Genomic DNA, 58,537 nt, shown 5'->3' with positions numbered 1-58,537 from the left:
CAGACAGGCTCTCACATGTAGACAGACTATTTCATGTGCTAGTGACATCTCATGTTAATAAAATAATGCGTGGCCACGACTTAGTAGCTAACGCTTGGGAACAAAATCCTTATATCTGGTACTGAGGAGTATCCACTGCGCTACAAGTCCGCATTTTGCACTGTGCGCCCTTTCAGCACCATGGAGGCCTGGAGAGCGACACACAGAAACGGGGGACCAAGAGGGAGGCCCTTTAAATTCAGTAATAATAATAATAAACTTTATTTCTGATAGAAAATATGTTCACAGACCATTTGACTAATCAAACGTCCTGTCTGGAATAACTTCACCTTCCTATTCCTGCTGCAAACGCTCCAAGTCCATCTTCCTTTTTTTTTCTATTCGATTTTTATTCTAGCCCGAGTAAACAGCTTCACATAATGTCACCAAATTGTACAGCAATGACGTTGTGTCATTTATTAAATTCTTGTAAGTGAAGACAGTGTGCGGGAGTCTACTGATTTGTACCTAATAGAAACAATACACCAAAATATTGGTATTAAAATGATCATGCTATATGGGTCACTATATACAGTATAGCGGTGTGTTGGCTGTGCGTTAATTTAATATTAATATGGCCTATTGACAATGTATTAGGCTACTAGTTTGTTTGATTGATATTACTTAAAAAAACAATTTATTGAAATACAAATGGAAATTATATATTTTGCAACTGAATGCATCATATGTAGCCTATATATATATATATGCTTGGCCAAACTAGACAGCACCTATCCAGCTGTAATGCACGACCCAGTAGTAACCAAATGTTAGGACAGCATGGTAGCTTTAAAACAAATTTTAACATACAGGTTATCTTACAAGAATATAATAATTACTGGAAAATAATTACTGGTAATTTACTTGCCATTGACAAATTGCTGGCCACATACATAAGTGTACTTATTCTCGGGGTCCCAAAGTTTCGCCCCTCTTCTACCATGTACCTCTCTCCTTATGGCCTGGATCCACATTTTTCTTCTCAACAGTTCGCTTGTTTTGCTCAGGAACACAAAAAACTTAATATTTAATTTAATTTAATTCAGGGTTTTTAAGTTTGTTGAAGGTGTAGCCCAGCAAACAACAGCTTTAAGGCATATTTTAGTTTGGTAATGATTACAATGATGTACATTCAGTCACGCAAAGTGAATGGAGAGCGTTGCAGTGATTTCCCCACAATGGGCGTGGCCTATTTTACACATTTTGGAGCTATATTAGCTGAGGTTCAGGAGCAGGACCACACCTCAATCACTCCCCTTCCTGTTGTTTCCCTTTAAATGCCTACCTGCCCAGCATACCTGTTCGTTCTCATTTACGTGCCCCACCCTCCCTCCCCTTTCTCTCGATCTCTCTCGCTCTCCCTCTCTCTCTCTCCACTCCTCCTCTCTACTACAGGGCCCCCTGGGGGTCTGCTGCCATGCCCGGGAGCAAGGGCGGATCCGTCGCCGAAACCTTCCCCAGACCACAGATGATTCCCCTACATCTCTCCATCCTCCATTCATCGCAGTCTCCTCTTCATCATTCATATCTGTTAAATAAACATCCTCATTTGCCTTCAATTTGATGGTGTGGTCCTTGGCTCGTGAAGTCTTTATAGTTTGGATAAGGAGAAAAAACGAAAGCCTATGATTGACAGTGCTAATCATTTAACCACTGTAGGTATTTGGTAAAAAATATTGTGATATTTGATTTTGTCTATATCGCCCAGCCCTACTTACAACTGAACATTTAGCCCACTTCGTAGAAAATACCGAGATATATATTATGTATCGCCATTCAGCCTAAAAATACAGAGATATTTTTGGTCCATATCGCCCAGCCCTAGTATGTATCCCCATTCTCACCCAATGGTGACTGTCCCTTTTGATTAATCAGAACAGTCTGGTACTCCAAATAAAGAAAGGAGGATGATTCCCTATATTCAGGTGTGTGAAAGGTATGGGTGTGTAAGTGTATAGTTCATTAGTGTGCAATTCAGTGTGCGTATGCTGAATAACTGGGTGTATCCAACTGGCTATGCACACCAGTTAGAGAGAGAATCTGCAACCTCTGGGTTTGTTCCACTGGTTTATTAACAACTGGCATGTGAATGAGCATGTGGTTTCTGTAGGAAAGAGGCTTGTTGCAATTGTTGACTGTAATGCTTCATTGTGTTATTCTGTAGTTATTGTGTGGTATTCAGTTGAATTATCTTGATTCATATTTTGATTCAATTTGTATTTACAAATTGAATCAAAATATGAATATATCAATAACTATATATATATATATCAATAACTACAGAATAACACAATGAGGCATTACAGTCAACAATTGCAACAAGCCTCTTTCCATCAATAAAATGACTATGTAGTTGCGGCTTACGCCCACATGGTGGCAGTCTTTACCACAATTGCCTCTGTGGGTCTTAATGGCATATGAGCCATGTTCAACAGTAAAGGAAAGAAAATGGATGTGGCTATTATCCTGCCTTAGTTAATTTATATCTACGCCATGAAAATGCTAATATAATTAAATAGGCATATAAAATTATACACACAATCCAATAACAGCATGCACTCAGTATTAAAATGCTCCACTATTATACCGTGTATTATGGAATAAAGGACAATTTGACGGTTACAGGGAACAGAGGGAGCTGCTGTAACATTGAGAACAGTAGGATTAATGTACGATAGCATTCCCATACTGTAACTATTTACGTTCTGAACTTACATTCTTAGCGACGCACACACTGTTACACAAAGAGTTAGCCAGCTCAACTAAGCTAGCGGACCAGGAGGTAAAGGCAGCTACCACTCGGGGTAGTAGCATCCACAGACTAAATATATTATGTGCGCAAAGAGTCTAGTAACGAGTGGGGCGTGACTTAACATCCAGTCAGTCCAGCAGTGAATTTCTCACAATTAGTGTTCCTGAGTCCTTGAGTCCTTCTCCTCCTGATGGCTGGAAGATAAAGGTCATTAACTGTGAAATGTGTGATAAAGTTCAAACCTCTTCACGGTATCCTGTTGTTAATCCCCAAGAGCTTTTGGGGAGACATCTCCTGCTATCAGATACCACTTTTGAAGCTGTGGGTTGTGTCAAATAGACACCTTTATGGCCACTTGTTGTGATAGGCCATTTGGTGTTGATTCAAGAAAGCCACAGAAAGGTTGGGGCTTTCTCCAAAGGTCTCACTGGTATCGCTACATACTGATACCTAATCCTTTCATGGTGGTGGAACGTCATCTTCATATTATCCGTGTTCACAACATGTAATCTGCGTTTCAGACTGTTGCTAGTGAGGGAAGAGCCCACAGACTTTTAGTTGACGCAGTTGTCTTGTCAGTCACAGAGCCAGAACCCTACTATATATGCTCTGTTAAACAAGGGTAGGGTAACAAACAGACACTTGATCCCAAGAATAATTTTAGTTGAATTTTAGTAACGCTAAAATTATTTTGCACACTTTTAAAGGTGATAGGTGCGTTGGAAAAATCAACTAGGGTAACTGTGAATAGATAATACTTTACTTCAATGCGACGCATCATCTGGCATACATGTAGGACCTGAAGGACTGATATGTTGGATTGAAATAAAGTATTGCAAGTTTAATTTTAGTGTCTTTCTGGTGTGTCTTGCAAAATATCTGCAAACAGTCCTGTTGTTTGCAGCTCTATGTTTGTACAAATGAGTCATGAAACACCAGCAAGCCAAAGTTGATATGCTGATGTCATCCAGATCCAAACATATCAATCATTTACACTAAGGATTCTACAATGTTTAGTTTGCTCACTGTATCATTCAGTTTGTATCACATTGTGCACATTCACAACTAGATCTCATTCTGAGAACTGAGTAGGCTGTGAAAGATGATCTTATTTCAAGTCTAAATCTGTGATGTGATGTCTGGTTTACCACTCCACCGAAAATGAATAGGAAACTATAGAAATGGAATTGTGACAATGACACTCAGGATGGGAAATGACCACCAGCCATCATCAGCCAAATGTTGGTAAATTTGGGATGAGGCTGGTAGGTTATTTCTCTAGGATAGTCTAGTTTGTAGCCCCGTGACAGCAGGGGCTCTATGGATGGCATTGTCGGCCGGTCGGTCTGTTCACCACTTTATGGGTCATATGGGCCACAGGGAGTTAGGTTGCAGACTATCATGTGGGAGACCCGAGTTTGATTCCTGTCGCGGAGCTGTTAGACTCCTAGTCTTGTTTATATATGTCTGTATAAGTTCATTTTCAAAACATCCAGGTGATACAAAGTTTAAAAAGGATTTATTTTAAAACACTGGACTAAAAAGTACAAACAAGACATCTTGGTGTTCATCCAAACACCATCATCAGTTGTAATGAGTGCAACAGGAAGTAACTCTGGCAAATAAATACACACAAAAAAGTCATATGACAAGCACATGGCATGAGGTCTTGAAGTCACATGACTTGTTGAGATGTATGCGTTTTTAAAATAAATCCTATTTAAACTAAATAAAGTCTTGTTTAGAGTAATTTCTAGGATCCAGATGCTGCTGCTTTGCTGCAATCTACTTTGCTTCAGACCCACTGTAGTTCTGGAGATAAGAGCACATTTTCCTGTTGAAAGCAGATAGCACTAGCACAAAAAACAAACTCTTTGGCCTCTTTGTTTCATAATTTGGTTGATACTGCACAAACTGAGAATATACTGACCAAGACTACAGGTCTCATATTTTATTTATTTGATTTTTTTAATATATATTATTATTCTCATCATTTTTGGCATTCAACTCTTGTGGCATTCAACTCTTAAGTTCATCAATAAATACTGCACTTTTCTATCATAGCAGTAAGATTGACTGGCAGGTCAAAAGACCTTTATTAAGAACATTAGGGTTCCCTTGATCAAATGGTTTTATCAATGTTACAGTGAGGTGGGTTCTGTGATTACAAAGAGCTCTTACCGTACCTCCCAGTACAAAAGCAAACCAAAGCAAATTTGTCCAGCACATTAGGAGTTTCAACTAGTGTTTTAAATGGTGTATAAATATTTTTATATTGGTAAAAGAAATAATGAAATATTGAGTACTGTGTGCATCCACTTGTTTTGAATGTTAACCATCTATGCAAATAATTTACCTTTAATCAATAACTTATGCACAGAGCCCCCGAGGGGTCACCTGGCAGAAAACAGAATTGATGAGGAAACCTGTATCCATTAAGCACGGTTTACTTATGTGTGGGCAGAGTTTACTCATCTGTGAGCACAGTTTACTAATCCGTGGGCACAGTTTACTTATCCATGGGTGCAGATTTCCACATTATTTATTATCTATCAGGTGACCCCTTGAGGGCTCCGTACTTATGTGTTTCAAGGACAAATTTTGAAATAAATGCAGTGATAATGTCAAGCATGATTAAGCAACGCTTATAAAATTCAAGCAACTGGAGCTGCACAAGATAGCATAAAGTTGACATTAACTCTAGGGACAGAAATCCATGGAGAGACATTAGACAGCACAGCAGAGCGTGCTTTTAGCTGTACTTTCTACAGAAAGAAATTAATTTGAATTTGTCCTGCTTATATTGAACCACTGAATTAAAAAAATTAAATTATTAAATAAAAGAATTTGCACAGCATAGTTTGCACAATCTGGGTGCTGTGAGTTACAGAAAACATGGAAAATTGTCTGGCAACATTGGGACTGGCTCCTCTCCGTTGCCCTCAAACAAGCCACCCAAGCATCTCATCGTAATACTGTTTTCTTCTAAGCCTTTTGCTGTTTGCATAAAGAAGGCTACTAATATCAAATACGGCTCTGGTCATTTTAAGAGCAGTTTACTTCAGCAATAAGGATGGCAGCAACTTGTGATTGTGATATGTTTTTTGTTTTCAGTTGTCATGAGCAAACAAGTTGGTAGAATATGAAATAGAAAAGAAGAGAGATGGGAGTGAATGTGTGAGTGAAGAGCTGTTCCAAAGACAAATTTAACAGAAGATTGGCAGTATTTTTTTTAAACTTGGAAGATATTTTTTTCACATTCTCCAGGTGAAATCATGCAACTTTTCCTAGTGATGTTGGTAACTCATTCTACTGCTAAATATTTTAACTGGTCAGTGTTATTACATGCAAATCAAGTTATAAACAGTTATAAAACACAATCCTTTGGCTTTTGAAAATGAGCTGATAAAATGGAGGGAAACCTGACCACTTCTTCTAATGGATGGCCTTTCCTTTCTCAGTGTCTTTCCTTTTGTCCACTAGAGGACTGTCTTGCTTCTGAAATGGGTGTTGGTTGATGTTTAAAGGTCATGTAGTAGATTTGTGTTTGAATAACAAAGGCATCTAAGTTTTTGCCAGTCGCAAAATTACTGATAATGTCTTCATGTCAGTTAAAATGAGCAATTTACCCAGTTGAAAGTAGAATGACTCCAATCCTCATGTGAATGTCAAAAGCGCTTATCTTCTACATGTAACACTAAGGTCCAGTGTAGTATAGTAATGGACATGGACAATTACTACAATATAATATATCAATAAAGGCTTAACTCAGTGTATGGGCTGTATCTATTGACAATGGTAATGTTAGGTACGCTCAAGGAGGATAGAATGGACAAGGACGAGGTTTAAGAAAAACAGCGTAACTATGACTGACATTTATTCATAATCAATGCCTTCAGTATAAGAGCTCATATATCATCAATGGATCCGATAAAATAACCATTCAATCTATATTGAATTCTATTCAACAGGAACAATACTGGTAAGTATATATTTTTTTAGTATCACATGCACTAATAAACAAAATACACTGGCCAATAAAAGAAAAGAGAGAGAGATGGAGAGAGAGAGAGAGAGTGTCTGTGTTCAGTCAGTCTTCATCTACCCGGGTAGTGTGATTTTGTTTTGCAAACATCTTAGTTGAGTTATCATGAACAGACGAGTGTGCTCCATTCCATGGACACAGGATGGAGCAAAAGATGGGACGTCACACCCTCCACGCGTGCTGGCCCGCACTCCGCTCCACGAGGCTCACTGGGTTGGGCTCTGGCTCGACATCTTGTACATTCAGAATCCACTCTTGCAAAAGGGTATCATAAAAACCAACCTGCATACAGCAGTAGTTGTTTCTTGATTAAAATCTATATCTCTACACTATACAGTATAATACTTTCGATGTCTGATGAAAATATGAATTCAATGACACAATAACACAATACATAAAGCTGTGTAAATGAATTCACTCAACAACCTTAGCCTTAACATAACCTTAACATAGCAACATTAGCTACTATATTTCCAAGAATAAATCGTGAAACCAAACAGATCACATACATTCAGTCTGTCTCTGACTGGTTTTTAGAATCTCTAGCATACATAATAAGGATGCATAACGTTGCACATAGCCACAGAATGTAAACGTACAACGGAAACAAGGTAAACCTTTGGTTTTCAAGAGTGGGAGTCTTCTTAGTGTAAAATCTAAAAGATAGTACTTGTTGATGAACTTTAGAGAAAGTTAGAAGCATAGTAAAAATTCACAAAGGGATATCTCTGCTCTAGTGTCTCGTGCATCAATCAAAAGAGAACGCTCTGCAGCGTGTATGCGCACTCTACTGGTGAGAACGGGGAACTTCATGGAGTTAACACTATGCTGATAGTCACTGTTTAGTGCAACTAATGTGGGTTACATACAGAATGTACAGAATCTTACAAATACCAAAAAAGGAAAGCATAATAAAGATGAAAACAAAGCATTTTATGACCAAATATGTCCTTGAATGTTCCTTATTACCATATAATGGCATTTACCGTTTTTGAGGGAATATATCATTATAACTGACAAGATCAGAAAAAAGTTGCACCACAAGATAGGGGTTACCGTATTACCGTATTACCGCAATACCACGGTCATTTGACACCTAACATGGGGTTGAAAAAAGTACTTCAGTAGCACAACGGCAAAAAGGGACTTTGCAATTAAATGCTAAACAGTAACAAACTATAAGGTATTTAAAAGAACATGACAGAATTGTTCATCTGAATTTACTGCATGGACACTCCCACAGGATTTCTCTGAAGCGGTTCCTTGGCATGGTTTGTCTGAAAAGAGTCTGTTTATGACGACTAGCTGTCGATATTTGTGTTTGGATATTCCATTGAAATATGGAAGCGCAATATTGTGCAATGAATGCTTTCAGTTTTTCCATGTAAAGAAGCTCTGTGTGCTCATCACACAGTTGCTCTAAAGGTATATGAGTAATCATATGTGTGAAATTACTTAACATGGAGTTTTGATGGTGCGACTTGGTAGATGGAAAACAAGTACAGATCCTGTACAGGCCCACGGCGAGTGTGTCGAATTCCACTAGCTGCGGCCACCATAGAGATAACAGTAGAGGAGACATGTCATAGAGAATTCCTATTCTGGAAAGGGACCATATGGTGACTGACTGTACCTGACTGTATCTGGAATCAAGGATGATAGTACCATATGCTGCCATTATAATGCTAAGATTTTTTTATTGAAACAGCACTACTACTTTTTATTTAGCTCACTGTGTGCAAGACAACTGTAACTGTCTAAAATGGTACCATACATGAGCCATTTTAGTAGTTTGTAGATCAAAATAGCTAAACTATGTGAAGTAATTATGTTTTCAATCATAATAAATAATATAAAAGATTATCTTCTGGAAGTATTTTAATGGTGCATTTACTTTACAGAAACTATGAATCCTTTTTTCAAGACGACTTATAATTCTCAGATTTCTTTGGTAATCTGAGTGGTTGTATTAAGAGTATATATGAAAATCTGCTTATTATTAATGTAAAACCCCCAAATGATCTGTTGTAGCAATAGACAGATGTTTGCAGCAATTACATATCAGCAACACTGAAACACACCTAACAATACACCCAGATAAAATATACAACAAAAGGCAAATGTAATACCATTAAGTGGTTCGTGTGACATCTAAAGAAAAACGTTTTACACTAAAGATGATTGGTGCTGCATGGAAAAATCAACTAGGGTAACTGTGAATAATAGCCTACTTTACTTCAATGTGACGCATCATCTGGCATACATGTAGGATCTGAAGGACTGATACGTTGGATTGAAATAAAGTATTGTATTTGTTGAAGTTGAATTTTAGTGCCTTTTCTAGTGTGTCTTGCAAAATATCTGCAAACAATCCTGTTGTTTGCAGCTCTGCGTTTGTAGAAATGAGTGAAGAAACACCAACAAGCTGATATGCTGATATGTCATCCAGATCCAAATCTATCAATCATTTACGGAATGAATTCTACAATGTTTAGTTTGCTCACTGTATCATTCAGTTTTCATCTGTGCTCAGACTCTCTATATAGTAATATTGTTGGTTTTGACTGTTGCTGTTGACAGGAGCTTTCTTCCTGCGGTGTCCAAGCACATCCAACGGCCTTCCAGCACAGTATGCTGCGCTGTGGCGGAGTGAGTGTGCATATGAGGTCTGAAACTGCTTTAATAGATTTTGCTTAAAGAATAAGGCATTCTAAGTGGAAACCACTTCATGCGTAATGCCCCCACGCATGTTTCTAAACATGCGTACCAAAGAACAAATTCAGTCAAGAAAAAATAATTATGAATGCCGAAATGTTCATGGAAATGTTCGTAAGTGCACTTTAAGGTCAAATCTGATCGTTAGAACATTTTGTGAATGAGGCCCAATGTCTCTGTAAGAACTGTTCCTAACACAAATAATTTTCATTACTGCTTTAACAGAAGATTGGCAGTATTTTTTAGGAGTCTTAATCTATATATACATATATAAATATATATAATATATATAATATATATATGTATAATTTTTCACACTGTGTAACTACTCACCTGAATAACTGACCACCTGTCTAACAATTCACCTGTCTAACTGACCACCTGACTAACCTGTCTAACTAGCCAACTGTCTAACAAATCACCTGTCAAACTGACCACCTGTCTAACTGACTGAGTTGTCTAACTGATTCAGTTGTCTAACTACTTACCTGTATAACTACCCACCTGTCTGACTGAGCTGTCTGCTACTCACCCACATAACTGTTCACCTGTCTAACTGACCACCTCTCTAACTGACTAGCCTGTCTAACTATTCAACTGCCTAACTAATCACTTGTCTACCTGACCACCTGTCTGACTGACATGTCTAACAACCTGTCTAACTTAAGTATTCTTATACTCCCAATTGCTTGCAGCATGCCCACACAGTTTCTCCAGGAGCTGTTTTTCTAGTTCATAACTACTAGTGCTAGGCTATACGAGGCATCCTTCCCCTTGGTCTTCTAAGCGTCATGCAAGTACTTGCTCTTCTCTGTACCTCAAACTACTTATACTACTACTACTACTACTACTACTACTACTACTACTACTACTTATTACTTATACTAATTCTTGTTCTCAGACTTTATCATTTGACGGGAAAATGACAAAATATATATATATTGACAAATATATAATTAGCTTACATATTATACAAAACATTATATTGATAAACAATATAAAATGTTGCAGTATCTGGGGTTTGCGGTAAACTGCCAAACTTTAGGGGGGTGTTAGTTTGTCAGTTTGTCATCATGGTAAGAAAATGTCAATACCGTCAACCCTACATGAAACCAACTGGCCAAAACCACAGGTGAATTTTGAAGCCAATAAGGAAGTGTATGAAAGCTGCAGTTCCTCTAACGTCCGCTAGAGTCGGCTCCAAAAAGACTTGAAATCCCGCCCAACTCCATTCATGTCTATGGACCATGGCACAACTTTTCACTCAAAATAAAGTCAATACATTTTTTAGACAAGAGGTTATGGTCTCAGTAGCCAATTTCACTTCTTCTAATATATGTCCATGTGGCGATTTTCAAAATAACTGTGTCATTAACGGGATATAATAGTTATAAAAGGGGGTAGTTTTCCTAGTGATCGCGCAGCCCGCTGATCACGGACAAATAGCAGGAGGCGCTGTGGCTCTGTGGGAAACCCTCGGTCTCGTGCTAGTTGCTTCGGCTCCAAAAACTGTCAACATGGTGGCGCTCGTACACCCCAACTTTTGGCTTCAAAACAGCCCCTCAGAAACCTATGGGTGATGTCACACTCACTACATCAATCTTTTTTTACATTGTATGCATGAAACCCACATTTTTGCTGTTATCTAGGCCTATATTTTTAAATTACACAACACAATGGCTCTAAAACAAACAAAAAAAATGTAAACCACTAGTTACCAGTGACTACAACAACAATGCAATGTGGCTTCAGCTTAGCAAAGCTAGCTTAATGAGCTAACTGCATATGAACTGTAGCGTCTACCGTAGTTTGTAGAACTAGACGGTTAATTTATTAGCCAAATTATGACAACTTAATTCACCACTGTGGCTTCCACCATAAACACCTTAAATAAAAGAATCATATCTTGACTGGTTTTATTTTTCTGAATCGGTTCAAACACTTGAAATTCCACTATGAGAGGAATCGCTGCTAGGCAGCTCACGTTAACTCACCAGGAAGATCAGGAAGGTAAAGAGGAAAGCAGTCCAATGGAATACCTCTGATCATGTATTTTTGGATTGGCAACTACTTACAATTTTTTCTATCTTACTAACTTTTCATGAGTTTCGCGATTCAAAGCAATTATTTTTGTGGGCTTTCTACATTTTCTGGAACTCTTCACTCTTCTGTGCCCGCAATGAAAAAAAAAAAAACAGTACGTGCTGCTGCATGATCATCCCAGGAAGTGTCTACTAATTACCAACAAGTTAATTAAAAAAACAAATTTTTTTCTCATTTAGGGAGCAAACGCAATTTATGCCTGTGAATTTAACCAGGGTTACACTGGTACATCATTATATTGAGCTTTTAAGATTAAAAGGTTTCAATGAAGTCTGGATGGCAATCCTGTGTAGACAATTTCACTCTCAAAAATGTTTCCAAAAGAAAAGCTTGAAACTCTTGATTATGTTTTATTTTTATTATATATTGAAATAATTTTGTTTTACATAAAGCATACGTCTAGTTTTGCTTTTGATAATCAGACCACATGGTGTCAATACATGCTGCTGTACATGCATAAATTACACCACTGCACTAAGAATCAAACACAGGTAAACTACTATGCATACTGCACATGTGAACATACATGTACACAAACAGGCATGGAGGTACACGAGGTACACATATCTTTAATAAAATGCAGGTCTATTTTGAATTTTATTGGAATCAGTGAAAACTTGCGGTCTGAGTGGTGACCACACATTTCTCTTCAAGCTCCTGCAAATGAAAGAAAAAACTATATTGTAAATATTTAACTCTCAAGTCTTACAGTTTATATCTATTACTAGCCTTATTTTGTTTCTTTGACTTACAACATTGTTGCACGCATTTCAATAGCTGATTAATTAATTATGCCTTGCATTCAGTTAAAAAAAGATACGTTTCACAGTCTATGTTTATCAGTCATCAAGACTCTTCTATTAGCAAGAGTGTTAATTTATTCAATTTTTTTGTGTCAAATGAATTTTGTAATACATTTCTTTAATGTCAGTACTACCGTATGTTATTATAGATTGTTACCTGCAGCACAAGGGTAGATGTACTCTGTCTCAGCCTGGTCACCTGAGAGGAAGGAGGAGAATTGTTAAACTGGAGAGAGAGAGAGAGAGAGAGAGAGAGAGAGAGAGAGAGTGACAGCGATAGGCTGAACTGGCAAAACCTTTCACTTTGTGAAAAGTGACAATACATCTAGAAAAATGATTCTTTTTTAATTTTATTATGAATCATGACACTGATATAAAATAAAATAAAAATATTTTCTCTGATTTGCAGCTTGATTTGTAGAATACTTTGTTTAGGATGCTGTCTGAAACACTTCCCTGTAAAAAAAACAAAAAACACATTGCAGCCTCTTAAGTGTTTGAAAATTAATTCATTCATTCATTCTAGAGTCTAGTCCAGCATACATTAGGTCAATGTTTGAAAATTGTAGGAATTGACATTACTATTTTGATGATTTTTCATTTTACTACGCAGCCTTACAAGGGAGCATAGTCTGCCAGTGTGTAATGTAGTAAATGGGTTTATGGCTTTGTGTAGGAGCATTGTGTATCTATTTACTTGTCTGGTAGTAGTCATAGATCTTGACCACTGCTGCCTTCAGGTTCTGCACTGGGAGCTCCTGCACAAGCTCTAAGCTGTAGTTGATGGGTATTCCAGACAGTACCTGTTGGAAGAAACATAGATGAATGACCAGCGACAGATTTGGAGGACATCATCTGATATTCATCGCTGTGAATTCCTCTCACCTCCCGTATGTAAAGGAGGACATGATCTTCTTTCTGGTCGACACGATCCACCAACAGGGCGCCCTTGAGCTGTAAAGAAGTAATATTCAGCTGGGTTATCTGTGTATCCTGTCACCATAATATCTGAGAATGATCCAGTGACAAAACTTTACCATTCAGGTGAAAGACACTCCAATAACTCACCTTTTTATAAGACTCTAGGCCTGGGACAAAACCAGAGAGCATTTTGATATCCAGGATCACCATGTTTGTCATGGCCTCTTTTCCAGTATATCTGTAGTAGAACCATAAAAGTCTGATATTGTACACAGCACTATTTTACTTTACCCTGATGATTTAAAAAAGCCTACAACATAGCATAAAATGTCACCATGTATCACCAATCACTTAGTACTAGCTAAAAGAGCAGATGCAGAAGATGCTGGATGCACAAGAATTGCAGTATTCATCTATCATTGCTGTAGTCTAGATCTTATGGTTGATCCTTACTGGAATGTTATATTCAGACTGAGTTTAGGTCTCAGAGAGTTGCTGGTGCAGTCCGCCTCTACTTTGACCAGGATGCTGAAAGTGGTGTCATCAGTAGGAGTCGGGACGTTGTAGTGAAGAGCCATCTGGGAAATTGATACACAAGGATGTTTTCAGTAGTCATGCAAAGTAAGCAATATTTTATAAGTTATAAGTTATGTAAAGTTGACACTGGCTACATTTAGATACACAGAGAACTCCCATCTTAACCCAGTTATTCCAGTAACCTTGTTTTGGGTTGATGCACAACATCATAATTGGGTTAGAATAACCTGGTAAATTTATAATCTGATGATGAGAAACCTGGTTAAGATTCCTGGCTCACTCCAATATTAAACATGGAAGCAGCTTACTACTTTCCCTTTTGGTTTTCACTGTCTGCATAAACTCAGACTCAAGGCTATGACATGTCGGCTAGCAGGACTGAATAATACTGTTACTATTGGGATGATCATTTCTTTCCCTTGTTTTAGAAGTAATCTCAGTCAAAAAGGGAGGACTTGCTGCCAGCCAAACCTTTTCACGCTGTTCTAACTGTGGACAGGACAGCTCAGGTAGACAGGAATGTTCTGTAAAAGGTCCCATATTATTCAGTTTCATGATTTAGTTTTCAAATATACTATGGCTCAGGATATGAATATTGTTCATCACAGGGTATCAAAGCGTAGGCTGAGTAAAGCCTCAACCAGAGTATGGTCAATGTACATCTCTTTGCTTGTAAACAGTCACTGATATCATCAGAAGGAACAATGAACCAATTTTAGGAGTTACAAGCTCGTCCACTGACCTGCATTGAGGCACATGCAGTACCCTTCACCTCCAGGCTGTACTTTCCTGTCACATCCTGCAGCGCCCTCTCCTGGTAGAGCAGCTTGTTGCTCTGGTTCACATCAAATGTCAGCTGGCCGCTGGGAGACTGGACTGTCACTGTGCTTGAACCATCTGGACTGAACACCAGAGTAGAGTAGAGAGCCAGGGCCTCAAGAGCCACCACTGTGTCCTACAACACACAAACCCAGTTCCACCTCAACACCAGCAAACAAATGTATATATACTTGAAAAACATATGAATTTACATATGTTTATAAAGCACATTTCATATTTAATAATCCATATTTAAATATTAAGTGGGGTATTTTTGCCAGTTAGATAACTTGCGCTCTGATAAATTGTTTCTTTGGCTCCGCCCATTAAGAATTACTCAACCAATGAGATTATTTCTGCCTCCAGAACAGCTCTACCTCAGAGAAATGTTTGTAGAACTAAAATCCCAGTCTGCCGCTGTTTGATTTGTACCTGTGTAGAGGAGAAGCCTCCGTAGGGGTTCTGCTGGCTGGCCAGCCACCTGACGATGCGGGAGGCGTAGTCCAGGTCTTCAGTAGTAGGGGAGGCACTGAGTTTGGCCAGCAGCACATAGGAGCTGATCTCCACAGACAGAGAGGCTGATGTTTCTGTGGCTTTCTGAGACCAGTGGAGGAAACCCCCTGAAAACATCCACCCACAAACACAAAAAAGGCACAGTGTAAGTTACCTTGACAGTAATGAAGCAATAACAATTTGCTTTAGGAAGATGTCTCACCTTGTTGGGATGCAACCTTGTCAAGCACCGCCAGAAGCTGAGCCCGGGTCTCCATGTCTCCTGCCAGGGTGAAGACGTATGCCAGCAGAGCTGTAGTGTAGGTGTTGCTCAGATCATTGATGGACTCCCTCAGGCAAGACAAGCTGCTGTTCACAACAGTATGCTTTAACAGATAAATCATGTTTTGATCAGTACATGGACCCTTATAATAACTTTACTTTCAAGAGGTGAAATTATTCCATATACCTTAACAGAGCAAGGGACAGATGTCTACTCTCTGAGGAAAACTCCTATAATATAACTTCACTTCAAAAATCATTGGTAAAAAGAAACCAACAAGAACCTACACACTGATAAAACTTGATTAAATCCAAAAGAGGCCAAGTGATGCAAAAATGCACCACCATTTATTTTATGAGGTGAAAATGTAACAAAAAGTATCAAAAGTGCACTTATTTCATTTTTTGTGCCTTTTTCACCTCTGGTAAATAAATCTCAGTCCTTTTGCATTAGTTGGTCTCTTTTGGATTTCTTTCCTTTTCATCAGTGTGCGAGTTCTTAACGGGAAATTCCTTTCAATCGTGCAGCTGGGTGTGAAAACTGCATGAGACAGTTGTACTGGAAAGACTCTATACTCACAGATGCTGACATGTTCATCTCCAACAAGGCAGCAGTGATGTAAGCACTGAGAGTCACTTCATCTGACACTCCACCCTGTAGAGAGGAAACATAACGTGTGCATTGTAATGACGATTTTACCTCCAACGTCCAGGATGGAATTATAGATAGCAATCTTCAGTATCTAATTACAGCAGTAAACAATGAACTACATATGTTTTCAGAATGGTTCAAAACTGATAAACTTTGAAGGTTGAAAAATTATTTTTATATTGTTTACATTTACATATGAAACTTTTTAATATTCAATTGCTGAAAAGCCAAAATAAGTGCCAAAAATGTTGAGGTGATGATTGAAGATAATACAATTTCTTTAACTTCATTATCTAGATTTTTAGGCATTTTAATTGATGGTAAACTGTGCTGGAAACAAAATAGCTGGACAAAAAAAGCAACTCACATGTTGTACTATTCTATGAGTTTTCCTTACATTGATTACTGTAACGTCCTACCAAGCTGAAACATATCTATCTCCGCTGCGTTCACACACAACTTACTCAGTTCGCTCGCAACACTCGATAAGCCCCTCTGGGTGTCTTTGGTCTTCCTTGCACATGCTCATCATGATTATGATCACTTGTTGAGTGTTTGTTCTACATATTTAATGGATGGTAGATACTATGGATATTTTGTATGAACTACACTTGTGTGCTAAATAAAAAAATAAATTGAAAAAAACATAAATGTAATTCAATAAAAATGTATATTTCTACCCCAAGTCTGATCAGTGTGTGCATTTGGTCGCTTTCAATCATGTTCATACAAACTCAGTGGAGACGTTTCCCCCCTACCTTCATCCTGTTGTTAAAGAGTTTTCCAGACTGTTGGAAACAGCCATTGCTTTGTTGTTTACTCTCCAGCCAAGTCTTTGACTGTCCAATTACTGCTGGGTCAATGTAGATGAAAGACTTTGCTTTCACAAAGGATCTCAGCACAAAAGCAGTCAACCTGAGGACAGGAAAAATACAGATTAGACATTCACTGACAAAATAAACAAGCACAGATCACAGATTCACTTTTGTTTTCACAGTGGGAGGCTGTGTTGGACTCAGTACAATGCTGCTGGTCTGCTGGTCTGGCATCGGCAAATGACAGAAATGATGTGATGTGCACATCAGCCACATAAGAGATCAATTTAGATAATTTTGACCAACTTTTTATTTTGTGGCCGTGCGCCATAGATGAGCCTACGTATGGGAAACACTGCATCTTGCAGCCAAAGACGCCCTCTAGAGGGCATCTCATCAAGTGTTGATGACTGACTGACCTGAATATGTCTAATGAATTAATTAAGATAACTAATGCACTTATTTGCAAATATTTGTATATCCGTCTTCACATAACACATGGGTGAAATTAATATGAACTCTGTATCTTAAACCTAAAATAAGCGATTTCAGATCCTATAACCAATCTTGACACTAACATGTGCCATGTGGAGATTTCCGTGAGACGTAATGATATAAACAAATAGCCACACATGTGGGCCAGCTGTGTTGTTGTTTTCACCTCTTTTCTAAAGCTTGTTGTCAAAACTCGAATAGTAGTTTTTCTTTTTTTTTTTTTAACTAACTCGTCTCCTCCCTCGCTGTTTAACAGCTCTCCCCCTCCTATTCCTGGGGAAAAGTCTCATACTGGCAGAATCGACGAAGGGAGCGAGGAAACTTGTTCAACTAGTCAACTTGCTACCTACCTCTTCACTTGTCATTGTGGGACATGTAACCTTCAGCAGGAGAAAAATCTGGCAAAGCGAGTCTGGTAACCAGTGACACTTCTCCGTTAGTACGTTTACATTTATGCACAGACCGTCGCTAGGTTTGTCCTTTGGAGCCTCTGTAGTCCAGCAGCTTTGCTGTGGTTTATTTACAAATGTGTTGCGGTTTCTGTCATTCTCTAGTGGTTGGAAAATCGCTCAGTGCAGCTTTAAAGCACAGTAGTTTCAAGATTATCAGATTTTCCTCATTAATATGCAAATGTATGCAGCAAAGTCTACTCAGATCATCTACTGTATAGGGGGAGGTGTGAAAGTATGAAGTTTCTATCATGTATTGAATGAATCTGTCTACACAGACAGACAGACGTCACCATGACGACATAATGTCCCACATACCATGTGCCACAGTGGAGGGACATAAAAATGCTTTCTGTTCAGTGATAGTGTTTGTGAAGACAGATGAAGTGTGGATGTGATTCAGTAACTTTCTCACCAAGTGTTCCCTGTTCCTGACCCAAATGTGCTATAAGCACCGTCGCTGTGCTTGTAGTTCAGCTGCCTTTGGTAGCCTGTACAAGGTTGAAAACATGATTATCATAAAGTTACGACCAACAAATGCATTCAGTGAAATACTGAGATTCTATCCTTACATTCTGTAAAAGACTTTCTCAAATATTTTGTTCAAATTATATTTCTTTTGGCTCTGTGATAACTAAAAATAACCCTAAAAGCAAACCTAAAACTATTAATAAAACTAAAATATCCAATGTCATTCCAATGTCAACAATCAACATAGTTCAAATCCCTGAAATTTGTCAGGTATGACAGACCCATGCTGCACCCTGCCAAAAAGGTTTGGCATAGGTTGCAATGTCCAGGGGCTTGAAGTGATTTTTCACTTTTGTATAAAATAGTATATTTGGTTGTATATCAGTTATTGTTTCATGTCAAATGTCCCATTTATTCCAAATGTATCGTGTGACGATGTAGATAACTTATCTATACTTTTCTATCTTCTCATTTTGACTACTGCAACTCAACTCATGTTCTTGCATTTTCAGTGTTGTACATTTAAGTATTTTCAGATTCAATTACTTTGATTTTACTTTTACTCATGTATTTCTATCATGCCATGTTTTTATGGTTTTCTGTAAACTCTGCCACTCTGCTTTTAGAAAAGTGCTATATAAATAAAGCTTACTGTTTCTTGACTTGTGACATACAACCTCAGACTTAAGTACAATAGTAATTTTTCATCATTTTTAACTTGTCAGCACGTATTTGGTTTTTAATCATACATGTTTATTACTTAGTTATTGTATATTTTTTCTAGCTGCATTTACGGTTTGCTGCTAAATGGAATTTTGTTGGACTTGTTACAATGACAATAACGAATCTCATCTAAAAATCTAATCTAATGTAACCCAGGTTTCAAAAAGAGCAATAAATAGTCACAAATAGTGAGTTAAATAACAACGAATAAATAAATAATTCATGGTAATAAATAATCTTTCATAAAATACGTTAAAATCTTACGCTGTTGGTTTCATGCAAATTTAAATGAGGTTAGAAAAAGGTTTGACAATCCCTTTTAACTGAACTTGACCTTTCCTTTAATGTGCTCCTCCCCTTGGCCTCCCAGTGCAGCTAGCGCAGCTCAAAGAGTAGAGCGAGGCCAGCAATTAACGAGAGAAGCTGCAGAGAAAAACGGCGTGTAGAGTCAGAATATTTTCACATCTAACGTTAACTCAGCGAATTAAGGGTTTATTCCAACAAAACCGGAGTTGGTGATTGTTGAAACGGTGGAAAGACTAACCAAAGCGGTTTTGGTGAGTTTAACTTTATTTTTGTCGAGTTTGAATGAAGTGTGTTTTACTATGAGCTAGCAAGGTATTTAAGATCGTCTTAGTTCGGGGAAAAGAGAGAAACTTGATTTTATAAGGTGTATGGTTGTATTTTCCTGTTTAATAAGGAAAATAAGTGTAAGAATATTTTCTTTCTTGACATGTTATGAGTTTATTTTGTGTTTACTGATTAACTGTGGAGATAAAAGAGCCAACGGCGGGAGAAAAATACGCCGCCGCCATTTTAAGTTAAGTTTTGTGGAGTAAAACAGTATAATTCTTTTGATGATCGTGAAGTACAAGGACTACAGATAAAGAGACTTTATTTTTTGTATGGCAACCTTGGAATCATCCTCGACCCCACCCTCTCATTCCTCCCTCATGTAAACCAGATCACAAAAACAGCTTTTTTCCACGTAAAGAACATTGCCCGTCTCCGACCCTCCCTATCCTTCTCCGCTGCTGAAACACTGATACATGCATTTATAACATCCAGGCTTGATTACTGCAACAGCATCTTTTATGGTTCATCAAACAACATCCTCAATAAACTCCAATACATCCAAAACTCTGCTGGCTGCTTGCTCACCTCCACCCGCCGCACCGACCACATCACCCCTATCCTCCATGACCTCCACTGGCTCCCGATCAAATACAGGATACACTTCAAAATATTACTCACCACCATCAAAGCCATCAACAGCCTGCCCCCCCTCCTTACCTCTCTGACCTCCTCCACCACCACACCCCCACCCGTCGCCTCAGGTCTACAGACGCTAACCTACTCCAAACCATCAGGACAAAGCACCGGACCTGGGGCGACAGGGCCTTCGCTGCAGCCGCCCCCTCCCTCTGGAACACCCTCCCCAGCCACATCCGAAAGGCCAACACTCTGTCATCTTTCAAAAAAGCCCTCAAAACCCACCTATTCACTAGAGATGCACCGATCGATCGGCCGGTGACCGGAATCGAACGGTTTTCAGCTGATCGGCCATGACCGGTGACCGGCCGATCAGTCTCATATATCCGATTCTGTGCCGGTCAAATTTAAGACAACGGTAAAAACTAATTAACGCACACCCTCGAGTGTAATATTGCGATTATACAACAGTTACCAACAAAATAAAAGATACAAACAAAATGTATTCATATTGTGGGGCAATTCGCTCTCAAAATAAAAAACGTTTTGCTAGTGTTATCTCCGTTTCCCTGGAAATAAACATCGAACAAAAAGTTCGGAACTTTGTGTTTGGTAGATTATTTCTCTGTTGTAACAATGCTTCTTGGCAATACATTTTATACCGTTGGAAAGCCTGTTTATTTCCCTTTTAAATGGTGCCTCATTTGTAAGGAACATGCATTTGTGGGATGAGCAGCACAGCTGAGTATGTGGGTTGCGCTCATGAAAAATTTGCCAAATCTTCTCTGCCAATGCCAAACAGCTTATTCTGCTGTTGCTATTGACTCTTGTTTTGAGCTTCCGGTACCCCCAGGTGCTGACAATCAGGTACCTGGTTGGCACCTGCACTGGAACCTGAACATGTGGAGGAACGTTATGTTCAGCGATGAGTCCAGATTCTGCCTACGGAAGTTGGATCGTAGGGTCAAAGTGTGGAGAAGACGGGGAGAAGGCTATGCTGATTGCTGCACCGATAGAGTAACACCTTTTGGTGGAGGCAGTGTGATGGTGTGGGGCGGTGTCTCCATCACTGGAAAAACGAGGCTTGTCATCATTGGAGGCGATCTCAATGCAGAGAGATATCAAGATGAGATTCCGCAACCAGTGGCAATCCCATATCTCCACAGTCTGGGACCGAACTCCATCCTCCAAGATGACAACGCTCGCCCCCACAGAGCGGGGTTTATCAGAGACTACCTCCAGAATTTGGGAGTAGAGAGAATGGAATGGCCTGCCAACAGTCCTGACCTCAACCCAATTGAACACTTATGGGATCAGCTTGGGCGTGCTGTTCGTGCTAGAGTGACCAACACAACCACGTTGGCTGACTTGCGACAAATCCTGGTTGAGGAGTGGAATGCCATCCCACAGCAGTGTGTGACCAGGCTGGTGACCAGCATGAGGAGGAGGTGCCAGGCTGTTGTGGCTGTGTATGGTTCTTCCACACGCTACTGAGGCTCCTGACTGTTTGTTAAATGAATAAATTGTAAAATTGCCAATATGTCTTGTTTCTTCCTTGTTACTGATAGACTTCAATCATCCAATCCACCAAACAACACCAAACAAGAGTCAATAGCAACAGCAGAATAAGCTGTTTGGCATTGGCAGAGAAGATTTGGCAAATTTTTCATGAACGCAACCCACATACTCAGCTGTGCTGCTCATCCCACAAATGCATGTTCCTTACAAATGAGGCACCATTTAAAAGGGAAATAAACAGGCTTTCCAACGGTATAAAATGTATTGCCAAGAAGCATTGTTACAACAGAGAAATAATCTACCAAACACAAAGTTCCGAACTTTTTGTTCGATGTTTACATGGGGTCTGACTAATAACTGGAAAACAATCAGTTACGTCAGTAGACTCCTATGTAATGGAACCTAGTTTACTACTCCAGCAAGTAGGCGGAGCCTTAGTAACGACCTAGAAACAGAGACGATTTCTAGTCCCTGTTGAGTCAGCCAGCCAACTTGAGCTAATGCTTTCTAGAGATCGTGGGATTTCCCAAACTGAATAAATACCACACATATAAACACAAAACTGCCTTGCTAGCTCAATCTTGTTGTAACTAAGATATCTGCTGAAAAAAATATTTTTTCCATGGACAGATTTAGCTACTATGTCCGCGAACTTCACATGTATTTTTAAGCTAGTAGCGCCGTGTCACCGACTCACCGGCACAGCTGATGGAGGATGCCAGAGCGTCTGGTAACATCAAGGCTGAACAGAGTTAGCGTAGCGTTATATTTAAATATATTGTATGATAATATGGCGGAGTAATATTTAGTGATGAGCACGGCTAGGTGTGCTGTCATGCTGATTTGATCACGTTCTAAATGTCTAGTTGACCAATCAGATTGCTTGGTCGGAACTACCTGTTGTATAATAGTCCATAATAGTAATAGTCTGTGTGTTGTTATATAGATCTGTTGCACCTATTTTCTTTCGGGAAAGTATAAAGTGGGATATACTGCAATTCATTTTCATTTGGATTTTATTTGTTCAAAAAAGCTCTGTCCAGTAACTTTTTTATTTTGAGATTTGTTTGAGTGAGAGTGAGAGAAGGTCCTGTAACCTGGTGCAGTTTTGGAGAAAATGTAAGTTATTAATAGTCAATGTTTTATTATGAACATACAATTGAATTTTAATTTTCCATTAAAGAAAAGTTACAAAAATGTTTGTGTGTGCTGTCAATTATAGTTCTTAGGAAGAAAATCGGAATCGGCCAAGAAAATTGTAATCGGTGCATCTCTACTATTCACTCTTGCTTTTGACCTCTAATCTTCTACTCCTTCCCTCTTCCCCTTTCCTCCCTTTCGTCTCACACTTTTTTTTATATTTCCTTTCATTTCATTTCAAACCTTTATTTAAACTCGAATAACCATTGAGGTTGCCCTCATTTACGATGATGTTGAGATATATTTCCTTTTCTCATCTATTTTTATCTTTTATATATATCTCTATTAAAATTGTTTTATCCTGTGTTTCTAAAACGTCTTTGAGCACTGAGAAAAGCGCTATATAAATGTAATGTATTATTATTATTTTTATTAATCTATTTGCAAGTACAATTGAGAAAATCCCCAAAAACCGGTGGTAACAGGCGAACCTCACCACCAAAAATTAAATTATTTTACCAAAGTGAAATATAATTTTAATACTTTTTACACACGACTTTGTATAACAGCTTGATAATAACCCAGGGGTTTGAAAAATTATAGCTTTTTGGCTGCAATCTCAGAGTAATCGAGGCTCACCACTGGTCAGGAAGTTGGTAGATTTCTCCTTGATGGCTGGGGTCAGCTGCTGTGTGTTGCTCAGGTATTGGAGGATGTAGATATTGGGGGCCAGGAGCACCATGTTCTGCTCCCCACAGCCATACGGCATCCTCAGCAGCCCATCCAGGTTCTGGAGGGCCCGGCCCAGGATGTCACCTGCAGAAACAAAATGACTCTTCAGTAACTAACCTAACCTTTAACAATAACCATTATTAGGGTTATTATTATTTGCAAAATATTAAGTACATGGCAAAAACGTCAGACTTTTTTTTGGTATTATAGTCAATATTCCATGAAAATGAAATAACACAAGATATTAAAAAAGTAAAGTAAAAAAAGTAAATTAAATTTGCTATTTTAGTTAAGAACTAGCATGCCAAATTTAGTTGCCATATCAACAAGTTGAGTTGAAAAAAACTAGTAGAAACTACAGTAGTAGTTTTTTTTTGTATTTTATTTTGATATCTTGAAATGGACTAATCCATTCAAAATCACCGTTATCACCTGTGGTGCCTCGTCTTATATAGGGAGTGAGCCTGTTAACCTGCCAGTATTTGCCTCGTCATAGCAACACTAAATTTAAATCAATTCATCAGTTTACCCAGGACTGATAGTGAAGCACGGGCAGATCCATCAATCACGTTCTTAGGGAGTTGAAGCTCTATTTCCTCTGTCAAAGCCTCTCCTAGGTACAGAAAAAAACAACATGAGCATGACCACAGGGACATAAAATAATAACCTTATAGAGAGGAACTCAAGTGGAGGTCAGTACTGCGTCAAAGATGTCATTTAGATTCATGTGTGCATTGAAGCTCTGATTCATTGACATCCAAAATAGTGCCCATGACCCAAATTTGGCCTGACATGAAATTGTTTTTGAACTCAAAAAGGTTCTGGAGAGTAATACATTATTCTATTTGTTCAATTAAAGGTAGTGATTTTGAGATAACTTACTTTAACTTGGCATAATACCCATGAAACCTGGAAGCTAATTCTTACCTTTCTTTTCAAACTAGTAAATGTCTAAATTACATTTTTGGCCTGCAATCTACCACCCATCTAGTGTTTTAGCCCATGCCCCTCCAAGTCAAAAATGTTTGGCCGTCCCTGGTCTAAACCATACTGACCTTTTGGACAGAGAAACCAGTTGTAGGTCTTCGTCATCTCAGTTCCTTCAGCCTGAACAGGAAGGTAAGGTAAGGACAAAAAATATAAAACAGTTCATTTCATTTTATCCAATGCAAACAAGACTAATATTATCATATAACTGTTGAATATTTTTCTTCGTCATCTTGTTTTCAAGACACGTACCTTTACAATGAGAGAGCGTGTGACCTTGTCGATGCGACCTCTGTCTGGTATAGTCGCATTCTCACATAAAGTGACGGATGTCGTAGCCTCAGCACTAACTGACACATTCACAACCCCTATGAAAGATCAACAAACACAGTAAATATGAGGTTTAATGATCTACTTCTGATCATTAATTCACAAATGCTGGATATTCTAACAGTGTCATAAACTGAGATGATCCCTTTCATTAGTGTAAAAACTCTTTGTAGGAAAGATATTATCAATGAAATGATTTCCTCGTTCGTTAGCACTCGTTCTTACATGATCATTCTATTTTCACAGGAATATTATAATGGCACTAAGGTCCTGACCTTTGTACTCTGTAATTTTGGTTGCTTGTCATTTTTGGTGATGTAGGAATTGAAGCTTATTGTAATGTTAACCCTACATGCAGACAGATCCTGAAAGGCCACACAAGTACATGCAAAGTCAATGGAGGGAGGTGGATGGAGAGAGATGGGCGTAACTTCGCTTTAAGGGGCGCAGACTAAATAAAGAGGTGTTTGCTCCAGTTGCTCCAGTCCATTTTTTCAACTTGAGAGAAATTCGCCTATTGCAGTAAAGCAAACGCCAATCAGTTCAAGCAGGACTACCCAGGCCCCTGTAAATTTCTTTCCAAAATGGAAGACAAGCTCATTGTAGTGGTGTGTGTGGTTTCCCTGAGCACTACCTATATGTCTCTTATATAAAACAAGCACAGATCCTGTACAGACCCACAGTGTGTGTGTTCAATTCTATGCACTGAAGCACTGCAACATGGTTCAGTTACCAAATTGCATAACGTAACTTAAATACCACAAGATAATAACGTTACCTACCGTTAAAGTTTGTAGGGCAGCAGGAGACGTGTTACACAGGCGAGTGTGGAGCAAACTGTGGAATGTTAAGTTTCACTTTGTTTTCACACAGGCAGACTCTGTGGATTGAATACAATGCTGCTGGTCTGCTGTCTGTTTATCTCCACATGACAAACATGACGTGATGCGGACATCAGAGATCGATTTAGATCAATTTCTATGCACTGACCAACTTGATATTGCGCCTCTGTATGGGAAGCACTGCATCTCGCAATCAAAGACGCCCTCTAGAGGGCATCTGAGGAAGTGCATCATCTCACTGAGCGTCCTTGTCTGATTGACTTAAGGAAAGAAAGATATCAACCAAAACCACTAATCATAACTTCTACTTCTGCAGCGGGCATCGAAACACATCAGGTCACATAAAAACAACAGAAATGCCCGGAATAAACCAACAGATCAATTAAAAAAACCAAGACACTCCTACCACACTGAACTAGAAGCTGAAAAACCAAAAATGGGAAACAATACCAGATCCAACACTGATGCACTGCAAGTGAAGTGCAAAATAAAGTACAAAATCAAATGAAGTAAAGTGCTGTGTAATAAATAATATAAGGCTGAAGATAAAAGTTAGGCTAACAGATTAAGCCTGTCAATGACAACAGGGATAAAGGAAGCTCTGGCAGGCCGTGTCCTTGTTATTGACATTCTGAAACAGCGGCCAATAATACTGGGCTGTGACCTTCGACAATCAATAATCATGTCTTTAGTTTTTGACATATTTAACGACAGGAAGAAATCATTGCACCAAGTTAAAATCATCGACCACAGGTCCGTGCACAACATCATCATTGTTTAAAAGACTCACAATGACTGAATCATTTGCAAACTTCAAGACATGCCTATTGTCATAATTACTTCTGCAGTTATTTGTGTACAGAATAAAAAGCAATGGTGAGAGAACACATCCCTGGGGGGAACCTGTGGAAGAGAATGATTTGGAGGATAAAACACCATTAACCCTGACACACTGTGACCTATCTGTTCCCCCTCCAGTTCGCCTACCAGCCCCGTCTTGGAGTTGAGGACTCCATCATCTATCTGCTAAACCGCGTCTACGCCCACCTGGACAAACCGGCGAGCATGGTGAGGGTCATGTTTTTTGACTTCTCCAGTGCTTTCAACACTATCCGGCCGGCTCTACTGGGTGAGAAGCTGACAGCGATGCAGGTGGATGCCCCCCTCGTGTCCTGGATTGTCAACTACCTGACTGGCAGACCGCAGTATGTGCACTTGCAACACTGTGTGTCAGACAGAGTGGTCAGCAACACTGGAGCCCCGCAGGGGACAGTCCTGTCTCCCTTCCTCTTCACCCTCTACACCACGGACTTCAACTACAACACAGAGTCCTGCCATCTTCAGAAGTTCTCTGATGACTCTGCTATAGTTGGTTGTATCAGCAAGGGTGAGGAGGCTGAGTATAGGGCTGTGGTGGGAAACTTTGTCACATGGTGTGAGCGGAACCATCTGCAGCTCAACGTGGCAAAGACTAAGGAGCTGGTTGTGGATCTGAGGAGGGCCAAGACACTGGTGACCCCTGTTTCCATCGAGGGGGTCAGTGTGGACACTGGAGGACTACAAGTACCTGGGAGTGTATATTGACAATAAACTGAACTGGGCTAAGAACACTGAAGCTCTCTACAAGAAGGGCCAGAGCCGTCTCTACTTTCTGAGGAGGCTGAGGTCCTTCAACATCTGCCGGACAATGCTGAGGATGTTTTATGATTCTGTGGTGGCCAGTGCTCTCCTGTTTGCTGTTGTGTGCTGGGGCAGCAGGTTGAGGGCAGCGGACGCCAACAGACTCAACAAACTGATCCGCAAGGCCAGTGACGTTGTCGGGGTGGAGCTGGACTCTCTGGTGGAGGTGTCACAGAGGAGGATGCTGTCCAAGTTACATGGTATCTTGGACAATGTCTCCCACCCGCTCCATGACTTGCTGGTCAAGCACAGGAGCACATTCAGTGCAAGACTCATTCCACCAAGATGCACCACAGAGCGTCACAAGAACTCATTCCTGCCTGTGGCCATCAAACTTTTCAACTCCTCCCTCAGAGTGTCAGACACTCTGAGTCAGTAGACTGGCTCTTGGACTTATTTCACCCCTGTCAGCAGTTTTAACCCATAACTTATATCTACTGTGCAATACCAACTTTTTTGTGCAACAATTCAACTGCAATAATTCAACTGTGCAATACTTATTAATTATTTACACTGGTGTATGTATATATTGGAGTATGAAGCATATTGTACAGAATTCTTATTTCTCGTATTTCTATATTATTATTTTTATTTTTATTGTCATTGTTATATATTGTAGTATAATGCACATATTTTACATGTTTCTTACTTTGTATTTCTATTTTTCTTATAATTTCTTATATATTCACTTCTACAATGTGAGCAGCTGCAATGTAACCCAATTTCCCCTCGGGGATCAATAAAGTATTTCTGATTCTGATTCTGAAGAAATCCACTATCCAGCCAACGAGATTTAAGTTTCTTTGCAAGTAGGTAAGGCTGGATAGTATTGAACACAGATGAAAAGTCAACGAATAAAAGCCTAGCATGCCAGGCCTCCAGATGTTGGACTAGAAAATGTAAGAGGGTTAGTGTCGCGTCCTCAACACCTCTGCCTACCCTATAGGCAAACTGAAGTGGGTCTAACTGACCTTTCACCTGCTTCAGTAACTCCTGCTTAACCAGCTTCTCAAAGTTTTTCATCACCAAGGAGGTGAGAGCTACTGGTCTAAAATCATTCAAGACTTTGGGGTTTTTACTATTTGCCACAGGGACAATGGTGGCATGTTTCCATACTTTAGAAACTGTTTGCAGCTGAAGAGACTGGGTGAAAATGACTTGGAAAATTTCACTCAGTTGCAAAGCACAGGGCTTAAGCACCCGGCCACTAATATTGTCTGTTCCAGGGCTCTTAGTGACTTTAGTTTTTTTTAAAAAGCTTTGCAACAGTAGGTGCATCAATTTTAAAAACAGAAGTGTCCCTGACAAGTTTACTCATATTAGTTTTTTCATAAAAATCGTCTGAATTAAATCTCAAATAAAAACTGTTTGCCAGGTGCACATTTGAAGTAAAACCATTCATTTGTGTAGACCTGTCATCGATTCCATGCCATTCCAGACAGATTTGAGGTCAGAGTCATTGCATTTGGATTCAGTTTTTTTTCTTGAATTCAAGTTTTGCCCTTACAATTTCAGCCCAAACTACTTTTCTGATTTAAGCATAAGCAATTTTATCCCCACTTCTGAAAACAGCCTTTTTTTCCCAGAAGCAGACTTTTCAGTTCCTTGGTGATCCAAGGCTTGTTGTTTGGATAGAAGACAACAGCTTTGGTTGGGATCACACTATCTACACAAAAAGAGATATAGCTGCACACTACATCTGTCAGTTCATCAATGCTATTAGATGATTCTTGAAAGACGGACCAGTCTGTACGGTCAAAGCATCCCTGTAGGGCCAGAGTGCTATCCTCACTGCACACCTGGACTTCACGTGTCTGCACTTTATCCCTATGCAGCACAGTCCTGTATGTGGGGAGCAGATGCACCACATTGTGGTCAGAGAAACCAAGTAGAGGGCCGGCGACAGACCTGTAGGCCCTCTTAATAGAGCCGTAGCAGAGGTCCAATGTCCTGTTACCACGAGTCGGACAAGTAATGTACTTATTAAAACTGCTAAACGTCTTTTTGCAATTAACATGGTTAAAATCTCTGAGGAAAAAACAAGGGGCATCAGGTGAGATAGATTGAAGTCGCTGCGACACTGAAAAGATGACATCGGCAGCAGCTTTGGCGTCCGCTCTGGGATGAATGTACACCAGTGTAAGGAGTATTAGGGGGAATTATCTCGGCAGGGAAAAGGGTCTGACTGATACAGACAATAGCTCAATGTCCGGAAGACAGATCCGTTCGCGTACAGTGACACTATTACATCAACTGGGGTTAATATACAGACACCCCCAGCATGGAGTCCGAGTCGGTGTCTGTTAACCACGTCTCAGTGAAAGCCAACACACACACACACACACACATCTCTGAACTCTTGCATAAAAGACACACAAGCTTGCAGTTCATCAGTCTTATTTTTTAGAGACTGGACATTTGCTAGGACCATGGAAGGTAAAGGAAGGCGTTTACTCTGGGTTAACTTTCTTAACCCTTGTCAGACACCACCCTTCTTCCCCCTTTTTTTCCTGAGTTTCGCAAGTTGATCCACTGGGAAATTATGCGATTGAAGTCCAAGGAGAAAGTCCTGAGTGTAGTGAATCGTGTTTGTATGAGCTTTGACAAACAATCCCAAGGCGAGGTTCAGCGTGGTTGTCAGGAAAAGTAGGAATAATACCTCCATCTTCAACTTGATCACGGTAAACTCACCCGAAAAAACGTTCATGAAACGGTAGAAACAGGAGAACACTGGTTTAAGACTAGTAAAACACTGGTTAGCTCAACAATAAGTTAAAGGACACAAACAAACAGACTCGCAAACACCTGCTGCCGGTTGCCACGACAGCAGCGCCCCGGCTGGATTATAGAAATATATCAACCATAACCACTAATCATAATGGGACTATAGAAAGATGTCAACCAAAACCACTAATCATAATGGCTGGGACCACAGCACTGACTGTTGTGTCAAGTTGTGTCATCAAACCTGAAACAAGGCAAGATTTTGCCTCACTTGCTGTCTGTTCACACAGTAAGTGTTAGCTAAAAGCATAAATTGACTGAAATTGAATAGATGAAGGTTTGGCTCTCACCTAAAATGGAGGGGGCCATCTTCCAGCTGAGGGTCTTGCGTCCACTGGCACACAGACAGGATGTGTACTCGTCACCAGAGAGGGGGGTGAGGGTGTAATCTGAGGAGGCGGCTGGCTTCACAATGATCTGTCCAGGAGAGACGCTAGTTAACTTTAAACTGGAAAACTATAGGAAAAACAAATTATGGAAATGCAGCCCTCTGTGTGGACATCCAAACCTGAAACAAGAACAATTATTGACAATTGCATTGGTATGAATACATTTCCCTCTGATCAAGTGAGCATAATACCTAGGGTTTGACCAATATGGGATTTTGAGGACTGATATCAATGGCTATGTTTTGGATCTAAGTTGTTGATAGTTTATATGTCGCGCCAATATTCAAGATCTTTAAATGTGAACTTGTGCCAAAATTAAAAGTATTCAGTATTCTTCCCCAGAAGACTGAAATGTAATTTAGACCATGTGACACTAAAGCTCTCCATTAAACCCAAAAAAGTCCCATTACAATAAAATCAGGTTACAAGCTTCCCAATGTGACCAGTGTAGTACTGATCAATTATATTTCATCAATAAATATGTAATAAAACACACTGCATCACCATCAGTTTGGATATCCCAGTATTTCTGATAAGAGACCAATATTGACAAAATATCTAACCCCAATAACATTGTGCTGTAATTGTGGTCAACCTGTCACGGAAGACTGATTTAACCATTCTTTACCAGGATGCAACTAGGCAGATAGTTGAAGACGGTTGCCTTCAGCTCAAACTCCTCCCCCCGGATGATGGAGTAGGGCAGGCTGAGCTCCAGGAAGAAGGGCTGGAAGACAGTGAGCTCTTTACGAGGAGCCAGACCAAAACCCTGAGGGGACAAGCAGAAAGCCTCCGTCTCCCAGGTGGTGATGGTGTCTGGGACAGTGAGGGCCACATCCTTCGATCCAGAATTTCTGGATTAACAGGTACAGAAGGACACCAATACTGTAGGTTAACTGGACTATAGAGGAGACAAATATGCATAACTCAGATTCGTCAAAGAAAAACAATGCAGGTCGATGAAAGAAAAGCACTTCATAATCTGATTAATTGCAGTAATTACATAATAGTGCAGTAATCAGTGACACAGAAATATCCTGTGTGAATGCAAAATTGTCACAGATGCTGCAGTCCAGAGATGTTGGAAAGTCAGAAATTTCTACTTCCTATTCGGAAAAATGAAATAGAAAGTGGGAAACAAGTTCTACGCAAACTAGCTAGCTTATATCACTGACATAATATTAGCTGTTGCATGGGGAACGGTATTTTATGTTGGGCAAATCAAATTTTGTGGACGTCCATGTTTCTGCCCTGGTTTTTCCCAGCTGGACCACCGGAATGCAGCGAGGTTGTCACTTTGACCAACAAGTTGGGGCCGCAGCATTAGTGCACGCAGAAAAAGAGTGTTCATCGTGGGAACAATTTGGGTAATGGTTGTATATAACACTGTAACGGTTAAAACAAACATCTGACTTGTTAAAATAAAATAACTGGCAAATTAGAATAAGGAATGTAGTGTGATTTTTACAAAGTTCTTTTCAAATTGTGATTCTTAAAAGAATAGTTCACCCAAAAATGAAAATTCTGTCACCATCTACTCACCCTCATGCCAAATGAAACACAGGTGAAATTTGTTAGTCCATATAATGCCGGGTTCAGACTGCAAGCGTAAGTGCCGCGAAGCGTCAATTCTCGCGCGAGCAGGAGTCTGGCTGTTCACACCAGACGCGCATTTCTCCGCGCCGGTCACCAAGCGATTCTGCTCTACAGGAGGAGAAAACCCCGTGGAAACAGGCTGTAGCTGCTGACACTTTGTACCAACAGCCACCAAAGCTTCATCTGTTCACTGCTGTCCTTGTAGAAACACTGCTGACAGCTCACTGTAGCTTTTCCACATCAGGGATGAACTTCATATTTTCCATCTTCTTAATTTCCCCCTTTCTTCACAAACTCCCTCATATCAAAGCTGTCACGTTTGTTTGTTTTCTCAGCAAGAGTCGTGACTTGTGATCAGGCAATAATTAGGAAAGCCTAGGGGACCTAGATATCTCTCTCTCCCCCTCTCTCTATCTCTTTAAATAATTACATATATAAATTAAGTAGCCTGTAAATAAACAAACTTAAACATGTGTCCTGGTTTACTTTTGTGGTAACTCAATAACAGACGCAATTTTCAAAAGACAAGTGATAATTCAAAACCAGATAGATCATCATCCTACAATGTGTTGCATTTAAAACTTGCATCAGTGCAGATGGATTCAACAACAACAGTGAAGACCCTGGTAAGTTGATCATTTAATATATTTGTGATTCTGTGGTGATATAATGGAGATATGACCATCTATAGTGTTTTCTATGGTGTTTTCCTGTGAAATGCGCGCCGCGGCTTGCGGAGAAAATAGACCAGACGCTGAAACTGGCGCTCCAAATCGCGAGCCGGTTGCGGAGCTCCGCACCAAGGCGCGGCCCGGTCTGAATGGTCAAGTCGGTTAACATGGGCGCCGAAAGGAAACTGGCTCCGCTTCGGGGCGCTTACGCTTGTGGTCTGAACCCGGCGTAACACACAGGGAGGTTGCCAGCACAACTTTGTAGCAGCCTTCTCCAAAACAACTGAAGTCAATGGGGACCTGTTCTTTAGAGTTCCAAAACAAAAACAGCCAAACAATCACACTGTGAATAGAAAGACCTATACACCATTATTTGTTGCAAATCAATCGGCTATAGTTAAGATTTGCACAAAATTATGGTGTAAATATAGATATATATATCTTTTTGGAACTGGTCCCCACTGACTTCAGCTGTTTTGGAGAAGGCTGCTATGGAGTTGTGCTGCAACCTCCCTGTGTGTTATATGGACAAACTTCACCTGTGTTTCAACTGGCATGAGGGGGAGTAGATGATGACAGAATTTTTAATTTTGTGTGAACTATTCCTTTAAATGGTTCTTTACAGACCATAAAGGGTCTATGTAGAATCAATTGAGCATGTTACTATACAGAACATTTTTCTAGTGCTGTGCAGAACCCTTTTGGTTAAGGTGATGGGCCTACAAATCACATCATGTCGCAAGGCTTGTGACAGAAGCTCACCCGACTTCCACAAGGTCCCATATCCAAGTCTCGGGGAAGAAACTGCGGACTGTCTCTATTGGTGGAGGTAACTCAGCTATGCTGTCTACGGATTTAGGTAATACGCCTTCCATAAATTCTGGGTAGATGTCTGAAAAGAACAGTTTTCAATGAGAAGGCGGCAACAATAATACAGTGAACTGATTTATGCTGGTTAATATTCACCATGCTTCACTGGATAGTATTCTCTTCCCTTAAACTTGAGACACGAAGGTATTCTGATAATCAAATTTGTCACCATCTTCAGTCCCAAATTCTAGATAAACCAACAACATTTATAGATGTCACTGCAAAGTTGTGTCCATACTGTAGTGTCCATATTGTTAGCCATTTGATAGTTGCAATTTTTTGTATGAATTATACTTTAAACAGTTAATATGGAAAATGTGGCATAAACGGTACCATGAAAACTGTATAAGCATCATCTCTCTCTTCATGTCCAGGGTTTGTGTAAAGGCATCTTTTTGGTCTCACATGCAAACATGATACAGCATCTTCAACCTCGTATGGAAAAAAGGATGTTTCTTTCACAGGCAACAACTCAAATATCTGAAAAGAAATATAAGGGTCAAATATATAAATTGTTTTAAGTATTCGTTGCTTTATAGCACTGACTGATAACAAGCTCCTGAGAGCTATGGGCTACTCTTGTATAATGAGATGTGGATGATACTGCTTCAGAAGTATAGCTATCAAAACCTCTGATCTCCAAAAACAGCCCCTATCTTTGAGGTGCATCCCTACAGTGGGATTCATCCTACTTACATGCTTTAAATTCTGAAATACTTCCTCAGAAGAATATAAACTGAAATTCCTGACTTTGACTCGTGGTAAATGGTAAAGTTCTAGATTAACATGACAAAATATATATACAAATATGTTGTGGAATTGATTAATAAACAATTGTGTCTTATCTTTTTTTTATCCAGGGAAAGTCAGCTGGGCACCATGGTCTTTTCCAGTGAGTCCCTGCTTCACATTCATAGTTCCACACATTCACAATGGGAGCTGCCCACTACAACCACAGCCTCTTCTTGCAATATTCTCTAGATCTGTACAGAGCAGGTGCTCTAAGGATCGCAATATCGGTCGGTTGCTCTGTTCACTACTTTTGGTCACGTGGGTGAAAGTGTGCAGCAGGGAGTTAGATTGCAGACTCTTAATCAGGAGACCGGAGTTTGATTTCTGGCAGGGACGCTTCCACAAAATGTAATGGGGCTGTTAGACTCTATTATTGACTTCCTAGATTCCTATCAGTGCAATCAGTCAGTCTCTAACAGAGACTATGTGCATACTCTATAGAAAACTCTATTTAAATTTTTCGATATCCTTTTATTGTTGTTTTATAATGTGTTATGCTTAATGTGATCTACCTGAGCAACCGATCAAGTTGAATGTACATACTACACTGTACTGTAGATACTTGGCCAATACAACTGATTCTGATATTGGGCAGCTCCACTGGAGCAGTTGGGGGTTCAATGCCTTGCTTAAGGGCATAACAGCAGTAATCATTGAGGGAGGGGAGAGCGTTACTCATTCACTTTCCATAAACACATTCGAGGGACTTGAACCAGCAACCTTCAGGCTACAAACCCGTTTCTGTAACCTCTAGACCAGGGATACTCAAATACAAATCTTAAAGGTCCACAAAGAAAATTTTCAATTACACAAAGGTCCGTTCATTAAGGTCAGTCAAGCTTTTAACCAATTATAATTAAATTATGAATTTAATAATATAAAATTAAATCTAAAATATATATAATATAATATAAAATTAAATTATATAAAATATATACAATACAATTAAATAAAACATAAAATTACATATAAAATTAAATTAAATAGAATCTACAAATCACCATTTCCCCATTATCCCCATCCCCCAAAACCGGTTCACACACCCATCCACCAGAGGTGAATCAAACCATCCCAAGAATCAAAGTCCAAATAAGTCCAGAACTATTGTACATTGTGTCAAACACTGTTGCTTAATGAGAGAAGTGGCACCTTTGGTCTGTTGCCAAGACTTTGAACTTTGGCATTGGTGAGTCGGCTGCGGTACTTCACCATGTTCACTGTTGAGAATGCAGACTCACTGCTGTAGGCTGGCCACCTTTGAACACGCCATTTTAGATCGATTCACGTTCGAAATCTAGGCTGGTAGCTAACTGCTGACGAAACTGCGCTGTCAACTTGATTCCACCGGTCTCTTGTGAAAAATACAGTTTAAAAAAAAAAGTGCGGCTCTACAGTATGACGTCGCGTTCGCGACCCACCGCTGTCATGGAGATGACGGGACGCTGAATGTGATTGGACCAAACCAAAGCAGAGCAGACGTCCTCACACAGACAGTGGAGCAGTCGGACATTCAGAGCGCTGCTTGCAGTGGAGAAAGCGGATAATTTTGACGGTGCGGCTATGTCACGCAGATAATAAAAATAATAAATACAGTATGAAAAGTATAATTTGCTCAGAGTCCGGAGACAGTTGTGGTTCGGTCCGGATCCGGACTGGAGTCTGGACTTTGAGGATGACGGCTCTAGACGATTGATGATGATGATGAGGATGCAGAGAATCATGACGATGAGACTAAAACAAAGTAAATGATCTATACAAACTATTGTGGTTGATTCCAGCTGTTACCTTGTCTGCATCCAGCTTCCTGTCTGGCTCCTTGATGAGGACGCTCTGGTCAACAGCGCTGAGCCCACACAGGGAGCCTGGCTGGGCCGACAGCTGCAGGGTGTTTTCTTCTCCTGGGACGGCTGAGGATGGAGAAAACTCCAGCGAAACCTGACACACGCACACAAACACACACACACACACACACAGACACACCACCTTCACCTTAGAGCTATGACCTGTAAACCATTGATACTCTGTTTAGTCACCTGACCTCACCTGAGCTATAAACCATTTCACCATAATAACCTGACAAATACAAATGACAATATTTGATAATCTGACTAGATACAGATTTTGAAGGATTATACTAATATTTTTGGAGCTAGCTAATATATTACATGTATTATATATATATATATATATATATATATATATATATATGTAGGGCTTCACAATTATGAACAAACGGGATAATCCTGACTATTTTTACTAAATATTGGGATTAATCATGATTATTCATCTCACTGATTCCAGAAATCAAACTACTTCAATGCACTCTTACAGTCAATTCAGGTTCCCATAAACAACCAGTGTAGTATTGATCAATTCTACAAGAATATAAAATCAAACTGCATCATATCTATCAGATCAGAGGTGGACAACACTGACTGGTCAGTGTCTAATACATTTTTATAAAAGGCCAAATATCGGCCTGATTAGCGAATCAATTTATCCGTCTGACCTTGTGACTGAAGCATTTCTCGGTGGAGAAGTCAGCGCTGTGGGCGATCACAGTCTCACTGGGGAGGACTGTGTATGCCAGAACCTGGACCAGTGGAGCCATCTCTGGAGACACTTCCAACATGAAGGACACCTCGCCCTCAGTCACTGAAACAGCAAACCGACCTGTGTCATCAAACCTGATCTGATACTAATCATCATTCACATACATCTGTAGATCAGTAACTTTTACGCTCCAATCCAAAATTCATTTGGTAAGCTGTATTTTTTGAGGAGTTTGACCTGTCATACACAAACCTTTTACAGACTCAAAGTACATGTAAAATCCATGTCTAGCTGTCACAAACTGTCAGTCGCTGAATCAAAAGCTCAGGCCATCATTTTAAAATGAAAAATATCTGGGGCCTCTGTCCCATCATTCCTGTCTCTCTCTTCTGTGACTATCAAATAAAGCGAAATGCCGAAGAATAGTCTTAAAAGGAATTAATGTAATTAGTCAAAACACAATCAAAGATAACAGTGGGGCGAAAGTGTTTCTACAGAGCAGATTGGTCCTTTATGGAAAGTTCATCCCTGACCTCATCATCCACTGTCTTTAGTTACCTGGACCATCTTGCACTTCAGCCATTAAGAGTCCTTGCTTGACAATGGCTCCTCTGGATAAGATCTGGAGAGACAAATTGGTGAGAAAATCATAGAGAGTCAAAACTTTACCATTGTTCCTCATGGTGTCTAGTCACTTTTGAGAAATAAAGTCACCATGGGGTCTGGAAATATGTTAAATCTAGGGACAAAGTTAGGAAGTTGGCAACAGCTACAGCAAGCAATGGGAGATCGTACAGCTAAAAATCACTGTGCGGTGGATGAATACATGGTTGTTCACCTGAAGTAGTTCCAAAAATAAACCTGGCATCAACTGTATTGCATTAATGATATTTAATTTTAAAAATATATGAACCTACAAGCCATTTTAAGACAACTTTATTATTATCATGATTATGATCATTATTATTATTATTATTACTAAAAGCTCAATGTTATTATTCTGTTATTATCATGCTATCACTCAATATAGTTCATGCTAAGCATGGAGCACTGGAGCCAACGATCTACCAGGGACACAATGATTTTGGTGTCTATGCTCTCATCACTTAACAGGTATAATTGCCCAGCGGGTCAATGTACCAAAAACCTGATGTATTCCTTTATGTCAGTAACCAGTAATGTGTTATTAAGCCTATTTTGAAAGTAACCTTCCCAGCCCAGAGGAGCATAGAGGCAGAGGAGGATGCTCCTCCTCTAGTTTTTGATAGGCGAGAGGGAGATCAAAATATGAAAAAAGTAATTGATTGAAATAACCCATTACAAAATCTATGAAATATTTCTCTATCTCTTTGGAAAATCTCAACTACTGACATTCTGATTAAAATGCTTCAACAGCGACACCCGCAGACAAGAGGGGTAAGGGCAGTCTGAAGTGGTGGTGTGGGGGACAGAGGAGGACGGACTCTTGCTGTCCTCCATTATGGCGGGTTTTCTTATGTCAATTCAATGTACTTATTTTTTTCCCTTATTGGCCAAAACACATAAAATGGTGATTCAAGGGAGGACGTCCTCCCTTACCAATCAACAACCAGAATACAATATTGACATCGCGTTGCTCCAGTGAATGATTTCCAAGTTTCATCTTCAATTCTCTACCACTGTGTTGTAGTGTGGCGAACTGTAAAGCAATTGGTAGCAGATTACAAAAAGAAATTATAACATGGAAATTGCTAAATACTTTTAAATACTTTTTTCTTTTTAAAAAATTCTATTTAGGCATTTCCAGTGGAGTCCAAATTTCTGTTTTTTTCTTAATTACTTTCATTCTTTTTATATGAGTAGTAGCTACCTACTTGTGTTTGCCAACTACTAATGCAAGCTAACAGTTAGCTTGCTAGCTAGTTGTAGCAGCCCAATAGCAAGTGCTACAACAAACTTTTGTTTGGAAGCACTGCTCAGCTAACAGCAGAAATGGATTTGCAGGTGAGTAGTGCTGCTAATGAGACAATTAACTGTAGCGTGAGGGGTCACTGAGAGATGGAGAGGAGAATCTTGTGGATCGTTTATTGTCACAAGCATTCCATGGTTTGGATTACGCAGCAAAGATGAGGATCACGACTGCTGGAAGACCAACTCCACATGTAACCATGATGAAAAATGCTAAATCGGGTCACCAGAAAGATTCCAAGCTGAATTTGGTCTGGTATCAGAGATATCCTTGGCTAATGGGCAGTCCCACGACTAACATATTGTATTGTTGGCCATAACTTCTGATGGGGAACCCTAAAGCTAAATTCAACACTTGATGTTTAAGGATTCTGTGAATTTAAGAATTTAGATAGGGCTACGAAAAGGCATGTCAAGTATGTTGATCATATCAGCGCTAATAGTAGGCAGAAGCTATTTGGTTGGGTGCCCACCAACGAGTTAATTGATGAGGGTGCTTGTTTGCAGAGAACAAATTACAGTTTTAAAAATGAGACTAAACAGAGATGCGTTAATCCCATGCATTGCACAAATTTATGACACTCCGCTCCTCTGTTATGGCATCAGATCTTAACGGCTTACAAGCTAAGGTGTGATCAGTTGTTGTGTTGAACAGTCTTCTAGAGCTGGCCTGCTTCTTCTTACATTTCACATCCTTGATAAATACTCTAAATACTTGATAAATACTCTCTTCTGCATTAGGCCTGTATGGTTAAAGCTACACCAAGTGATGTTTTCTGACCACTAGAGGGTGACAGAAACCGCAACACATTTTGTAAACACACACAGCGACGGAAGCTCTTAAGGACAAACCGTGCATAAAAGCTAATGACTAAAATAAATATACCTACAGAGTAATATCGCCGGTTACCAGTCTTGCTTTGCCAGATTTTTCTCCCGCTGAAGGTTACATGTCCCACAATGACAAGTGAAGAGGTAGGTAGCAAGTTTACAAGTTGAAAACGTTTACTCGCTTGCTTTATCGATTCACCATTACTCGGGCCGCCTTTGACAACAAGCTTTAGGAAATAGGTGAAAACAACAACACAGCTGGCCTGCTTATGTGGCTATTTGTTTATATCATTACATCTCATGGAAATCTCCACGTAGCACACATTAGTTTCAGGATTGGTTATAGAGTCTGAAATCACTTATAGCAGGTTTAATCTGGAAACTACAGGATAGAAGACTTGTTAAATTGCTTTTAAGAAATCTTGTAAGCCATTGTTTTACTGATTCATTTTTCGTTAAACATAAGAAAGTAGAGATAAGTAGCCAACTAGTGTGAAATAAAATGACGTGGTGGGTTGGTTTTCCTCCTGTCCTTCCCAATTTTTTCAGTCACCAGCCACCACTGGAGAGAACTGATGACAAATTGAGAAATGCATCATACACCACTCACCAGATACATCACATTCACAAAGCCCTGGGTCTCTCCAACTATAGTGTACTGGATGGAGATGTTCTGTTCTCCACCGCAGGGAAGTGGTTTCTCCTGCGTCTTCACCTCCAGGAAGCTGACTGATTTAGTATCAGGTGTAGAGGGTTGGACCGAAGACAGTGTGTGTTCCCCATTCTCATAGTGTGGAGTCCTGTAACCATGGTACTCCTGGTTTGGTGTGGTGCTTGTCTGGATCGCAGAAAAAACACGACAGGAATAGGAAAAAGGTCTGATCAGCCTTGATGTGGTTCTATTATTAGTATGATTATCACTATGAATATTATTAGTAGTAGTAGTAGCAATAATAAGAATAGGAATGCAATTTCTTTTTTTTAATAAAGGCCTACAAAGTGGTGTAAAATAAAAGGAACAAAACACTAAACATTAACAATCAGCTATAAATATAAATCAGTTCCATGCAAATTTAGAGAAGGTCAGAGTTTTCAAATGTGTCTTAAAAATAATACAGATTTGCCAATCAAATTTCCTCAGGCAGGTTGTTCAAGTTTAGGGACCCTGGTTGTAAATGCTCGTTGTAAATGCTTGTCTTGGAACAGTCAATAGAGCTTTATCTGTATTTAATACTGCACGTCTCTATATAGGGAGTTTTAAAGCTCCGTAATATAAGCTGGGGCAAAGCCATTTATGGCTTTAAACGTCATCATGGAGATCCATTGGAGAATTGGCTGTGCACATATAATGGCTAAATTTATAAATTTCTGTAAGACCGTAAACTGTCTTTGCCCTAGTCTCTACTCCAAAACACTGTTCGTTTTTGACTTTGTTAGCTAGCTAACTAGCCAGCAGGCTAATTTAGCAAAGCAACCAACATTAACGTTAACATGCAACTATACTGAACAAAAATATAAACGCAACACTTTTGTTTGCACACAAAAGGCTTATTTCTCTCAAATTTTGTTCACAAATTTGTTTAAATCCGTGTTAGTGAGCACTTCTCCTTTGCCAAGATAATCCATCCACCTGACAGGTGTAGCATATCAAGATGCTGATAACCCTAACCCTAACATGTATCAGTGGGGAAATGGTCAGTTCTCAGTCAAAAACCACACAGACAAACGTCTGACTGCGTTCTCAGCCATTATTGCCCGGAGCTGAGGACCTCAATATGGCTGCGCTTCCGTGGTCAGTATGTTCATGCCATCACCTTCCTGAGAGAGTAATGATGTGACTACAGTCAGTTCACAGCATGGTTTCGATACTATAGTATGTCTACTTACTCTGAGACTGATGTCCCCTCTGAGGTCAGCTGTGTTCAATGAGAAAGTGGCAATACCATCACTGTCAGTTGTGAGGTTCTGTATGAGACGTGCTGACCACCTTTCACCCTCAAACAGGTGGACCAACTTGTTGGGAATTGGTGTGTTATTGAAGTAAACTGCTTTAACCTGATGGAAACACAAAGTTTTACCACAGAGAATGAAGATGACTATCAGTGACATTTGGATGTAGTGTATAGAATTGCACTGACAAAGTGAAGACGATATGTTGTACTTACTTTTCCTTCCACAATTGATCCATGTTCATATACCTTGGGGGTGTCAATAAAGGATAGTTTTCCGACAACATAAGAAAGTGATATGGTTTTCCCTTGTGGGCGCATAATACCTGTGAGAAAAGCCACCATGTACAACAGTTAGTATGTCAAATCATGAAAATAAATAAGTTATTGTCTTTTTGAAAATATAATCAATGTGAAGTCTTGCCTGTCCCCTCCTCTTCCACTGTGGTATTGAGATACAGTTTATCTATCAGCACCTTTTGGTCGAGTTTCGTGAAAGTTGACATGTCAAAGGTAAAAGTGGCACAGCCAGTCTTGTCCGTCTAGAAAGTACAAAATAAATAAATTCAACAGAATAATAATTACTAATTATTATTCAGGATTCTCACTGTGGATCTGGTGCAAAAGTCCATGACTTTTTCATTGATTTCCATAACTAACTCTGAGCACTAAAACTGTTCTTACTTCCTGGTTTGTTAATGTTGTTTTTCAGTCTGGTTTCCACTCCAGTATGGGCTGAAAAAAGCATCTAAGGTAATAACTGTGTGAAATCAAGCTGTAAAGTACATTCTGCTAGTTCATGTTTACCAACCCGGCCAGTCTGTGATGCTTCATACCTAAGGATACCAAAGGGACGAGAAAGAAAAAAGATCTAACGTTGGTGAGTCCAGCCTTCTCTGGAGGGAGCGCTGCTTACTGCTGTTGAAATCAAATCAAATTCTATTTATATAGCACATTTCATACAATAGTATAAACTGCCTCACAAACCCGGTTAAAAACATTTTTGGGTGATGAAAAAGGCAGTCAATAACAGAAAAAAAGATGGCCAATATCATAAAGAGACCACAGATCAGGAGATGGGTTTAAGAGACAGTTTTGTATTTTGTGCTTAAGTTTCAGTTTGTCACTTCTGTGGCCAAAGAAGATTTCGCATCAGTGTCCATATCCGACACCAGAATTTAATTTGGTCAAAAAAGGGCAAATCTACAGCGTCTCAATTAGTGGAGATGAGACGCTCTTCTCTGTTGCATCCCCACTTTGTGATTAAGACAGGTGGATTTTTACATAAATATCTTAGCTAGTGCAGCTTTAAAAATGGGCAGTATGAATATCTGTATATATACATATGAGATATGTGTTTACATATCAGGTCTGGATGCATTTTCAACAGAGAGAAGACGCTGTAGGCCACAGTAACTGTACCTGTTTTGTCTCTATGTAGCAAGGGGCAGTTATGTCAAGGACTCCCCCTGGATGTTCAGGGGTGACTGTTAGGATCATATGATTGGCACAAAGAGGTCGGCACACCTCAATGTGAACATTGGCTGGCACAGGCTGTCCAAATGTATACCTGATTAAATGAAAAGTACAAAAACTCTCAATATATTTTTGTAAAGGGCTTGTCCACTCTCCAAATTCACTTGTTTTTTGATTATTTACAAGAATGTCTGAATATGAAAAAAAAGTCCCATTACTTACTTTGCACATACTTCAGCTTTGATTTCTTCCTGCTCAATGCTTATTTCATCATGTGCATTTACCTTTACATCAAATTTTGGCAAAACTGGGGACAAAACATAGTTGTTAGCATTCCTCATTCATTACATACCATGGAAAGTAAACAAAAGGAACATAACTTACCATATTTCTCAACCTTGAACCTGTGATATATTTTATTTTCCCCAATCTTCACAATTACTTGGTAGGTTCCCTCAGGGGCCTCGGAGTTCAAAGAGTAAGAAAGCTGCAATATTTTACCATTGGATGTGGTGTTCAGCCACTGTCTAATCCGGTTTCTGTTAGTATCCTGTTAAAAATATATGGGCAGAACATGCATTGAGTTGGAGGGGGGAATCTTTGGTAAACCTCCTGTTAAACAAAATTAATGTCTATTACAACCAGCAACATCATTCATCTAGCCCAGTGATCATTCATCTAATGTTTAATATATCTTGTGGTGTGGATATTTTCATATTTACCACAGGGAGTCATACCTCAATTTCGATGATGTTGTACTGCAAGAACAAAAACAAAAATGACATTTTTTTTAAAAGAGAAGTTGTTTATTTATATCTTTCTCATCAGTCCATTCTCTACATGGTCTTAAATAAAATTAGTATGGTTCTGTGCATACAACACAGCAAGTAAAATGTTTCTATGCAACATGAATGATTAGATGAGTTCCTTTGGTTTTTCAGACACTAAATAATCTGTGACAAGGATGCAGCACAATCCAGTTTAAGTGATAATACACAGGATCCTTGTTTTTCTTTTTCCTTGATTTTAGCGACACCTTTGGTGATGAGCAGTCTTATGAACTGACTATAGAATCAATCACTGTTGTACAGTAATGGTGATAGACAATAGCAAAACTGACATGTCAAAAAGTTGCAAGAATTATTTGCAAGAATTACTTTTAAAAGGTAAATTGAAGAGTCTATTTCCAAAACAATATATATCCATGCGGAATGAAAATAATGCTTACCTATAGTGAATCAAGTTTTTAAAAGTGTTTTCATTTTGTCATCCTTTAGTTTTAAATATTATAGTTGCAGGAATTAACTTCAAATTGGATTCTCATCTAATATACTGGTTGGGAAACCATTAGAATGAGAAGCTAGTGTTAGGTGTCACTAGATTTATCACAGCATCAGCAATAAATGTTTGAGGACCTTCAACTCAGCACAAGCAGGTTTACTTAGAGTAGCCCTGGTTGTACTATTGACCCAGAGCTTCAACAGTAGCCTCAGCATTGAGCTGTTTGTCCACACTGATTAAACACACAACAGAGGCTAAAAAGCTCACTACTGTAGATTTAGTCTGATAATGTAATTTATGGTAAATTTTAGAGTAATGGCCAGTGTGTATATTGTAGTTCAGTAAGGCACAATTTAAAATTTGCACCACAGTATTGCTTGGTGGTCTCTAAATAAGGTCTCTAACATGGTCTCTAAATAAGGTCTCTAACGTGGTCTCTAAATAAGGTCTGAAAGAGAGGTAAGACTGCTCCAACACTCACCAACTCATTGGCAGGTCTGAACTTGGTGTCCAGTGTAATTACCCTGAAATGCACTGAAAAGACATTACATAGGGCTTTTATAACTACTCCACAATAATGTCATAGGCTAATGAAACTATCTTCTGTCTACTCAGATATAAGACATAATTAATATCTACTCTCTGATGATCTCTGTCTTGCATTCCATCAATTTTACATGAATACATAGTGATACATAATGTGATTGACTTAAATGATGCCAAGATACAATGATGGCAACATTGCTGTTCAGTACAATATTTTGACCATCTCATCTGTTCTAGAGCAATACTATACCATTCATTTCATTTATTCATTTTCTTTACTTGCTTCATCCAGTTCAGAGTCACAGGGGGGCTGGAGCCTATCCCAGCATGCACTGGGCAGAAGGCAGGGAGACTATATACCATGTGTACTATACTATTCTACATACTGTATACTATATACTAGCAGAGACTGAACTCATCCACTCAGAGTTACCTGTTTGTCCTGGGAGGTAGATTGGTTTATCTGTCTGGACGAATGTCATTGGACGATAGGCTGTGATCATGACTTTCCTGACTTCTTTTGAATGAAATGTGTCGCCTTTAACCTCCACCTCGAAATTCAGCACCTCTTCATACTGCACTATAGGAGTCTACGAAGGAAATAAATATTACAGAAAACAATCCCTATTACTGCAAAAAACCTAGATACAGTATTGATTGCCACTCAATCTGTGATATGCATGGTGCATCTCAAACAAAACAAAGCCTATCTGGAGAGGTGACCTTGAATTTAATGCAGCTGTGCAACTCTGTGTTGGACGTCTCCTGGATGAGGGTTGTGTTCTTCTCTTGGGAAATCAGAGTTATGGTCAAAACCAGAGTCTCGTTGGGCTGCAGGAGATTCACGCAGAATTGGGTCTCAGCTCCAGCTTCGAGAACTGCAGGAATGGCTACCATGTATTGCCTACAACCACAGAAACATACATACATACTGTACTGGGTCTGGCATGGATGAGACTCCATCCAAGTAGGCAAAACAGCAAAACAACATCATCCAAACTTCATGTGAAATTCGTTGCCACTGTACACCTATCCTGTGTAAAGGTCACAACTAAATTTCACAATACACCGCATGGTATTCCTGGGTTATTGGAGAATAGACTTACGGTCCTGGCACCGCTTGACCCACACACATCCAGCTCAGGCAGGCAAAAAGCCTCCATGTCCACATCTGGATCCCAGGAAGAGCCATGGCTGACTTGGGTGTGCCTCTGGGTTGGTCTCTGTTAAATAGACTCTGCTACAGTAAGCCCTACACCCACCGAAACCCCACCTCCATCCACACCCACTCATCATGTAACCCAATGGCAGATGGCAAATAAGTCAATCATTCATAGATTTTATGTATGTCATCCAATTAATATGGTTGACTGTAATGAATGCCATCTTAGGTTACATTTGAGTATTCAAAGTGCCAAGTTCAATTTCATCCAGGGAAGTCGACTGAACATGCATTCTCTTTTTTAACATTCTGTTTCACATTTATACACTTTCACACATTCACACTGTCAAGCTGCCAAGTACAACATCAGTCTTGTTGAAGGGGCGATTCATAGTATTCTGTTAGATCACCACACAGCCACCTTGGTAGGAAAATAACAGCTGATCGTAATCAATTAACAGGTAATTATAAGCAAATTGCAGCCACAGCAAATGAGCAATGAATAGGTAAAGCACCATATTGGTAGGAAATGCATGTGACATCACGGGAATACTAAGAATAAATTTGATTTTTGCTGTACCGCAGCACAACATGAGCATAATATTTCTGTGGGGGTTGATAGGGTTGTTGATCAATACCAATGACTCAATGTTTACTTGGGCAGCTGCTGAGATTTCTGGCTTGCAAAACTCACTTCCCAGCCCATACTTCTTGGAACAAAAAGCCCCTATCCATTGGGGTTTCAAGTGTCTTAAAACTCTGTGGTGTACGGAGCCCCTCTGGGGTCACATGGTAGAAAAAAAAAAACTTGGTGTAAACTGTGCGAATGGATTTGTAAACCGAGCCCTCGGATTCACAATCCGTCCAAACGGATTTCAAAACCGTGCCCTCAGATTCACAATACAAATCCGTTCGCACAGTTTACAAAGCCGTTCGCATGGATTTACACAGCAAGTTTTTTTTTTTCTACCATGTGACCCCAGAGGGGCTCCCCTTATCTCATTTATTTATTTTTTTTACACCTTGCCCTTCAGGGGGCCGCACTGTATGACCTCTTACTTCTGACTTACCTCACATTTGCTGTAGCCTACCTTACAGTGTTCTATAGCATAACATGATATAAAATAAACAGTTTGAATAACATTTGCTCAATGTTTGCTAAATATTTATACATTTTTAATGAGCTCTATCCATTTTGGGAACGTGCTCTGACGCACGCACTTGCCTTTCTTCCGTCCTCCTATTCTCCCGATCCACAGTCAACACACTCCCACAGTATTTCTCTGAAGCGGCTCGTGCTTTGTCTGAAAAAAGTGTTTCTGGCTGTCAATATTCATGTTTGGATATTGGATTGGATATATATACAAGTGCAATATTGCACAATGAATCTTTCAGTATATCCACAGACAGGCTCTCACATGTAGACAGACTATTTCATGTGCTAGTGACATCTCATGTTAATAAAATAATGCGTGGCCACGACTTAGTAGCTAACGTGTGGGAACAAAATCCTTATATCTGGTACTGAGGAGTATCCACTGCGCTACAAGTCCGCATTTTGCACTGTGCGCCCTTTCAGCACCATGGAGGCCTGGAGAGCGAGACACAGAAACGGAGGATCAAGAGGGAGGCACATTAAATTAAATAATAATACTAATAAACTTTATTTCTGGTAGAAAATATGTTCAAAGACCATTTTACTAATCAAACGTCCTGTCTGGAATAACTTCACCTTCTTATTCCTGCTGCAAAAGCTCCAAGTCCATCTTCTTCCTTATCCTTTTTTCTCCAAGCAGAATTTTTATTCTAGCCCAAATAAACAGCTTCACATAATGTCACCAAATTGTACAGCAATGACGTTGTCATTTATTAAATTCTTGTAAGTGAAGACAGTGTGCTGGAGTCTACTGATTTGTACCTAATAGAAACAATACACCAAAATATTGGTATTAAAATGGTCAAGCTATATGGGTCACTATATACAGTATAGGGGTGTGTTGGCTGTGCGTTAATTTAATATTAATATGGCCTATTGACAATGTATTACAGTAGGCTACTAGTTTGTTTGATTGATATTACCTAAAAAATACAATACAATACAATTTATTGAAATACAAACGGAAATTATATATTTTGCGACCGAATGCATCATATGTAGCCTATACACACTGCTCAAAAAAACACTTTTTAATCAGAGTATAGCATCAAGTCAATTAAACTTCTGGGATATTGATCTGGTCAGTTATGTAGCAGAGGGGGTTGTTAATCAGTTTCAGCTGCTTTGGTGTTAATGAAATTAACAACAGGTGCACTAGAGGGGCAACAATGAGACGACCCCCAAAACAGGAATGGTTTTACAGGTGGAGGCCACTGACATTTTTTCCCTCCTCATCTTTTCTGACTGTTTCTCACTAGTTTTGCATTTGGCTAGGGTCAGTGTCACTACTGGTAGCATGAGGCGATACCTGGACCCTACAGAGGTTGCACAGGCAGTCCACCTCCTCCAGGATAGCACATCAATACGTACCATTGCCAGAAGGTTTGCTGTGTCTCCCAGCACAGTCCCAAGAGCATGGAGGAGATTCCAGGAGACAGGCAGTTAATCTAGGAGAGCTGGACAGGGCCGTAGAAGGTCCTTAACCCATCAGCAGGACCGGTATCTGCTCCTTTGTGCAAGGAGGAACAGGATGAGCACTGCCAGAGCCCTACAAAATGACCTCCAGCAGGCCACTGGTGTGAATGTCTCTGACCAAACAATCAGAAACAGACTTCACGAGGGTGGCCTGAGGGCCCGACGTCCTCTAGTGGACCCTGTGCTCAATGCCCGGCACCGTGGAGCTCGATTGGCATTTGCCATAGAACACCAGAATTGGCAGGTCCGCCACTGGCGCCCTGTGCTTTTCACAGATGAGAGCAGGTTCACCCTGAGCACGTGACAGACATGAAAGGGTCTGGAGAAGCCGTGGAGAACGTTATACTGCCTGTAACATCATTCAGCAAGACCGGTTTGGTAGTGGGTCAGTGATGGTCTGGGGAGGCATATCCATGGAGGGACGCACAGACCTCTACAGTCTAGACAACGGCACCCTGACTGCCATTAGGTATCAGGATGAAATCCTTGGACCCATTGTCAGACCCCACGCTGGTGCAGTGGGTCCTGGGTTCCTCCTGGTGCACGACAATGCCCGGCCTCATGTGGCGAGAGTATGCAGGCAGTTCCTGGAGGATGAAGGAATTGATACCATTGACTGGCCCCCACGCTCGCCTGACTTAAATCCAATAGAACACCTCTGGGACATTATGTTTCGGTCCATCCGACGCCGCCAGGTTGCACCTCAGACTGTCCAGGAGCTCAGTGATGCCCTGGTCCAGATCTGGGAGCAGATCAGGACACCATCCGTCGTCTCATTAGGAGCATGCCCCAACATTGTCAGGCATGCATACAAGCATGCCATACAAACTACTGAGTACCATTTTGAGTTGCTGCAATGAAATTTCAGCAAAATGGACTAGCCTGCCGCATCATTTTATCACTTTGATTTTCGGGGTGTCTTTGAATTCAGCCCTCTGTAGGTTGATAATTTTCATTTCCATTGTAATGGAAAATTACTATGCATTCATGTAACCAGGCTTTAATCAACGCCTGGTGCACAGGCCTCCAAATGTAACACTTGCTCTTTCTCTCAGTGACACGCACATTCCTCCCTTAAAAGGCAGATTCACCCAATACTCTGTATCAGTCTGCACGAGATCTTGTATGCTCTGTAACTGATCCTTTCTGCGCAGAAAGCTGAATAAACAGGTGACTGAGACACTTGTTTTATAGACTTTATTTTCAGAATTTCCATGACAAACTTGGTGTCAGAAGTGGGATCGCTTGACTGGGGACGTCTGGGCTCGGTGTTGAACGGTGACCGCGCATCCTGTGGGACAGCCCCCAGCCTCAACCTCCCCGCAAAAGGGTGAGACGGAGGGCCCGAAACCCGAGCCCGGACTCACTCAGCACTGCGATCTACAAGAACGGTGAGGAATTCTGGAAAGGAATGGGTTTTTTTTATTAAATTGTGAAAAAATTAGAAAGTAATTTGGAAGTGTCTGTTGCTTGAAAGACGGCTAAAGTTTAATCTGTTCAGCAAGGTTGTGAAAATCCTGTGGGTTTGAGTCCCAGCGAGGTAACCCCTGGGTTTGAGTCCCAGCGTGGTAAGAACTCCTATGGGTTTCAGTCCCATAAGTATTTTTTAACCAATGGTTTTAGTGAGAAACCTGGAGGCATACTGACGAGTCTGTCTAATGAGTTCACTAAGACCGGCTGACAACGAGAGTTCCGTTTCAGCGTGAAGTGAAGCTCCAAATAACCTGGGCACGGATTGAATTTGCTGCTCAAGTAAAAGACACGCTAATAATAAAAAAAAATAAAAAATAGGGAATTTATAGCTGTTTTGCTAACCTGACAAGAATACAAGAATAAGTTAAAATATAAGTTAAAAAGGAAGTGGGTCTCATGATTTTGTGTGTGTAAACGGTTAAAACGAATTGTAAAGTGGAAACAAACTGTCTAAATAACTAAAATCTCTCTCATAAATTTTATATATAATTTTAATATGAACAGCGTTTTCACCATGGGTGGAACAAGCAGCAAGCAGAGAACTAAAAGAACTAAGGGAAGCGGTGGCTTTGATCCAACCAGCCCTAACATGAACTATATGAGAACGAACTTTGGTGAACCATCCATAGTGCAGGCAGAGCGCTGGGTAACCGAGTTCGGGTTCCCAGAAACAGGAAGTTTCAGTGTGAGACAGCTGAATCAGTTAAGACAAAGATTGGAAGGGAAGGAGAAAGAGACAGAGACTATGAAAGGAAAGAAAAGGTTTAAGGCCGATTGGCGAGCGTTTGGGTTATGGATGGAAGAAGCTCACAGAAGGGAAAGAAGGTCACAGGCAGGGACAGAGAAAAGCTCATCTGTGTCTCAGTTTTTCAAAATGCAGGACTCCGACCTCGACTGTGCTCCACCGAGACGACCCGGACGGGAGACGAATGGAGAGCCAGAGGAGGACGGGGAAGGCGCCCCTCAAGCTGTAGCCCTGCGCATTGAACCGCCAACAGCTCCACCCCAACTTGGCCCGCCGCCGTATGCACCAACGGTCTCTCTCTCTCCATGGCACACAAGAAGCGGCAGGCAATAATCGCCGCCATGGTGAAGCGCACGTGCATCACATGGGACTCGTGCAAACTGAGTCTCATTGAAGCACATGCAGTGCATGCAGAGAAAACCCTCAGAGACAGTGAGAAAGATAAGCAAGAAAAGAGGGGAAGAGACCTGCACAAAGCCACTCTGACCATGTTCCAAGGTCCATACCGTGGGCAGAACAGAGGCCGCGGACGCGGGCAAGGAAGAGACGGTTACAGAAGGGGCCGTGGGGGTCGTTTTCCTACAACCGACCCCGACACCTGCTTCCACTGTGGTGAGAAAGGACATTGGGCCAAAGAATGCCCGAAGAAAAACTCTGCCACAGCCCGGCAGGCCGACTGATCCGAGGTGGGAGCACAGGAGAGGGAGGAGCCAGCACCTTTAACTGAGCCACAGCCAGATGAGGAACAACCTACTCAACAGGAAGGTGACTGCACCACACCCTTATCAGACAAACACACATTAATTAAAGAAGCCATATCTAGACTAGAAGTGAAATTTGAAAAACAAGAAACACCCACTGACACTTATGTGAAATACTCGGGCGATGCGTATGTTAAAATGCCCACACATACTCGAGTCGTGGGAGAAAAAAGCGTGACATTTCTAGTTGATTCAGGCGCAACAAATTCTGTGATTAAAGGAGACATTTTCCCAACTATGTTGGTAAACTCATTGGGAGCCTCGGGAGACACCGTCGTGGAAAGATTCACAACTCCGCTGTCATGCTTAGACGATGTTACAGGAAAACTTAAACACTCATTCCTGTTATCCTCCTGTTGTCCCATAAATTTGATGGGCAGGGATGTGATGTGTGCTTTAGGCATATCTCTCATTTCAACACCAGACGGAGTTGTTGTCCGGACAGCTGACCTCGGGATTCCTTTGAATCACATGTTTGTAAAATACAGCCCAGATGAACCGTTGTATGTGTATGAGTGGCAGCTCTGCATGACAGTGGTGGCATCGGTTAACACAGATTTGGTCGAAAAAGCGTATGCGCGTACACACAACACAGAAACTGATTACATGAAACCACAGGACTTGCATTGTACTGCTCATGTGCATCAAGGGCAGGACAAGAGATATGGGAAAGAATGGTTCAAAGAAGGCTATTTAAAGGAAAAGTTGGCATTGGGGAGTATGTTTTGGACAGAGCACAGATGTGCTGTGTCTGTGCTTTTAAGGGATGAAGAGGGGGGGCCACGGCATTTCCCCATGGGTGGCTCACCATTCTTCTCCTTTAATGGTTCACCAAAGGTCAAATTTAAAAGCTCAGTTCCTGAATCTCTGTTTGATGTTCCTTGTTCTCGCTCGCATGTATCACTGGCAAAACATAAGAATGACACATGGCAAGATTTGGGACCATGGGTGAAAAGCTGTTTGCATGCAACATCATGGGACAACACTGCTGATCCATATGTTCAATACAATCCTACCATTAAGGTTTATAGGCAAAAATACACCTCTATGGTACAGACAGTTCGAACTGTTCAATTGGAACAACAACAAAAGCCTAAATGTGCATCTGCTATGCTACATGAAAAATGTGACGTCACCTCACATCCTGCCTTACAGGAAGTCCCTAAGACTCTGTGGGCCCAAGGTAAACACGATGTGGGACTAATAAAAAATACACAACCGGTTGTGGTAACACCTAAATCTGATTTCAGACCCCACCAACCACAATATCCTCTAAAACAAGAAGCTGTTGATGGCATTACTCCCGTTTTCAATGATTTATTGAAGGCCGGAGTAATCGTTCCGTGTCCGAACTCCCCTGTGCGCACCCCAATTTTCCCAGTGAAAAAGATTAGAGATGCGGGCCAACCGGATGAGTGGCGCTTCGTGCAAGATCTGAAAAAGGTAAACAATGAAGTTCAACAGCGCGCTCAAAATGTTCCTAACCCGTATACCATTCTCTCACAGGTGCCAGCAGACAGTGAATGGTTTTCTGTAGTGGATTTGGCCAATGCGTTTTTCAGCATCCCAGTACACCCGGACAGTCAGTATTGGTTTGCCTTCTCCTTCAATGGAAAGAGCTACACATTCACTCGTTTGTGCCAAGGCTATTGTGAATCGCCTACCATTTACAACGAAGCCTTGAAAGACAGCCTGAGCTCCTTAATCTTGACTCCAGGCAGCGCACTGTTGCAATATGTTGATGATTTGATGATTTGCGCGCCCACCAAAGAGCAATGTGAAGCTGATACGGCCGCTCTGTTGAAACATTTAGCAGCTGAAGGCCACAAGGCCAGCTTGTCTAAATTACAATTTGTGCAAAGACAAGTTACATTTTTGGGCCACGTGATCACGGCAGAGGGCAAATCCCTCTCCCCCAAACGAGTTACAGCTGTCCAAAATATTCCAAAGCCTATCACTAAAAAGCAGATCATGTCCTTCTTAGGAATGTGTTCTTACTGCAGAGCCTTTATCCCAAACTATGCTGTTCTTGAAGTTCCCCTCAGCGCAATCGCTCATGGGAAAGGACTACAAGCACATGACCATGTGACCTGGACTACAGAGGCAGAACAGGCTTTCACAAACTTGAAACTTGCCCTGCAAACGACACCGACTTTAGGCTTACCTAACCCTGACCGACCTTTTACTCAGATAGTTGACGTTAGGGGCGGATACATGACTTCAGTGTTGCTCCAGGAGCATGGAGGACGCCAAAGGCCTGTAGCTTATTTTTCATCTAAGCTTGAACCAGTATCAGCAGGTCTCCCCACGTGTCTCAGGGCTGTGGCAGCGGCAGAGGCGGCTGTTGTGGCCTCCAGAGACATTGTGGGTTACTCTGATCTAACTTTGTTGGTACCACATGCTGTGTTGATGATTTTGCTTGAACAAAAAACCTCTCACCTCTCTGCAGCACGCTGGCTCCGGTACAACACCATCCTGCTTGATATGCCTAACATAACTGTGAAAAGATGTAATGTTTTAAACCCAGCTACTCTTCTTCCTACAGAAGGTGACGGGGAACAGCACAACTGTGTTGCCACGATTGCTGAAGTGTGTTCTCCACGTCCGGATTTGCAGGAAACACCTTTGAAAAATGCAGACCTCGAGTTGTTTGTGGATGGTTCAGCATCTCTCAACCCTGACACTCGTTTGAACCAAGCTGGTTTTGCAGTGGTGACGGCTCATGAGACACTAAAAGCAGGGCCTCTCCCAGGCTCGCTATCAGCTCAAGCTGCGGAACTTGTAGCCCTTACTGAGGCATGCAAACTGGCTAAAGATAAAACGGTCACAATCTACACTGATAGCAGATACGCCTTCGGGGTAGTGCATGATTTTGGCACTCTCTGGAAGCACAGGCAGTTCTTGACCTCGTCTGGCAAGCCTATTTCGCACCACTTCCTAGTGTCGCAGTTGTTCGATGCTGTGCTACTCCCGGAACAGGTTGCTATCTGTAAATGTGAGGCACACACTTCTAAGACAGATCCAGTCTCACGAGGCAACGCCCAAGCAGACGCAGCTGCCAAGGCTGCAGCACGCCAACCTCTGACTAACACTAACCTCTTCTTGCATGATGACACTGATCCACCCTCTACTCCCACAGTTGATTTGCAGGAACTCCAGCAGCGGGCCACTCCGGAGGAACAACACCTCTGGTGGAAGTGTGGTTGTTCATTCACTGAGGGGGTATGGTACGGCCCCGGGGGCAAACCCTGTTTGCCCAGGTATCTGTTTCCCCACTATGCAAAGTTGACACATGGGCTGGACCATGTGTCAAAGGCAGGGATGATGGCAGCGCTGTCTCGGCATTGGTTCACAAAGGGGTTCACTTCTTACGCTCAAAAATTGTGTCAGTCATGTGTGATATGTGCCACAAATAACACCAGCCGAGGCATTGCAACACCACAAGCCGCACACCCACAACCACAGAAACAATTCGATCATTTGCAGATGGATTTCATTGAATTAACCCCTAGTGAAGGGAAGAAATACTGTTCAGTAATTGTGGACATGTTTTCCAAATGGGTTGAGGCTTTTCCAACAAGCAAACAAGATACAAGTGCAGTAGCTAAAGCACTGATCACAGAGATAATTCCAAGATGGGGAAATCCAGGCAAAATCAGCAGTGACAATGGAACACCGTTTGTTAGCACTGCTTTAAAACAAACAGGGGAATATCTAGGCATAGATATGAGACAACACTCTGCATATCGTCCGGCCAGTGGTGGTGCAGTTGAGCGCGAGAACGGAACCCTGAAAAACAAACTGGCAAAATGCTGTGCAGAGACAGGCCTGTCGTGGACTAAAGCACTTCCCATAGTTCTCATGTAAATGAGAGCCAGAGTAAGACCAAAGTATGGGTTTAGCCGGTTTGAAATCCTGTTCGGACGACCACTTAACACAGGCATTGGGCCTGCAAGACGACAACTGCCGTCCACCGACCACTGTGAAGATGAAATGCTTCGTTATTGTGCAAACCTTTCTTCTGCTTTGTTTGATATTCATAAGCAGGTGAAAGACACCCTCCCCACTCCGGCCACAAGACAGCTCCACAACCTGAAACCCGGAGACTGGGTGGTAGTGAAGTGTCTGCGGCGGACGTGCTGGCGCCATAAGAAGTGGCAAGGGCCATACCAGGTACTGCTAACAACACAGACGGTGATAAAGGTTGCTGAAAGAGCTACGTGGATTCACACGAGCAACTGCAAAAAGATTCCAGAACCCTTTGATGACTTTGCACCCACTGCACACACACAACTGTGCATACACACGGTAAATAAGTGGGGCAGCGTTGAACAACACAACTAGGGTGTGAGCCTAGCGCCGCCTTGAGTTGCACCGGTGAATTGCAACTGCACATACACGTTCCAGAGAATAACATTGCAAACAAGTGATCCTGTGTCACCACCGCTGGACAACGATGGACCGCAGACGACCATGGCACCCATTTCGACCGATTTTAGGATGTCTATGTCCGAAGAAACAGCAACTGCATTTCTCACATAGTGTTTGAATGATGATACATCTTAAATTCCTTGTGAATTGATGTTTGATGTAATTTTCACTATGTCTGTATAAATTTTGGTTGTCATAAAATGACAAAAAGGGGGGAGATGTAATGGAAAATTACTATGCATTCATGTAACCCAGCTTTAATCAACGCCTGGTGCACAGGCCTCCAAATGTAACACTTGCTCTTTCTCTCAGTGACACGCACATTCCTCCCTTAAAAGGCAGATTCACCCAATACTCTGTATCAGTCTGCACGAGATCTTGTATGCTCTGTAACTGATCCTTTCTGCGCAGAAAGCTGAATAAACAGTTGACTGAGACACTTGTTTTATAGACTTTATTTTCAGAATTTCCATCACACCATCAAACGATGTGGCATCCTTTCATTCCTAACACATTACCCAGTCCATATCAGTATAGATATCCAGCATGATTTTTTTCCCCATTGAGATCTGATGTGTTTTCAAAGTGTTCCTTTAATTTTTTTGAGCAGTGTATATATATGCTTGGCCAAACTAGACACCACCTATCCAGCTGTAATGGACGACCCAGTGGTAACCAAATGTTAGGACAGCATGGTAGCTTTAAAACAAATTTTAACATACAGGTTATCTTACAAGAATATAACTGGTAATAATTACTGGTAACTTACTTGCCAGTGACAAAATGCTGGCCACATACATAAGTGTACTTATTCTCGGCGTCCCAAAGTTTCGCCCCTCTTCTACCATGTACCTCTCTCCTTACGGCCTGGATCCACATTTTTCTTCTCAACAGTTCCCTTGTTTTGCTCGGGAACACAAAAAACTTTAATTCAGGATTTTTAAGTTTGTTGAAGGTGTAGCCCAGCAAACAACAGCTTTAAGGCATATTTTAGTTTGGTAATGATTACAATGATGTACATTCAGTCATGCAAGGTGAATGGAGAGCGTTGCAGTGATTTCCCCACAATGGGCGTGGCCTATTTTACACATTTTGGAGCTATATTAGCTGAGGTTCGGGAGCAGGACCACACCTCAATCACTCCCCTTCCTGTCGTTTCCCTTTAAATGCCTACCTGCCCAGCATACCTGTTCGTTCTCATTTACGTGCCCCACCCTCCCTCCCCTTTCTCTCGATCTCTCTCGCTCTCCCTCTCTCTCTCTCCACTCCTCCTCTCTACTACAGGGCCCCCTATGGAGGTATTATTGGAGCAAAACATCTGAGCACCTGCGACAGTGGAATTTGTAGTTGTAGAAAATACTCACACGTGTATCAGTAAATTTGAAGTCACAGAGAAAAATGCTTTAAGAGTTGCAACTTTTTCTCTCCCACAAACACAACACAACAGTTACACCTTCTCAAATTCTTCATTTACAGGTGCACAAATCCTATTCTACGAATCACAAATTAAGAAACTCATACAATATTTTCTCACAAATATTTTTTTTTCTTGGATATTTTTCTAGCACAAACATAAGTCAATAACTACAACTGCTTGAATCTGCCGCTACGAATCTCAAATGGTGTTTTTTATGGCGTCAGATTGGCGTCGGGAGCGCGATAATATTATTTCCACGCGCAGATATTAACTGCCACTCGCACGATATAAGTCCTCGCGCACAAATTCAACAACCGAGTAGCTGTACAGGCAGCTGCGAGCGTGAAATAAAACATAGGGAGAGGCAAACAATGGCACCTGCGTGCATAAAACTATGCAGCAAGTGCACAAAGCAGCCACCACGCGCGAGAGAGTTTCTGCTTGGCGAGCGCTGGAGTGCATACACGCTCTCACAGGTCTGCTCTCTCTCTCTCTCTGCTCTCGAAGTTGAGTTCTGCTCGCGTGAGTCGATCTGACTTTTGACAATTTGGGGGCGGAACCCAAGGGAGGCACTGGCCCTCTTATGATTGGTCACTTTCAACGCCGATCACACCCACACGGACCTCCTTGTACCTTGATGACAGCCCGGAGTTGGGGTACCGCCAGAAGAAGAAGAA

At 40.7% G+C, this 58,537-nt stretch overlaps 1 pseudogene; it reads right to left on the bottom strand.

Moving 5' to 3' along the window:
• Positions 1-13,146: 13,146 nt before the first annotated feature.
• On the bottom strand, positions 13,147-46,431 carry LOC139641939 (alpha-2-macroglobulin-like; annotated as a pseudogene).
• Positions 46,432-58,537: the final 12,106 nt, after the last annotated feature.

The sequence above is a fragment of the Centroberyx affinis genome, unplaced genomic scaffold (genome assembly GCF_046629955.1).
Source record: "Centroberyx affinis isolate AG114_WGS23_722 - 3 ecotype Tasmania unplaced genomic scaffold, CSIRO-AGI_Caff_v1 ptg000412l_1, whole genome shotgun sequence".
NCBI lineage: Eukaryota > Metazoa > Chordata > Actinopteri > Beryciformes > Berycidae > Centroberyx > Centroberyx affinis.
This window is presented reverse-complemented; position numbering and strand designations above follow the sequence as displayed.